The sequence below is a fragment of the Pseudonaja textilis genome, chromosome 1 (genome assembly GCF_049901715.1).
Source record: "Pseudonaja textilis isolate UNSWEBS1 chromosome 1, rPseTex1.2, whole genome shotgun sequence".
NCBI lineage: Eukaryota > Metazoa > Chordata > Lepidosauria > Squamata > Elapidae > Pseudonaja > Pseudonaja textilis.
Window position 1 is genome coordinate 70856810 of NC_141990.1, and position 71739 is coordinate 70928548.

The 71739-nt window shown below is 39.1% G+C and overlaps 4 protein-coding genes across 4 annotated transcripts; 3 read left to right on the forward strand and 1 right to left on the reverse strand.

Moving 5' to 3' along the window:
- Nucleotides 1–2371: 2371 nt before the first annotated feature.
- On the forward strand, nt 2372–24456 carry EGLN1 (egl-9 family hypoxia inducible factor 1). Its single transcript, XM_026705188.2, has 5 exons — nt 2372–3904; nt 16284–16403; nt 19542–19678; nt 20796–20863; nt 22118–24456. The coding sequence occupies exons 1-5, from the start codon at nt 2942–2944 to the stop codon at nt 22180–22182; spliced, it is 1353 nt and encodes a 450-aa protein (XP_026560973.2). The 5' UTR covers nt 2372–2941; the 3' UTR covers nt 22183–24456.
- A 2367-nt stretch (nt 24457–26823) lies between these two features.
- On the reverse strand, nt 26824–34294 carry SPRTN (SprT-like N-terminal domain). Its single transcript, XM_026705186.2, has 5 exons — nt 34056–34294; nt 33314–33413; nt 32215–32343; nt 30352–30613; nt 26824–29141 (listed from the first exon to the last, which is right to left on the reverse strand). Exons 1-5 carry the CDS (start codon nt 34292–34294, stop codon nt 28408–28410), a joined length of 1464 nt encoding a protein of 487 aa, XP_026560971.2. The 3' UTR covers nt 26824–28407.
- On the forward strand, nt 34068–40126 carry EXOC8 (exocyst complex component 8). Its single transcript, XM_026705185.2, has 2 exons — nt 34068–36194; nt 37492–40126. Exons 1-2 carry the CDS (start codon nt 34626–34628, stop codon nt 38098–38100), a joined length of 2178 nt encoding a protein of 725 aa, XP_026560970.2. The 5' UTR covers nt 34068–34625; the 3' UTR covers nt 38101–40126.
- An 18102-nt stretch (nt 40127–58228) lies between these two features.
- On the forward strand, nt 58229–68579 carry RHOU (ras homolog family member U). Its single transcript, XM_026705184.2, has 3 exons — nt 58229–58837; nt 61521–61579; nt 66966–68579. The coding sequence occupies exons 1-3, from the start codon at nt 58531–58533 to the stop codon at nt 67419–67421; spliced, it is 822 nt and encodes a 273-aa protein (XP_026560969.1). The 5' UTR covers nt 58229–58530; the 3' UTR covers nt 67422–68579.
- The last annotated feature ends 3160 nt before the right edge of the window (nt 68580–71739 follow it).

Sequence of the window (71739 nt, forward strand, 5' to 3'; positions counted from 1 at the left end):
CAATTTTGGCCCACCAGTTCTCAACTGGGTTCAAATCCGGGCTATGAGCTGGCCAATCTGGGAGTCGAATACCATGCTTCTTCATTCACTGCTGGACAGACTTGGCTTGATGATAAGGAGTGTTGTCATCCTGGAAGTAAAAGTCCTTCCCTACCAGTTGCTGAGCTGAAGGAAGCATGGTCTTTCCCAGGACTTCAACATACTGCTTGGAATTCATGATTCTCTGCATGATTTGTATCCAACCAATACTAGAAGCAGCGATTCAGCCCCAGATCATCACGTGCAATGGATGCTTCACAGATAGATTCAGCCAGTATGGCCTAAATTCTTCAGGTGGAAATCTTCTGACATACTTATTGCACTGATTCCCAGTCAAGTAGAAATTGTTCTCGTCACTGAAGATGACCTCAACCCACTGTTCGTTGATCCACTTGGCATACTTCTTGGCCCACGCACGTTGATGAGAGCGGTGAGGTCTGTGAGCAAAAGTTTACTTGGAGCCCTGCAGCCTCTGAGCCCTCTGGCAAGCAGTCTGCAACACACTGTGCTTGCGCACACTTTTACATCATGTTTCAACCCAAATTCTTGTAATCTGAGGTGAGGTGAACTTTCTGTCAGCCATCGAAATGCGTTGCAGAGCCCGATCTTGCCATTTTGTCGACTTTCTTGGTCTTCCCAAGCGGACCCTGTCATCAACAGTTATTTAGTATTTTTCAACCACTCTGATCACTGTGGTACAATGGCATTTCACTCTCTTGGCTACTTCTGTACAGGCTACTTCTGTACAACCCTCTTCATGAAGCACAATGATGCAATGCCGCTGCTCAGTACTGGTGAAAGCAAAGGCCTTCAACCTTGCCCGCAGCCAGAGCTAAATTAAATTTCTCAATGCTTTTCATGCCTATTTATAGTCAGAGAGTATGACAACATTGATTGGCTCATAGATTTAGCCTCTGTGCATTTTGATTGGTCAGCCAAAGCTCGCTGCTGATTGGCTATTTTTGATCGTAACATTCTCGAAAATGCAAGTTGTGTTTGTTTTAAACATAAATTCACTCAAAACCTTTAAAAAACTTTGGTTATATTAATAAAAATTATGCATCTCAATCAGACTACAGAAATTTTCATCAAAGTACTAATTTTGCGTGGTTTCTGGGTGAAAAATTGATTAAATATATAAATACATCTTAAAACTGAAATTGTCCAGGACTTTTCGCACAGCTGTAACTCCCCATTTATTATTTCTAAAATTTCCATCTATCTTTGTGCATATGTTTTAAATATTAATGTATTCTTTTTCAGCAGGTCAAGGAGCTATACAAATTTTTCTTCATCCTTATGTACCCATGACATAAACTGTTCAAAAGCTAACCCATTGATAATTGGAAATATGTGATCATTAAGACCTGACATAAACTTGATAGCCATAATCAATCAAAACCAATCAACCTGTTATCTTGTACGTTTGACAAATAAATACATAAAAATAAAACCTGATACACCAGTGAATAGCAAGTTGGGGGTGACCAAATAAGCTTATTTTTCCTCTGGCGTGAATAGAATTCCAAGTGAACCAAACAACGCAGCAGACTCTACTCTTAAGTAATAATGTCCATCTTTTTTAATGTAAACTTTCTAAATTTTACAAAGATCCCTACCTACATAACTTCTACTTGGAGGATTGCACATAGCCAGATACAGCTTGGTTGTTGGAACGAACAGTCGTTACCCAAGCGGTTTTTCAAACTTGGCAACTTTTAAGATGTGTGAAGTTCAACTCCCAGAATCCAGCAATTTACAGATCAAAATTACACATTTATAGAAATGATTATTTAAAATAATTGATCAAAAAATCGACAAACTTAAAAGTTAACGAATTTGAAAACCACTGGTGGAGGGAATATTGGGTTTTAAACCTAGAAATGCTTCCTGTGTTTTCACATTAGCCAACTACAACGTTTCTCGGCATTGTAAATTCAGGTTCAAACGGATAGCCTCCTTTTTGTTTTATTCGACCAGATTTTCTGGGTTAGGCCGGCCGAGCAAACCAAGCGACACATACGCCGAGTTGCAGGAGGTCGGCCGGCCGGTTGCTTTATAGTTTCGGAGAAGCAAAACTAGAAAAATGAGCCGCGGGCACCGCTGAGAAAGGAGGTTTCGCTATACGCGAATCGAAGTACCCCCTTTCAATCCTTCCAACTTAAGCTACCATGGAGTTCAGCGGGGTGGAGGAGCCGCCGGCCTCGGATGTCTTCCGCCCCCGCAGCCACGCGGCCCAGACACTCGCGCAAGAGAAAGGAAAGGAAAGCCCCTAAACGCGCGTGGCCACCCGGGTTCCGCCTCTCTACTTGAACCACCGGGGTGGTTCGGGCGCGCGCTTGTGCGCGCGCCGCACCTCTTCGCCCTTCCCTCCTTCTTCTGGAGTGAACTGACTGGAAGTGGCGTACGTGCAAAGCAGAGCCGGAGAGTGGCGGCGCAAGCTCCGCCCCCCCGCCCCCCAAAGGCCCGGGCAACGGTGAGAAGGGAGGAGGAGGAGGAGATAGGGCGAGGTGGGTGGAGGGGTGGAGGAAGAAGAGCTCGCGCCGGCCGCGGACGCGTCTCTCGCTTCTCCCGCTGCCAGAAGAGGAGGCGGAAGAGGAGAAAAAAAAAAAAAGAGGCGCGGAAGGAGAGGGATGCCTCTTTGCCCCATTTTCCAGAGGCTGCTATGAGGCGTCGGTAGGAGGGCGCCTCTGAAGCGGCAGGCGAGAAGGCGGCGGGGTTTGGTTGGCGGTCCTCCGCCCATCAGGACGAGGGAAGGAGGCGGACGGAGCAGCAGAGCCGCGGCGCAGCTCTGACGGGCCAGGGGGCGGCCATGATGAAGTGAGCCGCTCGCCGCCTTCCCGGAGGTCGCGGAAAAGGAAAACAAAAAACCAGGGACGACCAAGGAGAGGGACGCGAGAACATGGCCAATGACAGCGGTGGGAGTGGCAGCAGCGGCGGTGGCGGAGGGGCCGGCCAAGGCGGGGGATGCGACGGCGGCGGCGGCGGCAGCAGCAGCGCCAACCAAGAGCGGGACCGGCAGTACTGCGAGCTGTGCGGGAAGATGGAGAACCTGCTCCGTTGCGGCCGCTGCCGCAGCTCTTTCTACTGTAGCAAAGAGCATCAGCGTCAGGACTGGAAGAAGCACAAGCTCATCTGTCGGGGAAGCGACGGCGGCGGCTGCTCCCTGGCGGCAGAAGGGGGCGCTGCTGAGCCTCGAAAGCCCGGCGGCGGCGGCGACCAGCACCAGAGCACTCGCCACGGCCGCCCGCATGCTGCAGGACGGGACGGCGAGGAGAGGGCGGCGGCGGCGGCCTCCAAAAAAGCAACAGCGCTCCCCGCCAAGCTGCAGCGGGACACCAACTCGGAGGAGAACGCGGTGGTCACGAACAACCACGTTGCCAAAGTGGCGCCAGGAGCCCGAACACAGGAAGAGGAGGATAAGGAAGCGGCGGTTGCCGCGGCGGGTCCGGCCGTGGAGGCGGGGCACTTCTACCGGGATAAATCCAATTTGACTGGTGAAGCGTCCCTGCGCCCCAATGGGAAGATGAAATCGCTGGTGCCTCAGCGCCTGGCTTTGGAGTACATCATGCCCTGCATGAACAAGCATGGCATCTGCGTGGTGGATGACTTTCTGGGCAAGGAGCTGGGCGGGCAGATCGAGCAGGAGGTTCGGGCTTTGCACCACACCGGACGCTTCACCGACGGCCAGCTGGTCAGCCAGAAGAGCGATTCCTCCAGGGACATTCGTGGCGATAAAATCACCTGGGTGGAAGGCAAAGAGCCCGGCTGCAAAACCATCGGAAAGCTTATGAACAGTATGGACGATCTTATACGCCACTGCAATGGCAAACTGGGTAACTACAAAATCAACGGCAGGACGAAAGTGAGTGGTACCCTCCTCTTTCTTGCCATCCTCTAGTGGTACTTAAGCAGCCTTCTGGCTGTTGATGTAGGCCGCCTTCTTCGTTGGTGTAGGCACATTGATTTTTAGGACGGTTTAATAGATTAATTGAAGGCCTCAAATTGTGGAGGAGAGCGGTAAGGGTCAGAGAAATATAATGAGAGGGCTTCTGTAAGGCAGGGGTCTCCAACCTTGGCAACTTTAAGCCTGGCGGACTTCAACTCCCAGAATTCCTCAGCCAGCTTTGCTGCCTGGGGAATTCTGGGAGTTGAAGTCCGCCAGGCTTAAAGTTGCCAAGCTTGGAGACCCCTGCTGTAAGGGATGGCTGGGGGTTTCTTAATATATGTATGCTTGGGGTTAATCTCAGCTGAATTTAGTAGAACTTAAAGGCTTCTGATTGAATAATGGCTTAATTATTTTAATTAATATTTTCATTAATAAATAATTAAATAAGCACTTGGTTAAACCATCCAAAACCTTTATCTAATGACAATATGATAAAACTGGGTTTTCTTCCTAATTCAAACGTTTTAAGATTATAAGGAGGAGAAATGTAGACAAAACATTGAAAAAAGTAAGTTTTCCCCTGTAACCAATTGATGACACAGTTATATAACTTTTTCATATAACCAATTGATGACACAGTTGTATTACAGAGTTAGGTGTTGGGGTGATTTAAATGAGACATTTGTGAGGTTCTGCTTTGTAATTGAGCAAATATGTGGAACAAACAGTAAAATAAGAGCATAGTTGTGTCAATATGGATGCTGTGTATCTTCTATCATTTTACCCATATACTTATAATAGTATATAGATGCGAATTGTTAAATTAGCTAGAACTACAGTATTTATCATGGTGTAATCCTGGGAAATTTGAATTTATTGCTTGACATTCTATTCAGTCTTGATTATTTTGTAATGCTAAATGCACATCTTGTTACATATAGCACAAGACTCTTAATACCAATATTGCACAATTATATTTACTGAGATTTAGTGATTATTTATTCTAGTAAGCTAAAAGGGCATTCTTGGATATTATGGTAGGCATAAAATTAGTTTTTAATTTTCTTTATTTAGGAACTAATGCATTATTGAACAATATTGATAAAAAGGACCAAAGTTTCATAGTGTTACCAAGATTACATAGCAGAACTGTATTATGATTAGAAAGTAGTATAAATCTTTATTGTGGTTTTGTTTCTTTGCTCATGATTAGAGGTAAACAAATGTTGGATGAGCCATAGCTCTTTTTAAACATAAACATTTCATTCAGCGAGTTGAAGATGAAGAAATTTCCTGGGATTATATGCTGTCTTCTCAGTCTGTAACCAAGAGAATAAAGCAAATTTGGATGAGTATTAACACTTGAACATTTGTTGGAAAGAACTGAGTGGGAAGAAATTAACAGATTTAAAATGTGGAAGTATTCACTCATTAGAAAAAGTGTTGGGTTATGTTTATAATTATAATTATACAAAAATATAATTATAATTATCAATGATAGAATTAATAATATCCTGCTTGAGTCCAATATGCTAGAAACGTGATATCTTTGCTTGCCATCAGTTAAAATATAATTGGGTAGCAGCATTGTTTAAAATGTTTCCTGGTAGTTTAGTGTAGTTTTAGAGAGAAGGCTTCTATCACCATTTTTCTATAAATCTTTGTGCTAGGGAAGCAGGTCTGTTTTTATTTTATTTATTTTTTGCCCTCTTAAGAATATACTTTTGAAGCATACAGTTAATGTAAATAGTCAGGAGAAGAGTCATCTACACTGCTTTGTGTTGCACATATATTAAGAAAAAATGTTCATTGTGGTTTATAAAATAGGACAAAACGATACATAATCTGAATTAAGAATTCCTTAAATCAGTTTCAATTAAACAAATATGATATTTGCTAGCTTTTGAACCTCGTGGGAACAGTGCATTTGATAATGCTAAGAAAGAGATGATGTGAAAGCCCCTCTATAGTTTTTATGGGCAATTGGAAAAAAAAACCATTTAAGACTTGCAGGGTATATTTTCCTGAAATACGTGTGTGCCATGTAGCAGTTTAGATTTGAAGACACAAACCCATATTTTCTTCCAGAATTATGCAGCAGTTTCAGAGGGCAAACCTTCTAAACACAACCCCAAGAAGAAGTCAGGCTGCTTTAGAAGATGCTACATTTCCCCCTGTGATCTGGATTATCTTGTTCCCACAAATCAAAAGATCTAATAAACATAAAACAATTTATGGAAGAAAACAGATTGAACTGTGAAATCAAAGTAAAGTGAAATATAGAAGTTACAGATTATGTAACTATAATGCTTGAGAAAAATCCAATTTTCCTTATAGCATTTTTCTTATATTCAACTGTCAAACCTGAATGTTTTATTCCATAACATGCTACCTGTATGTGTAACACAGTGACTTCAATGTGTCAGACTACTATTTCTGCTTTCAAAACTCTTCTGTTTTTCTCCCCCTCTGATTACAGTTAGTCCTCGACATACATCCTTTTGTTTAGTGATGGTTTGAAGTTACAAAAGCACTGAAATAAGTGACTTGTGACCATTATTCACATTTACAACCATTGTAGCATCCCCATAGTCAGGTGAACAAATTTTGGATGCTTGGCAACTGGCTCATATTGATGACGGTTGCAGTATCCTAGGTTCATGTCGTCACCTTTTGTGACTTTCTGACAAGCAAAGTCAATGGGGAAGCCAGATTCACTTAACAACCATGTTACTTATCAACATCAGTGATTCGCTTAACAACTGCAGGAAGAAAAATCGTAAAATGGGAGAAACTCACTTAACAATTGTCTTGCTTAGCAACATATATTTTGGGCTCAATAGTCATAGGTTCAGGACTACCTGTATTTCTTAAATTAACTTGTTTTATCTAGTCTTGTTACTTTTTAATTTCATTTCCCCCCCAAATTTCATTCCGTACTGTAACTTTGCCAATTTAATATAACTTAGAACTGTTTATGAAGAGACCATGATACATTTGTGTGCTGCATAGAATTTAGCACAGTTTTAGAAAATTGCCTTTTGATCTGTTAATATTAACCATAATGGTTATCATATACCTTTGAGAAAGTCTTATAAGCTTAACTTTAATAAAATCTTTTGTTTTGAGGTAAACAACTATTTAAAAACTCCAGGATTGTTAAAAAGGCAATATAAAAACCTTTAATGTAAAGAATGATATAGAAAACTTTGTTTAACATTGTTTTCTTTATAGAAAACAATTATTTGCAAAACCATATATATCGCACTATCACACATATTTCATTCTTAGAATATTGCTGCCCTTAGATTCAAGTATACTCTAAAAGAATTTTGCTTATTTGAAATGAATGAAAACTATTGTGTATCATTAAAAATGAATATGGCTTAAAGGGGCAGGCTTGCAAGTCACTTTTGAGAGTTGGACACTCATCTAGTATCCCTTTCTATCTGTTCTAGTTTAATCTTGTAAGATAACTCAAAACTTTAAATAGTTTGTTTTGAATCAGTCATGCAATTCTGATTTTCATACCATAAATGTGTTGGTCAATTTGGCATTAAATGCCAGTTTGTCCTATTAATTCACTTATTTTAAAGTCCAGTAAGTATTTACCATAAAACTTTGTATAAAGTTGTTTTTATTCCATGTTGTTGGTTTTTATATACCAGCAAAATTGATTGGAGTCATATAACTGTTCGAAATATATACAGGTAGTCTGCCACTTATGAACATGATTGGGCCCAGAATCTTAGTGGTTGAAGGAAGTGATGATTAAGTGAGATGCCATGTGACCATTTCAGTTCTCTGGCTAGCCAGGTCAGTCATAGCTTCAGAAAGCAAGCTATTGGTGCTTTTTCCTGCTACGTTTTGTGTTCTTCTCCCCCAACTTCTCTGTCATTCACTTTTTAAAAAAATTGTAGGCTCATAGAATTTCATACCAAATATTAGCTTATAGCCATTAATCGTTTTACTTTCTAAAACCAGAACTCAGAGGCACTGATATAAATAAAATTGATATTATAAGGTCATTGCTTTGCAACTGATCAGCTTCCCATTTTTTATTATTAAAATAATTATAAATATATTTTATCAGGGAATCTAAGAAATACTGAAGATGATTGATATCTGTAAAGTCTTAGTGTTCACCATAGTTTAAAGAAGGGGTGTCAAACTCAATTTTATTGAGGGTCACATGATTGGGTTTGATCTTGGGCTGGTGGTGTGACCATGGTGGGTGTGGCCATAGTGGGCATGACACAGGACCGCATGGTTTTATAAACTTACAAAAGTAGGGAGGTGTACATTTCTGTGATTTTGTTTTTTAATACTTACTTAATTGACTTGATTATTTTATGAGAGAGAAAGAGACCAGATCAAGAAACTGACTCCATAGAAAGAGTAGAACTATAAAATTATTGACATAGACTACAGTAGCAGAATCCTGAAAGCCTGAAAGGTAAAATAGTTTACTTTTCCTCCTTTTATAACCTGAGTCAAGGACAGCCTCCTGGACCACTCTGGAGGCTCTGTTTTGGGCCTGAAAGGCCTCCTGGAGGACTCCAGAGGGCAAAAGAGGTTGTGGGGGGGGGCATGCCCCATTTTTGCCAGCAGAGGCCCTGTAGGCTGGTCCTTTGCTATTTCCAGATTAGCCCCGTGGGCCAGATCTAAGCACCCCATGGGCTGGATCTGGCCTGCGGGCCTTGAGTTTGACACTCCTGGTTTAAAGCTATTAGGGGTAGAAGAAGGTAGAAGGTAGACTTGGCACCCTCCAAGTTCTTTTAGTTAAACAATGTCTCATGTCAGGATCCTGGAAGTGCCCCTTCTCTGTAGCAGTGCTACCCTCTGGAATGACGTTTCCCTTGAGATTTAAGTGGCTCTAAAGACCTTGCTCTTTGCATAATGGCAAATGCGATTGCAGACCTTCTTTCCTCTTTTTCTTTATTCCTATCTGAGTTTGTTACATATGCCATCTTTGTTCTTTTTGCTTTTGGGTGTTTTTGGTGTTTTAAATATTTCTTACAATTTTCTAAACTATCCAGTATAATGGATAGGAATCAGGTGACATATAAATTTCATAAAGTTGATTGCACTATAAGCCAGCTATTTAGACTGGATTTGACATTTTTATCCACCCATTGAATCATTCCCAAGGACCTAGGTTAGTCTCAGGGGTTGTTTGATGGTGTTAAAGGTTTTGCAGTTGGCTGATGGTCGTTTTATCTAAGCTGTTGGTGTTCAACTGTGCTCCAGTTGTTTTGGGATTGCACCTAAGGCGCCTGTTACTATCATTGTTTTCTTTTGCCATAATCACTGTACTGTTGTTTGCAGGTCTTTGCATATTGTGATTTTCTCCAGTTCTTTCTCTTCTCTTCTGCTATCTCTGGGTACAACCTAATCCACTATCCAGATTTTTTGTCCTTCTTATCAACAATTGTTATGTCTAGAGTGTTATGTGGCAAGTACTTGTCTGTTGGAATTCTAAAATCCCAGAGCACTTTAGCTTCTTCCTTTTCTACTTGTCTATTTTGTGCCCTCACCAGTTCTTGCTTGCTTGCAAATGATATTTCTTGCAGGTCTTCCAAGGCACCATTGTTGCTATTTTGTCATGCTGTTGTTTGTAGTCAATCTCTGCCGTCTTCTTGCAGCAGTTAAGCAAGTGTCTGTTTCTTCAGCTTCTTTGCAGAAGCTTCATTTGTTCCTTGTTGCAGTCTTCTCAGTTCTGACTTTGTATACATTTGTTCTTAAGGTTTGCTCTTGTATAGCCAAAATTACCCTGTCTTTTTTTCCAGCTTTCTTGCTTTTAGCTATTGCCAGGTTTTGTTATCTGTTTTGCTCACTTTTTTTTTTTTTAATATACTGAGCATGTAATATTTTGCTTTGTCCCTTTTCTGTTCTTTATTTTGTCTGTCTTACAGGCCAGTTTGGTCTCTCCAGTACTCAATAAGCCTTCATGGTGTACTAGCTTGAGTTCATCTTCTTTGCTGTTCCTATTAATATATTCCAGAAGATGAAGTAAAAAAAAATCTCAGAATTTCTAGCTCTATTTCAAAGTAGGATGCAGGGGTGGGATGCTACCGGTTCTGTCTAGTTCTAAAGAACTGGTAGTTCTGAAGAGTAGCAGACACCAAACCGGTTCTGTGTTTACTGCTGTTTGGCCCACCTGCCCGCCCGGGCTCTTACCTGTCCTTTATTTTCTGCTTTTTCAACTGCAGCTGCTTTGCTCAGCACAGCTGAGGTTGAAAAAGCAGGAAAAAAGAGGCTTTTCAAATGCTGTGCACTGCTTTTCAGTTGTCTGGGTGACACAGCTTAAGGTTTGTTTACATGCGCACGAAACGTGCATGCGCGCGCAAAACATAATCACCAAACCAGTAGTAATACCGGTTGAATCCCACCCCTGGTAGGATGAATACATTTCTGCATCTTAAAGTTTATAAAGTTGATTTTTCTGTTTTCTTTTTAAGTTATGTATTCTTTTTGTGCAAAATAATGTAAAGAACTGCAAAGGTGGACTGAGCTTATTTAATAGAAAATTAGTTATGTTCCAGACTGGCTTTTTCTTGACTTAGGAATTGACACTTTTGTAGGAAAAGAATCATTTTCTCACTTGGCAGTGTTGATGTTGTTGAGAAAAAAATACACAATTAGCTTATTGGGATATATTGGGCTCAGTTTGTGGCATACAGATTTTTACTTTAGGCATTTTAGTTTTCTTCTCTCTGTTCTGTTTTTTCCTGTAGAAAATTGAATTTGTTCAAGAAGAATTGCTAATATGTTTAATGTTAAAAGTATTGTAACTTTGTGGGTTCCAATATAGCTTCTGAACTAGACTTTGTTCTGGAATGTGATACCTACCGGTATTATATCACATTTGTATTGTATTTGATCTGCTAACAGAGGAACACAGCAGAGAAAAGCATTCCTATCTATTCTCTGTATGTTTCTTAAATCTTCTGGAGGATTCTAGAGTAGATTGAGATAGTTTGAATAGGAAGAAAAGAGAAAATATGCTTAAGTTAGGTGAATCATAATAAAGTCTAGTCCTCTTCTGGTGACCAGCAGTCAACTTGACATTAAATATATTTCTATTTTCAGTCAAAACATTAAGTATCAAAATAAATGGTGGAGAATAGCTGTTGCTATTTATTTTGCCAATATAAGGGGACACAAACTAGCAAACATTGACAAATATTCAAGAGACAGAGAGAAAACGAAGTCATGTCATTATTCAAAAGTTGAAGGAGAAATTACAATCATACAAATATGTAAACACTTTTAATTTTAGTTTCGAATGCAGCTGTAAAGCTGCTGAACACTAAATAGATATCTTATATTTGTTCTTATTTAGGGAAAGCATGAACACTGCAAAGTAAAAATTGAACAGGCCTGTCATAGAATCATATAGTGGAAAAGAACCTTGAGATTGTGTAGTTCAATATTATCTTCTGTTATAGAAAATAATTCAGAAGATATTTACTTTTTAGAGGGAAAAGGGTACAAAAAGGAAGCAATGATCAGGCCTGAGAATCCTCACATTATGTGAAATGTTTTCTTAAACAGTTTCATTTTTTGAATTTCAAATGTTATCAACTGTGTTTGTTGTTGATGGTTAATCATTTTCATTATTCTCTGTCCTATAATAGTTTATTTCTTTTATTTCATGTATTTTCTAATATAGGCCACTTTATCAGCTAACAATTATACATATCATTTAATAAGAAAATATGCTATAGTTTATAAATCATTTTTACATGGAAAACTCCTCTCCTGATTTTTCCTAAACTTTTCTATTCCTATTCAATGGGTCTTCACATCTCTAATTTTGTGTGATCTTTTTTCAAAACTCGGTTGACAACCATGCTATAAATGTAATCAGATCAGGCTATCATGTAGGATAAAATTTATTGTGTTAAAAGCATTAATATAATTTAATGGTGTCTTGCAGTTTTGATGTTTGTGCATTAAGCACATATTTTTAAAGTAAATGAGATATAGATGTGCTAGTTTATAAATCTAATGATGTCTTTGTGTGAAAACCTGCTCTGAACAAAGTCTGACAGGTGATTGCAATTAGTAAAAAGCAGAATCAACAAATATACTTGCTTCATTTCGTATAATATAAATTAGATATAATTTAAAACAGTTTCTTAAAGTATAATTTTAAGTTTCCTAGGGTCCCTCCAAGACCCTATTGGGGACCTCATAATCAAAATAATTTGCCAACCTGTGTTGAAAATAATACCATATTAAAAAATCCCATGAATCAGAAAAGTGGCAGCAGATGCATCAATTCTAATTTTTAATAGACTAAATATTGTTAAATATAGCGAAAAACGTTTTCAACCAAAGTACCTCAAATGAAGTACTTTCAGGATGCATCTGAAATCCGGGACCCATTACATCCATAGAATTGAAATTTGGCAAATTTTATAAATATTTTATACAAAATGTCATAAACATTTTCTATGGTCAATTCATGATTGTGCCATTTCAATACGGGCTAATTTCAAGGCAGATATATATTTCTGATTATGTTGCAGATTTTTGAAGAACTTTTATTTTCCACTCATATTAGAAACTTTGCCGTTGTTTAAGGCATTGACAAATCTGTTTAGGAAATACCTCTGAAACACAGTGACTCAAAGTGGGATGGGTTTCTAGTAAAAATTTTAAAGCAAGGAGAAAAAAATATTTAAGAAAATTAAACTGAAAATGTGTTTATAACACATTTGAAGGTATCTTAATCATAGCATGTTATATTACATAGTGCCAGTTGAATGGGAATATAGAATCTGAAACTTATCTTAGAAACAAAGTCTAACTTTAAATGTTCATGAAAAATTATTATGCAATATTTTTTCATATACCTGTTAAGAATGCTTTTAATATGGGGTAGCCATCCATTCAATCATCCAACCATCCACCTATCAATCACATTTATATTACCACCCATCTCATGTAAGGTAATCCAATTAGATATAAAAAAAAGCCAATGAGGCAACAAAGATAAAATTAAAAAGATTTTTAAAAATAGTGGGGGGAGAAGCCATTATAGAGAATGCATTCAGTTGGCCATCATGTCACCATCTGGCAGGCTTTGATCTATTATGGGATCCAAGCCAGTTGACATAACCATGTTTTGAATATCACCTGAAGACCAGCAAGGTTGGAGCTAGCCTCACCTTGGGGTGTGGGGAGGATGTTCCACAGGGCAAACACCACGGCAGAAAAGGCTTTCCTCTTCCCTATCCGCGTAGCCTGTAACATGCCTCTTCTGTCAGACCTATGGGACAGATAGATGTAACTGGAAAGAAGTGATCCCCCAAATAACCATGTGCCATGATAATGATAAGTATCAATAAAATCATTACATCTTGTGATATCAATACTTTGTACCTGATACATTAGTTGAACACTCTCAGTTTGTATTCCCAAGCAGACACAAAGATAAATAGTTTTGTTGTAAACAATTAGAAATTCAAGCATTCAAAAAAAAAAATCTGTAGCTAACAGAATCCAGAATTTTGCTATATGTATTCCTGAGACTTAAATCCTGAGTCCCTTCCTCTGACCCTTTTTAAGCAGTGACAGTTTTGCTGCTCATTTCCTGATGCTAAAGATTTGTGAAGCAACTCTTTTGATAGTGAGAATCAAATACCACTTCAGATCTTAGCAAGTGCTATGGGAAGAAAATCTGTAAGAAACCGTGATACTTTTCCCCCCCTACCCAATTGTATGAAGTGCAATGACATTCATTTTCCCTACTCTCGGGACTCATCTGTAGATCTGTTGTTATAGAAATGGCTAGTTTATACTATTATGTAAAAGTAAAAGTTGAGGTTCTATATTACTTCTTGTTGTACTGTACCAAGGGGAGATGGAAGTCAGTGCCTTCTCTTTCTTTTTCCCTTCTCTTCTTTTCTCTTCCTTTTTTGCTCCCCTATTTTTCCTATTATTTGCTTTTGTATTTTTGTATTTTATATTGCAAACTAATAAAATGGCAAAGATGGGGAAAAAGATAACTATTTTTTTTTTAAAAAAGGAGTCATCTCTACTTTCAGGACTCAATGCGATTGTTTGATTTCCCATCTTTATTGAAAGGGGTTTGAACAGCCTGGCCAGACACACACAGTAATATTCAAGAGTAATATTCAAGAGCAAGATCCTGAAACAAAAAACCCTGGGTTTATTTATTATCAAGCATCAAGGAACTGCAGACATGTAAAAACATGATTGGTTACAAAGAAGCCTGAAGCAAAAATAGACACATCATGCTGCACCTGTCAAATGCGAAGCCAAAACTTTCCACTAGTTTTAATGAACAACTTCCTATTGAAACCCTAACTGCTAATATAGAGTTGAAATTATGATGCATGTTTGATTGATTGCTTATGAAATAATGACTACTATACTTAAAACTCTTACACTAAGCTCAGGAACACTTAAATTCTTTCACAGTAAGAATGTGCTAAGTTTCATACTTGGAATAACCAGCTTGGTGTCGTCTATATCCAAACCAATTATGCTTATTTTATGATATGTGTAGCAATCCACTGTGATGACTTTTATATATATGACTACACACATAGACTATAGTTAAATGATACTATTTAGCAAGTTGTGCATGCTCTTTGATACAATCTTAACCATGGTATTACTGACTTAACTAAAATAGTTTAATGTAGGAGTAATTAAAAAAACTCATTTGTAGCCCCTATTCCTTTAATTTTTGATGTCTAGGGAAGTCAAAGAACAAATGGCTATATGGCTACAAAAATTAAAACGATATATTATATTGCTTCTGGTAAAAAAATGAATATTCTTTTAGTATTCAATTCCTTAAGGGGTCTATGTAGTTTTCTTGATAGCTATTCTTTTCTTCTGGGAAGTTTTTAGAGAAGAATCTAAAGGTACTTATTACTGCAGATAAATGGAGAAAAAGATAACTTTAAAAGATTATGGTTATATTTCAACTGACCATTCTAAGGGTAATTAGAGTTTGCTGTAGAGCATCCTAAGGGGATGTTTATGGCGTAAGGTTTTGTTTGATTGGTTTACTGTTTTATTATATGGTTGTTTTATAGTTACTGGTTTTACTGTTGTTATAGCCACCCAGAGTTGCAGCTCACACTATACTAGGTTAAAAATGCTGTTGGATATTTGTAATTCAGTGTATTGTTGAGATTTATGTCACCGTCCTAACATTATATGAAATAGGCAGTCTTGTTTAACTCTAGTGTATTGAATTTGTTTTAACATAGCGTGTTATCCAAATATAGCAGTTGTGCTTTGTTAATCTATTTTAAAAGTCATTGTTTGTTTGCAGGTAACTACATATAAATGTATTAATAACTGTCTTTAGGCAGCAAAAACACTAATCTTCTTTCTCTTACATTATTAATAACAATAGAATTTATAAACAGCAGGCTAAAATTTAATGGAAAGGCCTCTGTATTCTTCTCCAAATTATAATGTTCTTTATAATAAAACAATGTGAATCATGTTTACTGATAGAAAAGATTTACAGGTAATCCTCAACTTACAGCAGTTCATTTAGTGACTGAAGTTACGACAACCCTGAAAAAAAATGATATGACCATTTTTCACACTTACGACTGTTGCAGCATCCCATGGTCATGTGATTAAAATTCAGACACAACAAATTCTGGGCTCAGTTGTGGTCATAAGTCAAGGACTACCTGAATGACATCTGTTTAGGGAGGTAAGGAACCCTGGAGCAAGAGTGGGATCCAGAGGAAAAAACAAAAAATGTAATTGTAGGAGCAGAAGTACACTTGGAAAATATTGAATATAGGTGGATTGCTTTATTTATTTATTTAGGTAGCTAGTTTAGTTGGTTAGTTTATATAGCTGTGAACAATACAATAAAACAATTACAATTAGAAAAATTAAAACACAAAGAAAATCATTATCACAACCAAGAAATGGGACCCTTCATAGCCCTGGGACCAGAAAAAGGTCTTGCAAACTAATGTTGATTTCTTCCTGTTTTAATCTTGAAATATAAGATGATAAACTCTATTGAGCATTGACCTGTGGTGTTATCTTGTTTTTTGTTTTTTAATTTCTCCATGTTACTGCTGGCACAATAATTATATCAGATGATTAGAGCTTACAAATTGTCAATATGTATAAGGCTATCATTACTCGAATGTGTTAGACAACTGTCTGAATTAATATGCTCTTAAAAATAAGTTTCAGAGATGTTACTCATATTCACTTACATATTAAATATTTTCACAATATTAAATGTCAAAATGCTGAAATTCATAAATCTGTTTCTTGAGATAAAGAAGTCCCTTTATGTTCATATTTTGTGCTTTCTTGTTAATTACAGGCAATGGTAGCTTGTTACCCAGGCAATGGAACAGGATATGTGCGACATGTGGATAATCCAAATGGAGATGGAAGATGTGTTACATGTATATATTACCTTAATAAAGACTGGGATGCCAAGGTACTTGCTAGTTTTAGAGAAGGTTTTACAATACATATATTGAGAAATGGCATTCTTGTTATATTAATTGTAGTAAGTGGTTGAGTGTTATGCTAAGTTGTTTGAATAAGTCTAAAAACAGTTAAGCTAGTTTTTCCATGAGTTTTTAACTAACTCCCTTGAATAGCTGACAAACTCATTCTTAAGATTGCAACCAAGCCTAGGTCTCCAGGGCAAATATATTCTGTCTAGGATCTAAAATGTTATCTGGTTCTACTTTTGAAAAATATATTGAAAATTCTGTTATGTAAACTGAGATCTTCAGCCTCAAGTAATTCTCCTACCCTTAGCTTATATTTTTATGATAATCAACATGATTTGTAGTTGTTGGTAAAGTAATAGAATAGAATAGAATAGAATAGAATAGAATAGAATAGAATAGAATAGAATAGAATAGAATAGAATAGTTTATTGCCCAAGTGTGATTGGACACACAAGGAATTTGTCTTGGTGTAAATACTCTCAGTATACATAAAGAAAAGGTACATTTGTTAAGAATCAAGAATCAATGTACAACACTTAATGATAGTCATAGGGTACAATCAACAATCAAATCATACTAGGAAACAGTCAAGTGGGAGGGGATGGGTGATAACGAATGGTGAGAAGATTAACAGTAATAGTAGTGTACACTTTGTAAATAGTTGAACAGTGTTGAGGGAATTATTTGTTTAGCAGAGTGATGGCTTTTGGGAAAAAACTGTTCTTGTGTCTAGTTGTTCTGGTGTGCAGTGCTCTATAGTGTCCTTTTGAGTGAAGGAGTTGAAACAGTTTATGTCTGGGATGTGAGGGGTCTGTAAATATTTTCACAGCCCTCTTTTTGACTCGTGCAGTATACAGGTCCTCAATTGAAGGCAGGTTGGTAGTAATTGTTTTTTCTGCAGTCCTAATTATCCTCTGAAGTCTGTGTCTGTCCTGTTGGGTTGCAGATCCAAACTGGTTATAGAGGTGCAGATGATAGGCTCAATAATTCCTCTGTAGAACTGTATCAGCAGCTCCTTAGGCAGTTTGAGCTTTCTGAGTTGGTGCAGAAAGAACATTCTTTATTGTGCTTTTTTGATGATGTTTTTGATGTTAAGTGTCCATTTTAGGTCATGTGATATAGAAGAACCTAGAAATTTGAAGGTCTCTATTGTTGATACTGTGTTGTCTAGTATTGTAAGAGGTGGTAGTATAGGAGGGTTTATTCTAAAGTCTACCACCATTTCTACAGTTTTGAGTGTGTTCAGTTCCAGATTGTTCCAGTTACACCACAAGGCAAGTTGTATAACCTCCTGTCTGTATGCAGATTCATCGTTGACTCGAATGAGACCCAATCACTGTTGTGTCATCAGCAAACTTCAGTATTTTAACAGATGGATCGTTTGAGATGCAGTCATTGGTATATAGGGAGAAGAGAAGTGGAGAAAGCACACAGCTTTGGGGGTGGGGGTGGGCTGTGCTGATTGTACAGATATCGGATGTGATTCCACCTAGCTTCACCTGCTGCTTCCTGTCTGTTAGGAAGCTTATGATCCACTTACAAATGTGTTCAGATACCGCTAGTTGGTTTAATTTACTTAGAAGAGTTTCTGGAATGATGGTATTGAATGCTGAACTGAAGTCTACAAAGAGGACCCTTGCGTAGGTATTTGGAGATTCAAGGTGTTGTAGGATGTAATGCAGATCCATGTTAACAGCATCATCTGTCGATCTATTTGCTCGGTATGCAAATTGCATGGGATCTAATAGTGGATCCTTGATGGTTTTCAGGTGGGACAGCACAAGCCTTTCAAAGATTTTTCATAACTACAGATGTGGAGATAGGTGGCTGTAGTTTCTTTTCAAACCTGCAGTAAAACACATTCAGGTCATCTGCTAGTTGTTGATTTCCTTCTGCCTGGGAAGGAGGTTTGCTGAAGCCAGTGATGTTTTTAAGAGTTTTCCACAGGTTTGCTGGTTCATTTGTTGAGAATTGATTCTTTAACTTTTCAGAGTAGCTTCTTTTTGCTGCTCTGATCTCTCTTGTTAATATGTTTCTGGCCTGGTTGTATAGCATTTTGTCACCTTTTCTGTAGGCTTCCTCTTTGGAATGACGTAGCTGCTTAAGTTTAGCTGTGAACCAAGGTTTATTGTTACTATACATTTGCATGTTCCTTGTTGGTACACATAAGTCTTCGCAGAAGCTGACATGATGTTACAGTACTTGTGAGCTCATCTAGGTCTGCAGAGGCATCTTCAAAAACATTCCAATCAGTGCAATCAAGGCAGGCCTGGAGTTTCAGCTTTGCCTCATCCGACCAAGTCTTCACTGATTTAATTGTTGGTTTAATGGTTTTAAGTCTTTGTCTGTAGTCAGGTACAAGGTGAATCATGCAGTGGTCAGAGTGTCCCACAGCTGCTTGTGGGAAAGACCTATAAGCATATTTGACTATTGTGTAGCTGTGGTCTAAAGTATTTTTGCCTCTGGTGGGACAATTTACATGCTGGAAATATTTTGGGAGCTCTTTCCTTAAATTTGCTTGATTGAAATCTCCTAAAATGGGAAGGGAACCTGGGTGTTTGGCTTCAGCCTCCATAATTTGATCAGCAAGAGTTTGTAATGCCTTGTTTACACAGGCTTGTGGAGGAACATCCACAGCTTTTAGGAGAAATGAGGAGAACTTCACATGGAGAGTAAAATGGCTTGCAGTTGATGTATAAAGACTCTTAAGTTTTCATCACAAAACATATATTATAGTTATATCCTGAGACCAGTTGTTGATATATAAACATAATCCTCCACCCTTTGTTTTACCTGATGTCTCTTCAAATTCAAATACCTGATTCAAATGCAAATGTAATAAACTTATTTATAATGAAGTACCAAATATGTTATATCTTTAATTGTGGTGCTCAATGTATATGTTGAAAGAGGGAAGGCGGAAGAAGAATTATCTTTTGGAAAGTTTGTAGAAGACAGCCAGAACCTAATTTGTATCATCTTAGTATGATGGCTCTTTGTAATCATCCTGAAGAAATTTGGAATTGCCATTATTGCTGTTAACTATTGTAGTAGACAATAATATCTTACAATAACCGATGACTAAAAATGTAAATTCCTGTTGGATTTTTTTCAAGAAAAATGGAGGTATTCTTCGAATATTCCCAGAAGGCAAAGCCCAGTTTGCTGATATTGAACCTAAATTTGATAGACTGCTGTTCTTCTGGTCTGATCGCCGCAACCCTCATGAAGTGCAGCCTGCATTTGCTACAAGGTGAGATGAATCAATCATACATACAGATTTTAAAGAACCATGGTAGGGTGTGAAATGTTAAAAACTTGCTGCTTTAGCTTTCAAAAACACATTAATTGCTTTCTAAAAAGTTACAGATGAACAAAACCCTCTTTAAATGCTTATTGCAATTTGGGGGGGTCTACCCTGCTGCTACTATTTGTGGGCCATCAGAGTCAAAGTCCATCAGTTTAAGTACTGTAGAATATATAATAAATAAAAAGTTAGAATTTTGGATTATTATTTTGCAATAATGAACTTTTATAATGGATCTTGTTTAGTGGAGTTGGCTTTAGTGAAAAGTCTAGTCTATTGAATGTAAGAAATAAATTAACTTTGACTGGATTGTTCTATGTTGCTTTTGGACTGGGCCTGTACATATCCTTGTTCAGAGATTGCAAAAGAGGTAAATAAATTTAATCTATTGTGGTGTTATTTATTTAAAGGCTAAAATAGCCTCCTATTATCTTGATACTCTCCAGATGTATAAATTTCAGCTCCCAGTATTCTCAGCAATAGCCATGCTGGCTGAGGAATACTGGGAGTTGAAATCCATATATCAGGGAATGTTGCACTTACAGAAATTATATTTAGATAATTCAGAGATAATAACTTTTCCTAGAAGATCAGGACATCACAATTTTAATGCAAAAAGTAAATGTTTCAATTATAAATTGAAAAATTATGGAATCATTACATGATGTATGTAAGGAATAGCTTTCAAATGTTTTGTTAAAGAATTAATAGACTAGTAAAATTATTTTAAAGCACATTAATTAGCAAAGATACAATATAATTCAATATTTTTTTATTTTCATATTGATTTAAAATGAATTTCCATAAATTACAGAGGTCTCAGTTCTAGAGAAATTTAGATAGTAATTATCTTGAGCTTCACTTTAAAAAATACCTAGTTCCCTAATAATTATATAAATTACAAAAATCATTATACTCATGGGCACCACATAAGGGGGGAAATAGTTTTATAAAACTGACAAATTGTATTGGAATTGTACTTTTCAAGTATAATAGAAATAATCTCAAGTAATTTTAACAAGCATTATTTTAATGTTTGTACACCTTTTTTATTCTTTTAAAGGTACGCAATAACAGTGTGGTATTTTGATGCAGATGAAAGAGCCCGTGCAAAAGTAAAATACTTAACAGGTAAGTAAGTTGCTATATTTTCTTACTGAGTATTTTACAAATTTTTTACTTGAATTTAGTGTAGTAGGACTATTCTAATTTATTTTTAAAGATTGCGTTTAATAAAAATTACACTATAATCTAGAGCATAGAAATTGAGCTACTGTCACTGTATTAAAATGTCAAGCATGATCTGCTCTAGGAGTATAGTTTACTAAGATTGACTGCTTTGGCAAAAATAGAATTATGTATCTCTGTATTAGAAATTCCTTAATAGCTGACTTTTGCTGTGGCAGCGTAAGAGGAAAATGGAAAAAGTATATAGCTTTTGGATATGCACATTTCATAGTTTCTAAAAGATGAAGATCTATCTGTTTGATTTTCTGAAGTGTCTTGAAATTTTGCTTCTACTTGTGTGGGATTGCCCTTGAAGAGTATCTGGAAACTTTAAAGTTACAAATTTGAACAAAGAAAATTAAAAAAAATCAAAATGTGACAGGGATGATAGACACATCAGGGTACTTTTAAACATGGAGTGAGGTCCACAGAAGTTAAATTGGAATTAAAACTATAAAACTGTTAACTTCAGCTGGTACAAAATGCAGTGGCACATGCAGTTATCTGTTTCTCTAGAACACACATTACAATGTTTCACAAACTGCACTGGTTTTAAGATTGTTTTCAATTTCAATTCAAGGTGCTGTTTTTTTTTTTACATGGGCCAGATTTATTTGAGGGACCATTTCTCCCTGACTATATTTGCCTGTCCTATCAGTTCCAGCCGAAGAGAGGTCCTGTCAGAGAATGACATTTGGTGGGACTCAGGAGACAGATTTCTCTGCTGTGTCATCTGCTTCAAGGATTAATTGTGGGCTCAATTATGGTTGTAGGGCCTATAAAGACACTTTTTTGTGAGATGGGTAGCCATATAAATTAGGTGAATAAATAAAAATGAAACTAAGGTATTGTGTTAATTATAACAAAATAACATAATAAAAATAGTTTAATATTCAAAAACCAAGTGCAAAGATGTCCTTGATGCTGGGTTTTTTTTCCAAATTCAGCCATTAGCTTTGTATAGTTCAGTATGCCTTGTTAGGTAATAATTATTGTAATAGCCAATTAATATTTAACTTGGTTTCAAACAGGCATTGATTGTGAAGTTCTAAAAACATGTATTTTGTTTTAAAGTTTTAAGAAAAGGAAAATTACAACTTATTTCAAATCCATCTTCCAGTACCATCTTTCCATATAATATCCTCCCTTTTTTTGTAGGTGAAAAAGGTGTGAGGGTTGAACTAAATAAACCTTTGGATTCAAATGGGAAAGAACATTTGTAAAGCTTTTGGTCTACAGTTCCCTCCTCTACATCCTGGCTCTTTTCACCTCACCTTCATCAAACGGTGATATCTATTAATTTTTGAATGTGAATAATAAGAAAAAGAAAATCAACACCAAATCAAGATTTTGAATCGGTAAACAATGGGTTTTGATGTTCCATCAAATGGCATTTTAACTGCTGAAGCATTGTACTCCATGATTGTGACTCCAGTCCTGTGTCTGCTAAACAGTTTACACATGAAGTGCCCGACATTAGAGATTTTCTACCATTCATCTTTTGACATTCAGTCATTCAGCTCAATGCTGTTCATCTTCCTCTTTAAAAAAGCGATAAATATTGAGTTTAAATAATTTTGTATAACTAGGTTTGGTGATCAAAATTGAACAAAACATTCTTCAAAGCAACATTTCTCTATTTTTGTAAATCTGCTTTTTCCCCCATTATTCTACCACATAAAACTTAATTTAAATAAATGAAATGCCAGTAAATGATTGTCTTTTTACCTAAAATCCAAAAAGGAGCACTTTAATCATCACCTGAGAACCCATTTTTCATATCTTATGCTGATTTGATTGATTGTATTGTGTTCTCTCTCAAACTTAAGCAACATGAAACAGATGCCTGTCTTTCTGTCAATTACTTACGGCTTTACTTAATGAATCTGGAAAGTAACCATTTTTTAACCTGTCTCATTTGAGTTTTCTAAGTGACTGGCTGGCCACTAAGTGAACTTGACACTATCTGTACTGTCATAGTGTTGAACGCTATGGGTGTACTCCACTGGGAACTTCATCTGTGAACCCATTTGAGGGAAATGCAGTTCTTCAAAGAAAAGCTGGGCTCTTGTGTAACTTCTGCAGATGAATTACTAGGTGGATTCTGTCCACAAATATCATTCAATACCTAAACTGTAAGGGCTTTTCTAGGCTTTTAGATGAAGCAACACCTCTTCTACTACTGTGATGGGAGATCTGTCTTAACTCATTTGAAAGCTTTCTCTCATTTGTGTAAGTTAAAATTAGAGATAAGTTTTCTCTCAAAGCACTACCATCCCTCATCCTTTACTGTTTGCCCCTTGATCCTTTTACATAATGTCAAGTGTATATTAAATACATTAAGACTGAAGTGCATCACTGCAGGCTTAATATGTGAAGGATTTCATACTATGGAGAAATTTTTACAATGGTCTAATGTTTGGGGGGGAGAGTGAGGAACAATAACATTCATTTACCAGCTATATGAAATTTATTTTAATTTTCTGCTGAAATATGATTCGCTGAAGGGGGAAGCTTTTAAATTCTCCCAGCCTTACCAATAGCATCCCCAATCCCTTTTTGCCTCACTTAATCAAAATAAAGTAAGTGTACAGAAATGTTTCTCTGTATACAACTTAACACCTGTATAGTTTATATTCTAAAAAGTCCTTTTCTATGGAAAGTTCAGTAATTTTTATTAAAAAAAACCTTACTATTCATGTAAAACATGAAAAACAAGAAGGATTGTGCTTAATGACCATTGACAGAAGGGAGAAAATTCAACATTATTATAACATCCTGGGGAAATTACAAAAAAAAAGTTTGGTTTTTTTGTTCTCTTCTGTCCCTTCTCCAAAAATTACTTACTAGCTGTCAAAACTTGTAATAGTTTGACTTTTCTCTTCATCCTGGTAAATTGAAAGAAAACACATCTTACTTAAGTGCCTCTGGAAGCCTGGCCAAGGAGTGTTAATTCTTTACTGACTGGTCTGCAGCGCAATGCAGTTTAGGCCTAGTAAATCTAACTTTTAACTGCTTTTGTATTACATTTAATGTGTTAAAATGCAAACCTAAGACTTCAATTTTTTTGTCCCTTTATCAGCATCTTACATTTGCGCTTGCTGGGGAGATATACAATCTCTTGGATATCTCTATTATTTACAAAAGTTACCAAACTGGGCCTCAGATGCCCATTTTAAAACAGTTCACGTCAGTTAAATTTTCAGCCTGGGGCATCACCAAACAGAAACCTGTTTCAGACTATTTTTAAACTGTCTTATGGCCTGTATTTCTGTTTAGTCCTGGTTAAAGATAAAGCTTCATGATGCTATTTTTATTTCATGACATTAGCCAGCTGTAAAAAAAAGACTTTTATCTAGCAGGCAAAGAAATTCAGGATTCATTTGCAGATTTATTACAAAGTCACGTAACTTTTGAAAATCAGTGTTCCTTATTGAAAGAGCTCTCGAGTTGCTTGTAAAGCTAATCTAATTAAAAGATTACAAAAGTTTTTGAAACAATGTGGTTATTTTGTAATTATGTAACTCTTTTAAAGCCTATTCCACAGCAACTAATTTGTAATCTGATAAACTGTGTGTGTGCATGTGTGTGCCTGTTTTTAGCAGGCAGTGACACTGTAACTGTAGTCAAAAAGTCCGTTAGCTTTATTTATAAACCCTGTTTTTAATTATCTAATCTAGCTGTGATTGTTTTTAAAAGTGAGGCTGCTGAGGGAAAATAAGCAGAGGAGGGAGAAAAGTGCTGTGGCCTGTTTAGTAAATCAACACTATGATTATAAACATTTTGTCTCCACTACCTTAGTACCTCTCTTGTGGTAAACATAGTTCTTGATTGAGAGATGTAGATAGGTATTCTGAGTATATCCACGCAAACTGAATTCAGAGATTCACCATCACTAGGTAGGTAAACAGGGCATGATCTTCTGCCAACTCTTGTATCTTCTAATCCACAAAAAGGAAAATGCTATATGGATACATTTCAAGGCTAGTCATCTCCTAGGGAAGGATTCACTTTTAACCACCTACATAAAGCACCCTGATTGATGAGATTTTTCAACTGATTACAGATCTTTAGCTGGTTCGTAACAACCTTTAAATAAAAATAGTTCCTCATCAACTCAATAGTTCACATTGATTTGCATAGTTGCACTGATGTTAGAAGAAACCTTGTTCTGAGAAATTTAATTTTCTGACCATCTTTTTACTACACTGTGTTTTTAACTTAAAATTTTTCAAGTCAAAACAATAAGCAAATGTCTTTCAACAACACATAAATGCAAGAGCCTTGTTTTTTGTTTTGATGTATTTTTATTATTTCTAATATTTAGGGAGACCCCCTCTATAAAAGTATACATGTAACCACACATATAAAAACAACAGTAAAATACAATGCAAATTAGAAAAACTACAGCAGGGGTGTCAAACTCAAGGCCTGTGGGCTGAATGTAGCCCGCCATGTGGTCGAATCCAGCCCGCAGGGCTGTCCTGGTCTACCAAATGTGAAGAGGAAACGTGCCAGCAGATTGGGGAATGGTGTCTAACTATGCCCACCCAGTTGGCCACACCTACCCAATAAGCCACCACCCCCCCAAGTTTACCCACAGCCTGATGCGGCCCTCAATGAAATTGAGTTTGACACCCCGAACTACAGTAATCTAGCAGCCTTTTGGGTTATGATATACATCATTTTTTGGCAACAAATTGCCTCTTAAATGTAAATAAAGTGGCATTCTTGTTATGCAGTGTAATACAGGAGTGTCAAACTAATGGGCCGGATGCGTCACATACTGGCCATGCTCACCCGTTTTAGTGAAGGAAAAACATGATACGTCATGTGACGTGTTGTGAGTTTGACACCCCTGGTGTAGATCTCGAGATTCTTCATAACTATGTCTACACAGTTGGTTACAATAAAAATGAATAAATTAGATAAATTCAATCTAAATTAAGTTCAAACTGCATTACCCAAAAGGCATAGAATGTAATATACAGCACAGATTACAATAGAACAATTGTTTGCCTCACATGATGTCCTGATGCAAACCACATCCTTACATATTTGTATTACAGTCTAATGCAAGCATGTAAGCTGTAGACTTTGTATCATATCATGGCACATGACCAGCCCTTTGGCCCTTCATGGATGCTTATGATTAGAACCATGGTTTACTTCAGATTTATTTTCAGTTTCTTCTTTTAAAAGATGCTTCATATTCTATTAACTCTATATTCTAATGTGAAGTTTTAAGTCACCACTTTTTTTTTCACCTGGTGAATCTTTTAACACCTTTTTGCTCCTTGATCTGTTGCCACAATCCAATCAGTTTGGGGGGCAACCCTGTACTGTTTGCATTTTACAATAGGTCTGCTGTTAATGCCCTAAAGCAGGGGTGTCAAACTCAGTTTTATTGAAGGCTGCATCAGGGTTGTGTTTGACCTCGGGGCTAGGGTGGGAGTGGCCAGTTCGATGTCACTTGTGTCAAGGGCACCTGTGGTTGCCCAAGCACTCTGCCAATGAAAACGGGCTTCCAATGGGCTGCAACCCTCTGCCAGTGAAAATGGAGATTGGGAGGGCCACATCCGTTTTCACTGCTAGATTGCAGGAAGCCATGGCAGCTGAAAACGGAGCTCGGGAGCCTGTTTTCACTGGCAAAAGCACCATGGCCAGTCCTTTGCTGTTTCTGGAACTGGTCCCCGGGCCTTCAGTTTAACACCCCTGCTTTAAAGATTTGTTTCTTTGTACCTATGATAGCTCTGATGTATCTGAATGCAGCTAAAATGTAGCTTATTTAATAGAGCGTAATCCATGATGTGTGAACACAATTGTCAAATTTGTCTTGGCAGATTTTCTGATTGTCTTCCATATTTTTATTTTTGAATGGAAATGTCTTTTATAGTCTTTCACTACACTGATTTGATGTACCCTTTGAACAACTGGTGTATGTTTTAGTTGATCTTATGGTTTTACATTATTTCTATGCAACTTGGACAATTGGTTCTCTTGATTCTCCAAATTTCCTTTTATCTAGTTCCTTCCTCTCATTCCATCATCCAATTCTGAAGATGAATATGATTATGTACAAGCTTCTTGCATCTTACATCTAAAGTTGATCTTGATGGCATCAAAGTCACATTTCCCAATCAAACGTAAATCTGTCAACATCATCATGTATAAATATGAAGCATAACCACAATAGAAGTAATTTATATTGCCTATTATTTCAATGCATTCTCTTCTCAAGATTGCTTTGTGCATTTTGAATAATTTTTTTGATACCGGTTGTGTCATAAAGGTGTACACATAAACAACAGCAACAAAAACTTTTTAATTGTACAAATGGCTGACAATCAACTGTGTTGTGTGCAAGAATATATTTCCATCTCAGAGGAAATAAATTTCAAAAGTTATTAACAAATAGGCATACATCACTCTAATAGGCACTTTATAAATAAAATGGTAGTATAACAGCCTTCCCAATGTGTTTATGGTTTAGAAAAACATCTACCTGATCAAAAATTGCATAGGACAAGATATAATCAGTCTAACTCTTCTGAACACAATAGAAAACTTTGTTAATCCAGCCAAAATCTATAAATTGGGTGATAAAAAACAGACATAATTTTAAAGCAAACACTTGGTGAGCCATCTCTTTAGGTGTAAACAGAAAAGTAGCAGTATTCTTTACTATATGACATCAGCTTTCAAGTTCAGGGAATAACAATCTCATGTCTATCTCTTACACCAGAGTTCCCCAACCTTTTCGGATTGGTGGCCCAGAGCAGGGGGAGGGGATAAAGGGAATGGTTTCGTGGGAGGGGCATGCACATGTGTGCATAGCACCTGTGATGTTTGTGGCGACGCTTGCTCAAGTGGGGCTGCGGGCACTGATGCTCATATGATGGGCACAAAAGCCTACGATGAGGCTTACACAAGAGGAGCCATGAGCACCCACAAGGCTCGCAAAACTGGGTGCTCACACGACGAGGCTTGTGTGAGTGGGGCCATTTGTACATGCACTGGCTGGCCCCTCACGTGGCCCAGTGGCGATTAGGCTGGGGGCCGCAGACCACAGGTTGGGGACCCTTATCTTATACAATAAATGCATATATTCAAACTATATTCTCCATTTAAACATCTAACCAAACTAACCAAACAATAAATGTAACAATAGCAAATGATTTTTCTTACCTTAGACATATCCTTTTGTTAAATATCAGATAAATCATTGTAGAACTGATGAGACAGTCTCTTAGAGACACTTTTTTCAAGGCTATGTTGCATTCAGTGTTAACGATGTTACTAGCATCTAGGTACTGAGAAAAAGCTTTCAAACTCAGGGTACACAAAAACTAAATCTAATATAAACTTTTCTCCATAAAACAGAGAAAGTGCATAAATGCATAAAGATACAGAAATCTTGAGCAAAGCAGCTTTAGATTAAAATCACATTAAAAGTTTTTTGAGAGGCAGAGGTCTAAGTGTTCATTGATTTTGGTTTCCAAAACTTCAGATTGACAGACGGGGCAACATACGTTTCTATTTTGGTCACTAGTGGATGTTTCTGAGATTGCCGGTTTGGCTGTACTATTCACAGCAGAACTAGTCTCCTTCTTGAGTTCTCCTTTCTTTAAAAAATAGTTGACAAACGTAACTGAATCTTCCATTCTGGCTCGTTTTGCTGGGCCACCAGTCTGGGTGTTGCTGTTTCTCTGGGATGGTGACTGGGATCTTGGAGTCAATGTAGCTGATTTAGAAATTGTGTTTTCTGGAGTCCCTTTGTGAAGTATATCTCTTAGAGTCTTTGTAGAATTTGATTCTGACCTTTTTCCACCCAAAGAAATATTTTTAACTGGTGAGCCATTAACATTAGTATAAACCTTACGGTTAGCAACTGAAAATCTAGGAAATGTGATAGTAGAAGCAGAGCTGTTTTCAGGACTGTTTTGAGAAAACAGAGAGGAAACAGTTGTGCAGGAAACATTTTGCTCAAATTTGATTTCATTTTTAGGATTTGACCTAGATGAATCAGCAGATGAATGATACTGTGACTGGATCAGTTGTCTGCTCTTAATGCTTGGACTTACAGCTCCCTCTAATGATGATTCACTTCTTTTTCCTCCAAGGATATATCCTTTCCCACTAAAGGGTATTATGCTCTGTATGCTGCTTCCACGAGCTTTTCCTGAAATTACACCAGAAGATCTTTTAGTTCAAATAAACATCAGCTATTACAAATGCTTTTTACTCAATATATTTACATGTACTGATGAATGCCCATTGCAAAATGAACTTAGTGGATTTATTGGAAGGGAGGGAGGGAGAGAAAGCTTGAAATGTTTCCAGAATATTTTGATGTATCAGTCATAAAATTGCATTTGTAGAGTGAGAATTCTGCAAAACCAATATGGAATATGAGCTCAAGCAGCTAAATTTTAAATTTACATGGATGTTTTTTTCTATTTTTATTTTAGAGAAGCATTCCAGGGCTGGGCTTAAAACATTTTAGCAACAGGTTCTCTGCCCGGTTGCTGGGTGGCCACATGGCCTAGTCAGCCTCCAGCATCATGGCCAGGGGGAGGGCATTTTTGCCCTTCCCGGGCTCCGGAGGCTTGCTGGAAGCCAGAAATGGGCTTGTTTCTGGCCTTCCCGAACTTCCGGGAGGCCTGTTTTTGCCTTCCCTGAGTCTCTGGGGGCGCCCTGCACTTACCTGCATCCAAAAGAGGCCATGTGGAGACTCCTGGGAGGGGAGTGGTGGGTAGGGCCAGCCAGGGGATTTGGGGATTCTCGAAACTGTGCAAAATCTTAGCTGGAGGATCTCCCGAACCCCTGCAAACCCCAAGCAGCCCACCCCTGAAGCAGTCTTATATAGTGGTTAAAACACAAGACTAAAAACCATGAATCCCACCTTAGGCATGAAGCCAGCTGGGTGACTTTAGGCCTAGTTCTCTCTCAGATCTAAGAAGAAAACAATGGCAAAGCATTTCTGAAAATAATGCCAAGAAAACTACAAGGATTTGTCCAGGCAGTTCCAGGAATCAAGATTGACTTTAAGGCATACATGCACACAAAAGCCTTAAACCTATTTAAGGATTCTGGGATGGTAAGCCATTTTAATAGTTGGAGTTGAGGAATTGAGAAAGTCTCTTATGGAAAACTTCATTCTGTTCCAACTGCTTTTAGGATCCGAATCATTAATTCAAATTAATCTCAAATCACCCTCATCTAGAAAATCAGTATTCAGTGCTTTTTGCTTTTATACTGAACACAATTCTATTTACTTGAAAATATGAATCAGCAGTATTGAGAAAAAATTAAGTAGCTTTCTAATTACTCTTTTCATTTAGATTTACAGAATTGAGTTACATAGTTGGTAAATAACAAAAGGTACATACGTGAACCATCATCTAGGATTTTTGCCTGCTCATCGTTCTTCTTCTTGCATTTCTTGGAGCTGTTGTCGGGCTCTCTGACCTTGGTATATGTTCCCCCACAGCTCTTTTGGTGCTCTGCCCACCAATAGTCATTGGCAGATGGCGCCCTATTCATTACACGTTTTACATAGCCATAATAAGGCTTCCTATTTCGACATGGCCCATTACACCGCCACCAGTGCTGACGATAGAAATCCACCTCATCATGAAATTCATGATAGATCTGAAATTAATCCAAAGAGGGAAAAGTGTACAATACAACTTTCATTTTATATAAATACATATACATCTATCATGCTACTATATTCCCTTTCAGGGTAAGCAGTAATTCAGATATTCAGAGTGCAGAAAAGGAGTGAGAAACAGTAAATCAAACAAATTAAAGGTATAAGAGGGTCTGACCACTCCATCCAATGTTCCACTTTCTCTGTGTGTACTCACTTCTTCCTTCATATATTTGTTTTCCAAACCAATTACATGCATTTTTTAACATAAGGAAACTATTTCAGTATACTTTTATACTACTGATGCAATGTTGGTCCATATAAATTAATCACCCATACATTCCTGACCTTAATCTATTGTCCAGAAGGCTAATTTTCCTACTCTCACTACTTTTTTTGTTTTTCCTGTATACCCAACTCCTTACTTTCACATGGCTAACATGGACAAAAGCACACTGTTGAATATAGCTATTTTTCACTTCTTCAACATTCATTCCTTTTTATAGAATACATGTGTTTCTACAGACATTTGCATGTATTACATGTCTATCCATTTTCAGTAAACATTTATGAACGTACACATTCTTGCTCTAGTTTTTCAGTATTTTATATACATTATAACTAGCCATTATTTCAACTATTTCACCTGTCCAACAAAGATGTCTTTATCTTTGATTTTCAGCTCCAACCCCTTGCTGCCACATACAGTCTGTTTAACATTGATAGATAGAATTCTTTATTGGCCAAGTGTGATTGGACACATAAGAAATTTGTCTTGGTGCAAATGCTCTCAGTATTCATAAAAGAAAAGATAGATTCGTCAAGAGTAACATACATCATTCAAGTTCTCATACAAGAAAAATACATCGGTACTAACTTCATATGACCAACCAACAACTAACTTTTGTATATGGATTAATAATCATATTCTTCCCATTGTTAGGCAGAATCAGTTTTCACGCTTGTTTGAAACAACTCACACAGACAAACAATTAACCAAGCTACATTCAAATATTTTTTCCAATTACTCCACCTATTTATGTTATCTTACCATTTTTTTAAACTTTCACCTTTTTTCCCTTGGGCACTAATCCAAAGAAAAAAAATCAAGTGTAAAATTTTATTTTATGTAATTTATAGTATTTGTTTCAATTCAGCATGTTACTATTATATCCAGACTTTTTATATTTACACATACTGCTATTATACCCAACAAATATGTGAAATATTTTTCCATTCATTCAGAGAGATTTATTGATCTTCTAACACTTTTTTATATAAGCTTCATGCTTTTTTTTCTCTACAGTTCCATTTTCACTCATTTTTTCAATTTTTTTTTTTTAGATACACTCAGATTAATCTGTAGTAACACAGAGCATATTTACTGATCATTATAGCTTAATGTTTTCACTTTGACGAGTTGCCCTCAACCCAAAAGATAAAACTACATGTGCTAAGAATAGAACTATGAGGATTGGCTGAAAATATCAACTCTGCTAGAGTATACCATCCTGTCGTGAACTGGCTTGCCATCTCATCATGCAGTCTTATTCTGTGTTGAAGAATGAAAATGAATCTATATATCACAAAAAGCCTTTACCGTAATATTGGCTCCTGTTAAGCGATTTATCCGGTGCATATGTTTGCAGAACTCTGGACCGTGGGACTCACGATCCTTGTCATTATTAGTAACAAACAACAAGGCATGAATCATTTCATGTAGGAGAGTCTGAAATTGATAAGATTACTTAAGTATCCATTTTCTAACAAAGACAATTGCATATCCATATTTTGGAAAGAAATTCATCAATTTCAGTTTATGTTCCCTATGGTAAGAAAAATATGAACTGAATTTTGAAATGTGGTACTTACAATTCAGGTTTGTACAAATGAACTTACAATGAGAATTCGTAAAACTGTTGGTATTTTGCATTTATTTCACAGTTATGTAAAACTGTCTGTAGTTACCAAGCAAATAGATCTATTGAACTTTTCTTGACCCATTAATGACCTAAGCCAAAGAACTTAAGAAAGTTAGTTTGCTTCTCTCTCACAAAACAATCATGGAAGAAAGAACAGATCTCATGAAAACCAAGACAGATGTCTTGGCTAACTGGCCATGGACCAGAGAATCTCTGTCCTCATAATAATAGAATTTCATATCTCCTTGTTTGGAATCCAATAACTAAGAGAAGACCTTGGCCAAAATAACTATTATGCTATAATGAGAAAGAAAAAGTCTGAGAAGTAAACCATATATTTTGAATATATGACATTTCTTATCCCAAATAAAATATTATAGATCAGAAATAAGGCACATACAGCTACATTGGAGCTCCCTAGTATTTTTATAATACAGAACTCATTGTTTCTTCTATCTTTGTGGAATTAAAACATTGTCTTTAAAGCAAATGAGTTTTCCTACTTCCTAGGAAAAAGTACTTTATTACATATATATAGTACTGAACTTCTGCAACCACAGAGCACTAAGGCATCAATCAAAGTGCTCTATTCATATAAAAGACCTGGCTATTCATATGATTACCTGCCACATTTAGATCTCTTACTATTATTCTTATATTATTAAGCATATTTCAAGAGCTGATTTGTTACTGACAAAATATATTCCTCAGTTTATATATGCATTCAACCACGTTAGGCTGCAAGAAATTTGTAGAAAGAATTCCATCTTGCAATACCTCCACGAGATCCTTCCTTGGCCGTAATTTTAAAAGTGGTTCACTTAGTCGGATGGAGCACATTCCACCATGACCTTCATAGCAGCAAACTCCAGCGCACCTAGAAGGCAAAGCAGAAGCTGTCCATTTTTGTTTCCCAAGAGCAAAAATCTACCAAAGCAGAATGTTATCCATTGTGATCTACTAGTTTTCTATGGTAGCAAGAGGACAATTGTTCAAGAAGGAGAAATAGAAGAGTATTTAATCTCAATCTGAATTAGCATAGTTCACACTTTTACCTCATCCTACTGGTTTGTGGTAGCTCAAAATCCCGAGATTCAAGAACAAAAATTTTACAGCTATCATTAACCTTGACCAGTATATGTCTCTGATTATGCCTGCCCTGCTTGGTTGTCAGGTAAGGCACGCTTTTTGGCTCACTAGGAAAGCTTACCAGGATCAGCTCTGACGATCAGAACGAAACATCAAGGTTGTAACTTAAGCCATCAAACCATCATCAGACTACATTTTATAAATTCTTAATGGGTAGATGTGCTATTTTATTTTTTTTAAGGTGGGACAATGGGAGCAGCTCTAAAGGCCCCTTTCTTGACACCCGAGCCCCGCAGAGCAGCCTTTCCTCCCGATATTCTCCGCACTACCATTCCAAGGACGGCAAAACAGCAGGGAACTCTACGAGCGGCAGTCCCACCAACTGTCTCCTCCCTCTCTCCCTCCCTCGCTCGCTCTTCCTTCGGCGTACAGGGTCATGCGCGGGCTCCATTTTACTTCCACCGCCGCCAGGCGCCCCCAGAAGAGGGTCTCGTTGAACTGCAGAAAGAGGCCTCGCACGTCGGGGTTGGGGTCCAGCAACTCCCAGGCATCGTCCATCAGCGGGAATGGCCGCGGAGGATCCGAGGAGATCGACTGAAGCCGCACCTCCTCGTCCTCCGCTTCCCACTCCTCCTGCAACTGCAGGGCCAGCAAAAGGTCCTCGTCCATCGTTCCTCCAAGAAGCGATACACCAAACTATCCTCAACCACCGTCCATCGGCCGGAAGCGGCTTCGCAAGAACCTGGCGCATGCGCTAAGCCCCGTTCTTCGACGCTGCAAAGCGCTTGCGCACCTCTCCAAACATCCGGAGGTAAAGCCCGCTCTACAAGATACATTTATGCTCATGCGCGAAAACGGAGAGCGACTTGTCGCCGTTCCGTGACGTTTTACGTTTCCCGCAGGCTCTTCTCGCCTGAAGCTCGTCGGGAGCGGCTCTTTCTCCGGCGCGGACGCTCTTTCGTTTCCGCTCTTTTGTGTCTCCCGCTGCTCCGGCTCAGACATGGCGGTGTCTCTCGGGGAGGTGGCCGCAGTCGGTGGCGCTAGCCGTCTGCGACGGCAACTGGAGTCCGGGAGTTACGCGGCGGAAGAGTACGTGAAGCAACTGTCCCAGCAGTCGGATGGGGACCGGGACCTGCAAGAGCACCGGCAGCGCATTCAGGCGCTGAGCGAGGAGACGGCGCAGAGCCTCAAGCGCAACGTCTACCAGAACTACCGGCAGTTCATCGAGACGGCCCGCGAGATCAGCTACCTGGAGAGCGAGATGTACCAGCTCAGCCACATCCTCACCGAGCAGAAAGGCATCATGGAAACCGTCACCCAGGCCCTGTTGCTGCAGGCCAATGTCGGCGAGCGAGAAGACCCGGCTGTCGTGGGAGCCCGGCGAGCTGCAGCTGCCGCCACCGACCCTCACGCGAACCCTTTCCTGCCTCTCTCGGCCAGCAAGGACGCCTCGGCCAACGAGGAAGGCCGACAGCGAACTCTCACCACCCTCCTGGAGAAAGTGGAGGGCTGTCGAGACCTGCTGGAGAGCCCTGGCAAGTACCTGGTGTACAACGGGGACCTGGTGGAGTACGATGCTGACCACATGGGGCAGATCCAGAAAGTCCACGCTTTCCTTATGAACGACTGCCTGCTGGTGGCCGCGTGGCTGCCCAACCGGCGGGGCATGTACCGTTACGATGCCCTCTACCCGCTCGATGGGCTGGCTGTGGTTAATGTCAAGGACAACCCCCCCATGAAGGATATGTTCAAGTTGCTGATGTTCCCCGAGAGTCGCATCTTCCAAGCCGAGAATGCCAAGATCAAGAAAGAGTGGTTGGAAGTGCTGGAGGAGGCCAAAAGAAACCGAGCTCTCAGTGAGAAACGGAGGCTGGAGCAGGAGGTCCCAACGCGGGCTCTCCCGATGCCTGCTGAGACTACTAATCCGTTTGAGGTAGACGAGGAAGAGGAGGCGGAGGAGGAAGACAAGGCAACGCCAGAAGAAGAAACGGTGGATCTGTCTTTAGAATGGATTCAGGAACTGCCAGAAGACTTGGATGTCTGCATTGCTCAGAGAGACTTTGAAGGGGCGGTTGATTTGTTAGATAAGCTGAAGGAATATCTGAGTGACAAACCTGTGACCCAGGTGGTTAGAGAGTTGCGAGCTAAGGTGGATGAAAGGGTCCGACAGCTCACTGAGGTCCTTGTGTTTGAATTGTCTCCAGATAGGTCTCTCCGAGGAGGGCCCAGAGCTACCCGGCGAGCTGTTTCTCAGCTCATTCGCTTGGGCCAGTCAACGAAGGCATGTGAACTTTTCTTGAAAAATAGGGAAGCTGCTGTTCACACAGCCATCCGTCAGTTGCGCATTGAGGGTGCCACCTTGCTGTACATTCACAAACTTTGTCACGTCTTCTTCACCAGCCTGTTAGAGACTGCAAGAGAGTTTGAGACAGACTTTGCTGGAAACAGTGGGTGTTACTCGGCTTTTGTGGTCTGGGCCCGGTCTACCATGCGGATGTTTGTAGATGCATTTAGCAAACAGGTGTTTGATAGTAAGGAGAGTTTATCTACTGCGGCTGAATGTGTAAAAGTAAGTAAAGAGAGAATGGAGTAAAAACCTTTAAAAAGTCTGCCATTGCATCCCTGTGGGAGAGGTATTTGGGCTGTGTTTTGGAATGTGGTGGCTGCTCAGCTCTAAATCCTTCTCCCATCTAGTCACATCAATGGCACGGAGTTTCTGCTGGGGCTTCCTCATGCAGATACACACCCAGGCATAACACGGGAGAGCAGAAATACACATACAGCCACCTTGTTTGTTACACAAAACAAAATGCCTATGACCAATTGGTAAAAGGTCTGGAAGGCAGCAACATTTTCATTTCCAGTTCTGCTAGCAGTAAACAGACTCACCCTCTTAGTAGTTGAAAAATACAGGTTAGTCATATGCACTGCCTCTGCAGCGCAGCTGTAGATCTTAACCACAGATCCTGTCTTACCTGAAAAAGCACATTTTGCTTTAAAAACAAAGGATGAGCCTCTGTATAATCTTATGTTGCTTTTTTTAGTGTCCCAAACAAGATACACGCTCATGCCATCTGCTGTTAGTTTTTAATTATCTTTTATCTCTGAAAAGACTGAAATGGAATAGACTTTTCTGTTACCTGAATGGTGGGAGTAATAGAAATGAAACTTGTTTTTTATCCAGTTTTATTTCATATTAGCATTAACATTAGGGATATTTAAATTACTGGAGAATACAATTCTTTTAAATGTATGAAATAAGTTTCAGTTATATGTTTTAAATTAATGTTACTGCAAACTTGTTATTTTTACTTCAATTTTAACATGAACAGTGTTACGTGGATTAGGTCTGTATTGTCTTTAACATTAGGTGGGACAATGAAAGCCTTAAACTGTTCATAGATTCCATTCTTCCTCTCACAGGTTAAATTTGTAAGAAATAATGCATCTTGAAGTGGAGTCAGGCAATGTCTAATCATATTTATTGAATGTCACAAAGCCTCTTTTGAGCTTTATACAAACTTTGAGGTATTTGAAATCTGGAAGAAGAGAGCTGCTTTCTGAATTCAAATTATATTTGGTATTAGTAACTTTCCTTCCAATCATTCCCTTCATCTTTCTGCCTATTATATATGTAATAGGTATTAACATCCCTCACTGACTTTTGGCAACAAAGTCTTCCAAGAAATGTGGCTGTTAGCATCCCTAGATTAGACAATTATCTATTACTGATCCTGAAATACTATGCAGAGATTGGTTTAAAGCTATGTTTCAGTGTTCTCTAATGTTTTCAATAGGAAGATTATTTTACCATTTCTGCATTGTGCAACATCTTTAGATTTAATTAATGTCATTTGTCGTTGAAGGTGGCAAAGGAACATTGTAAGCAACTTGGCGATATTGGTCTGGATTTGACCTTCATTATTCATGCCCTACTAGTAAAGGATATCAAAGGGGCTCTGCAGAGCTACAAAGACATCATAATTGAGGCCACAAAACATCGCAACTCTGAAGAGATGTGGCGGAGAATGAACCTGATGACCCCTGAAGCCTTAGGAAAGCTTAGAGAGGAAATGAGGAGCTGTGGTGTGACCAATTTTGATCAGTACACTGGAGATGACTGCTGGGTGAATCTTAGCTACACTGTTGTGGCTTTCACAAAACAGACCATGGCTTTCTTGGAGGACGCTCTCAAGTTGTACTTCCCTGAGCTGCATATGGTCCTGCTAGAAAGTCTGATGGAGATCATCCTTGTGGCCATCCAACATGTTGATTACAGTTTACGGTGTGAACAGGATCCTGAGAAGAAAGCATTCATCAGGCAAAATGCATCTTTCCTTTATGAAACTGTCCTTCCTGTTGTGGAAAAAAGATTTGAGGAAGGTGTTGGAAAGCCTGCTAAGCAGTTGCAGGATCTGAGGAATGTTTCACGACTAATGCGTATTAATCCTGAAAGTACTACCTCAGTGGTGTGAAATGTAATGCCTCAGTAGTTTTCATACAGAGATTGTATATACTTGTGTACATACATACGTAAAGATATGTATGTGTCTACATACATAAACTGATGATTATCAAATATGGCAAAACTCTGTTAATTATGTTCTGCAAATACAAGAGGCAGCAAGTAAAAAAGGAAAAAAGCAAATACTGTAGTTTAAAAAAACTCAAGTAACATCTTTTTTTGAAGTTATGAAAGTGATTTTAGATTTCAAAACATGACATCTGTTTCTTAATAAATAATGTTATTTAAACATATGTAATTAGGTGCTCCAGGAAAAAAAAATGACCTTTTTAGGAATGTAAATTATGAGATGTATCTATTGATTTCTCCATATTAGGTAGGGGTGTACATGAAATAGGAAGAATGTTTTAAACCATCTGCTGTATTCCCGATGTCTTGTTCCATATCAGCCACAGTTTAGCAGAACCCCAAACCCAGAATGCTTTGGTTATTCTGGGTTTCAGATGGAACAAAATCCAAGTGGGTCAAGTAGGGTTAAATGGCATGTATTACTCCTCTTTCCCTTCCTCTCCCTCAATGCTTCTCAGTAAGCCATATCATACTGGGAAAAGCCAAAGAGAGGAAGGGAAAGAGGAGATCTGTGCCACCCTTTCCCCCAGTGCTTTCCCTTTAAGCCACCACCAGTGTTCTAGTGGGTCATATACCAGTGGCCCTTGCTCCCATTTTCCTAGCACCTTCTTCTCCTTTGCCATTGTTGACATTCCAGAATGGCACGTAGCACTGGTTTGCCTTTTGCCTTCCCTTCAGGTGCCAGGGTACCTGTCATGTCCCATCCTCTTCCCCCCACCCTCCAATCATTTCTAACTGAAACAAAACAACTCTTGTTTGCTATTCACAATCCATCATGCCAAAACATGCCTCTCAGTGTGGGCACTGGCCTCCTAAAGATGGCTATATCATGCGTGAAACATTTTATACATCTTTAGTATCAGACAATTTCCCTTTGTTTCTAAAGTAGAAGAAATTGTGTAGGAGACAAAGCAGTCTTGCATGAATCCCTCTAAGATAATGAGGAAATAGCACAAAAAGCTGCAGTCAATAGTTCAGTTCAATCCAGCTTAAAAATTATTTGAAAACTATCATTCAGCATGGGGTCAGTACTCTTAATGGTAGCATTTCTATTGCACACATTTTTGGCAATAATAAATGCTACTTTAAGTATAAAATTTGCTTCTTTTTGATTTTCAGCAAGTGAAACATGAATAATTTCAAATAATATAGTTGTGTCAAAAAGGTACGCCTGCCACTATCTGTGAATTTTGCTGCAGTTTTTGTACAGCTTCCTGATTTCAGTAAAGCCAAATCTACTTTAAAAAATGAAACTCTTCTCAGTTAGGAATGGAAAATGCTAGAACTAACTACAGAACAAGTTGTGTTTGATCTAGTTTTCATGTACCCATCTACATATATCCTTTCAATTACAAACAGTGATGTTAATTTGAGAGAAGATACATAATATATTCAGTTCATCATGTCTTTATGTGGTCATCAATGATCCACTGAGCAGTAAAAACTAGAAAGAAACGAAGAACAATTTTACAATGTTAATAAATCTGATTCCCTGAAAATTCCATGATATGAAAAATCACAACTTAAGTAGTGAAGGGTGGAATATTTAACGGCACTGCAAGAAGAAATTGGATGGAAGTTTACCTGAGTTAAAAAAATAAAATGAAAATTTACCCATGCAATATTCAAGGTGTAAAACTGTAGTAGCTCTTTCCATAGTTTTGGCCACAGTGATTATTAATATGGGTAGAGCGTTATATTTGTTTCTCTCTCTAAAGAATAAATATGCTGTACAAAATAAATGCCTATTGAAGAAATCCCTATCAAAAATATACTGGTGTAGTATAATTATGAATACTAAGCCAGAATTAATAACTCCAGGGAAGTGCTCCAATTTGTTACAAAAAATATGTTCAGTAGAATGTAAAATGAAATGCTACGTTGAAAATATTAAAGACTTGCTACTACTATGTTGTGACCTTTAAAATTGTGTAATGGAGATTGGGTGAATTGACTTTCCCATTTAAACAAATACTCCAGAAAAAAAGAGGCAAGGGGAAAAGTTATTATCTTGTATTTCAGTAAAGTTTGAGTCAAACTGTTAATGTGTGACTGTCATACATGTTCTGTTCTAGCTGATGGTCATGGAAAAACAATATCTATCTTTCTCCAGAGGAATGTGGGTATAAAAATGTTTTGAGCATAACCAATCTAATATGCGCTGGATGTATTTAAGCCTGTATTTCAAAGGACACTTTGTTTGCTACAACAAAAAAGAAAGGCCACAATGCTGAGGGTCATACCGGTTTCATGCCTCTTATACAGATAGAAGACATTGTTTCTCAGGGCTGTGCTTATAGCAGCCTCAGCAGACCAGAGAAGCTACAATTTAATTTGAGGGAAGTTTATAGGGCAGATTCTGGGTATCTAAACAATACTAAATAGCTGAAATTTAGGAATTTATTTATGTCATGCCATAAGAATCCATGCCGACTTAATGAAGGGAAACACCGCCTAATGTTCAGGTTATACAGGTGAAACTCAAAAAATTAGAATATCGTGCAAAAGTTCATTTATTTCAGTAATGCAACTTAAAAGGTGAAACTAATATATGAGATAGACTCATTACATGCAAAGCAAGTTAGCTCAAGCTGTGATTTGTCATAACTGAGATGATTATGGCTTACAGCTCATGAAAACCCCAAATCCACAATCTCAGAAAATTAGAATATTACATGCAATCAATAAAACAGGGATTGTACATAGAACAATATTGGACCTCTGAAAAGTGTAAGCATGCATATGTACTCAGTACTTGGTTTGGGCCCCTTTTGCAGCAATTACTGCCTCAATGCGGCCTGGCATGGAAGCTATCAGCCTGTGGCACTGCTGAGGTGTTATGGAAGACCAGGATGCTTCAATAGCGGCCTTCAGCTCTTCTGCATTGTTCGGTCTCATGTCTCTCATCTTTCTCTTGGCAATGCCCCATAGATTCTCTATAGGGTTCAGGTCAGGCGAGTTTACTGGCCAATCAAGCACAGAAATCCCACGGTCGAACCAGGTTTTGGTGCTTTTGGCAGTATGGGCAGATGCCAAGTCCTGCTGGAAAATGAAGTCAGCATCTCCATACAGCTCATCTGCGGAAGGAACCATGAATTGCTCCAAAATCTCCTGGCATACTGCTGCGTTGACCCTGGACTTAATGAAGCACAGTGGACCAACACCAGCAGATGACATGGTTCCCCAAATCAACACAGACTGTGGAAACTTCACACTGGACTTCAAGCATCTTGCAGTGTGTGCCTCTCCATTCTTCTTCCAGACTCTGGGTCCTTGGTTTCCAAATGTGATGCAAAAGTTGCTCTCATCAGAAAAAAGGACCTTGGACCACTGAGCAACAGACCAGTTCTGTTTTTCTTTAGCCCATGTAAGATGCTTCTGACATTGTTTGTTGTTCAGGAGCAGCTTGACAAGAGGAATACAACATTTGAAGCCCATGTCCAGGATCGTTCTGTGTGTGGTGGCTCTTGATGCACTGACTCAAGCCTCGGTCCACTCCTTGTGAAACTCCCCAGCCTGCTAAAGTTGCAAAGCACCAATTTTCAGGATCGTTTTGTTTCAAGAGTAAAAATAAATTCAGGCCTAAGACATTTAGGAAAAAAAGGGAGGTTGGCTGCCACCCCATGTTTTATGTAAGGAACCATGATTACCTATCCAATCACACAAAAAGGTAAAACTGATGGGTAGGGATCCTAAAGGCAGCAAGAGACATAAAGCCTTATTAGTCTTTTTAAAAAATTAAATTTTGTAATTGTCCATTATGGCAGCTGTTGTGTGAAAGATCAGGCTGCCCTTTGGAAATGCCTGTAAAATGCCTACAAAATTTCAGTTCACAAAAGTTAGGACTAGAGACCCTTTTTAAAGGCAGCTTTATAAAAGGAATAGATGCCTATATGGAGAGGAAGCTTATCCATTCCTATTGGCCAGGATGCTGGGCTGGAGATGAGACTCTTGATGCTGTAGATATTGGCTTGATTTACGGGAAGCATTCTTAATATGCATGAATTTGTGAGATGCAGGGATTAAGAGTGCTGAACACACATTGTCCCAGGGTGCAATACAGATGATTATTCCAATGCTCAGCTGCTAATCAGATCAGGCACAAGGCTTGTCAGGCTCTATTAACTGTATCTATGTTTTGCACTGAACCCTGAAATGACACATTAAATGCTTATAGGAATAGTGCTATATAAGCTCCAGATGAATGAAATTAGCTCTGTTCAATTATTTATACTGCATGTCCACCAGTTACCTATTTATTTGATCAGCATAACTGCTTAGGGAGACAACTGGAAAATGACACAGATTTATCATATGCAGTATTCTGCTGTAGGACATAGCTTTAATTCTAATAGTTTTGAATCTCTTTAATAATTGCTCTTATCTTTTTTTAGACATTTATTTGGCCAGTCAGTAACCAAGGAAACATTTGAATATCACTTTACTTCAGAGACTGATTTTCAAAACATAGCTTCTTCTCTAACCTTTATTTTCATATTCAACATACAAAAAACACTTTTGTTACTAACATATTGGTATCTCTGATAATATGGAGGATTCATTCTTGTTTGTTTCATCATCTGCTTCTAATCTGGCTCAGGATAGTGTACCTTGGGAAATGTGTGGATATGTTGGCTAATATACAATCCTATTCAGAAATGTTGGCACAAAACCACCATATTAGTGTACTTTTTCTACAGATTTCAAGTCAGGATATTTGCTTCATGGCAAACTTCAATGTGTAATCTGATAACTTTTGTGGTTGATTAGTTTTTAATTATTCCTGTAGTTCTATAATAGTTACAGTACTGGGTAAACCATTATGTACACTGCTCAAAAAAATAAAGGGAACACTTAAACAACACAATGTAACTCCAAGTCAATCACACTTCTGTGAAATCAAACTGTCCACTTAGGTAGCAACACTGATTGACAATTAATTTCACATGCTGTTGTGCAAATGGAATAGACAATTAGGTGGAAAGCATAGGCAGTTAGCAAGACATCCCCAATAAAGGAGTGGTTCTGCAGGTGGTGACCACAGACCACTTCTCCGTTCCTATGCTTTCTGGCAGATGGTTTGATCACTTTTGAATGCTGGCGGTGCTTTCACTCTAGTGGTAGCATGAGATGGAGTCTACAACCCACACAAGTGGCTCAGGTAGTGCAGCTCATCCAGGATGGCACATTAATGCGAGCTGTGGCAAGAAGGTTTGCTGTGTCTGTCAGCGTAGTGTCCAGAGCATGGAGGCACTACCAGGAGACAGGCCAGTACATCAAGAGATGTGGAGGAGGCCTTAGGAGGACAACAACCCAGCTTCAGGACTGCTACCTCCGCCTTTGTGCAAGGAGGGACAGGAGAAGCACTGCCAGAGCCCTGCAAAATGACCTCCAACGGGCCACAAATGTGCATGTTGCTGTTCAAACAATCAGAAACCGACTCCATGAGGGTGGGATGAGGGCCCGATGGCCACAGGTGGGGGTTGTGCTTACAGCCCAACACCATGCAGGATGTTTGGCATTTGCCAGAGAACACCAAGATTGGCAAATTCACCACTGGTGCCCTGTGCTCTTCACAGATGAAAGCAGGTTCACACTGTGCACATGTGACAGATGTGACAGGGTCTGGAGACGCCGTGGAGAACGTTCTGCTGCCTGCAACATCCTCCAACATGACCGGTTTGGCAGTGGGTCAGTAATGGTGTGGTGTGGCATTTCTTTAGGGGGCCGCACTGCCCTCCGTGTGCTCACCAGAGGTAGCCTGACTGCCATTAGATACCGAGAGACCATATGCTGGTGCGGTTGGCCCTGGGTTCCTCCTAATGCACGACAATGCTAGACCTCATGTGGCTGGAGTGTGTCAGCAGTTCCTGCAAGACGAAGGCATTGATGCTATGGACTGGCCCGCCTGTTCCCCAGACCTGAATCCAATTGAGCACATCTGGGACATCATGTCTCGCTCCATCCACCAACACCACGTTGAACCACAGACTGTCCAGGAGTTGGGGGATGCTTTAGTCCAAGTGTGGGAGGAGATCCCTCAGGAGACCATCTGCCACCTCATCAGGAGCATGCCCAGGCATTGTAGGGAGGTCATACAGGCACATGGAGGCCACACGCACTACTGAGCCTCATTTTGACTTGTTTTAAGGACATTACATCAAAGTTGGATCAGCCTGTAGTGGTTTTTTCCACTTTAAATTTGAGTGTAATTCCAAATCCAGACCTCCATGGGTTGCTAAATGATTTCCATTGATAATTTTTGTGTGATTTTGCTGTCAGCACATTCAACTATGTAATGAACAAAGTATTTAATAAGAATATTTCATTCATTGAGATCTAGGATGTCTTATTTTTGTGTTCCCTTTATTTTATTTTTTTGAACAGTGTATTATGGTAGCAATATTATGAAATGATCAAAATTAAGGCATTCTACCTTGCTGTAATTAAAGTTTGATATTTGCAAAATTTTTAAAAAACAGGAGAAGATAGGGAGCAGTGCTTATTTTAATTATTTTAGCATATTAATTTAAGAATAGGTAACCTTTGGTTGCATATGACCACATTTAGTGTTACCATGGAGATCATAGTAAATTGTATCAAGATATTTTTCAGGTTTTCCTGGATTTAGTGGAAACTTTTGGAGGCCAATCAATATTCTCTATGCATGTTAAGTTTCCCTCATAATGGCGGAAAACCTTGTTGCCAATTTTCAGCAATCATGGTCAGAGAAGGCTTCAAGTAACCTATCTTTGTTTTAAAAGAACACGTATCTAGAATACTTAGACCTCCACAGTTGCTCAGTAGAGATTACTTATTGATCTACATAGTTATATTGATTAATAATAAAATAAATTATCAATAGCTACATGCAAGAAAACTAGGTAACCTGCCTCACATCAGATGCTGCTGAATTAAACTCCTAGCAATCCTTTCTTGATTAGAGTTCCTAGGAATTGTAAGGCCGCAACAACTAGCAACCTCTGATAACTATGCTTAGCCAGACACCCTTGAGTATCAGCTGTGAGGAGTCTTGGCTAGTCTGACTTTTCTCCCAGCATCTTAGACTTTACAAAGTAGTTGTTGGGAAATCCCCAGTCTGTTCAATCAGTCACCTGTAGTTTAAGACATTGGCTGCATCATGCTGGGATAAAACATTGGCTAATCTCTGGCTTAGAATGTTTTGCAAATCCAACCAGCATTACAGGTTACAGTTCAAGCCATTTAGTAAACAATTTTTCTCTTAACTATGGATTAGCAAGTATGAACACGTCATTGGCAGTGGCTGAATCAAATATAGGCAATAGATGGATTTGGGCAGCAGGTGGCAGTCTTCTCCCTCTAAAGTAGCTGAATAAGTAAAATGTGCCAAAAAATTGTGGAAACAATTTAAATCTAGCTTGCAACACAGAGGGCATCATGATAGCAATCATTTTTATATATTAGAAGCAGTATGATGTTACTGTAACAGAGATAGCTATAATGCAATGATAATTTATCAAGTCAATTTTAAGAAGACAAAACCTTCAATCTGTTACTGTCCAGACAGAATAGGATAGAGAAAGGTGATTAAATGTAATTGATAACTAATTACTTCGATAAACAAAACTTTGAAAGTTACAGAAAGTGGATATGTAAAATTTATGTCACTGAATCCTGGCTAGTGCCTAATCTCTGTGCATTTTAATGCTTCTGCAGCTGATGGATTCTTTCTGTCTAGTTTTTTTTTTTTTTTTAAAGCCAGAATGATTAGTTTCTGATTGCTCTGGCCTCATACCCAGAAACACAGGACTTACACACACATGAAGGTCCATGTTATAAACTATGTAGACCTGCATGTGATAAAGATTTAATGAAGACTTTCTTTTAAAAACAATTGGGCTAAGTCTCTTGATATAGAAGAGGAACTTATTTAAGAAAAAGGAGAAAAACGAAGAGGCAAAATTCCAAACAAAATAAATTGTAACCATTTAAGTTATTTACATATTGGGATACTGAACCATATTCAGGACATATTCAGAATTCAAGTATTGTGCAGAAAAGGTCACTTCAGACCTCTCAACATGTAATGAGATGCTCAAGGGGACACTATATCAAAATGCAGGGCTTTTCCCACTGGACTTGAATTGAACTCCTAGTCCTCATTTGAATAAATAAGATCTCTGCTACTTGCCCAGAGTGAATTGCATGCATTGCTGTTGGCTGCTAAGCATTTAACAATCTCTCTCTCTCTCCCCACCACCCACCGCACCTTTTTTTAAAAAACAGCTATTTCTTTTCCTCATGATTTTGGGGGATGGTATGGCCTACTACTTCATGTGTGGCCTACCCCTTTTCTGTGCTTTGCATAACACCGTTTACCTTGAAAGGGAATAATGTGATCAGTATCTATGTGGCTTTCCGGACAACATCTTTACCATTCTGAACTATCTTTATGGTCTCTTCCTTGGTGACCTGGTATTCTTCCATGTTTTTGTGGGTTGTTGTTTTTTAACCTTTGGATCCTCAGTCAGCTTTTTGTGTATTTAAGATGAAACCTGCCCACTTTCTAGCTTGAGTAGGATTGAGGTAAATAAGGACAGTAACGCAATTGGTAGATGGCCAATAATCCGATAGATGCAGTAAAGACAGACATCCCTTCCATGAAACATTACGTCGCTGATAGGTATTGAAGGTCACAGAATTAAGCAGGAGTTGGGCACACTGGCATATGGAATGCAGGGAACTCCCGAAAGACTTTTCTGTACTTTCTGCAGTTTTTCAAGCTGTGCCACTGAAAGTTTATAATGAGGCTTTCTGTCAATACTTGGAATATTTGTGTCATGGATGTTCAACCTTTTGGCTTGCTGGGGCCGCATTGAGTGAAGAGGAATTGTCTTGGGCCACATATAATATATATATTTATGTATATAAATAGCAAACTTCCCTTTTTAATATTTGTTTATTAAAACACGGGGCTGCATTATTAGTTGTCCAGGACTGAATGCAGCCAGAGGTCACGGGCTGAGCATGCCTGGTTTATGTTAAGACTGCACTTGGAACACTGCCCAGCCTTTTATGTGATTACAATTATTTTATGTAATACTTTTATTTTACTCTTGTATATGTGAAGTCATCATAGCAACTCTGTTTTGGGGGAAAAGCAGCAAGGATGACCCCCCCCCTCCCCCAACCAGAAGATTAGTATAAAATGATTCCATCCTTTTCTTGAGCAGTTTTTTACAGGTTCATGTGGTAGCTTCTATTTTATGTAAGTCTTTCGGAAAGGAACGTGTGCGTGTGAAGTAGTATTCTCTCCTTAAAGGTAATCTGAAATCTTATATACTTTTGTAAAGTAAGAAAGAGAAAAGAAAAAGAAAGCAAGCGAAGTAAGAGCCAAAAGTGCAAGGAAAGAAAAAAACTAAAGAAAATAGAAAAGAAAAAAGAATTTTTTCCCAATATTGTTCACAGCAGTTATAAATACAATTATATTTTAACTTCTGTCTCTAAATTACATTGTGATACTCTTTCTATAATCATCAAAGCCATAAATCACAAGTTCATTTTTTTAATGCAAAAAGTGCATAAGAGGTTTCCAGTCACCCAAATTGTATATATCTTTTCTCTCATCAAAAAAACTTAGTGCATCTTTGTGTTTTGTCTTCCTTATCTTATATTACTTTGCATTAATTTTTTACTTTTTTAAAAAAGTTCTAATAAAAAATTATATATGAAATCTTACATGCCATTATTTTGCAGAGTTTAGTTCCACCATCTCACAAATATATTTATTCAGAAGAAGCTAGAGGAATTTCCTTCTTAGTAAACATGGCTAGGATTACAATTTAAGCCATTTTTGCCTTGTATTGTGTCCTTTAGAGCAGGGGTTGCCAACGTTTTGGATCTCAGGGATCACCAAACTCATAATTTTAAATCCCGCAGACCAGAGACCCTGGGAAAATCCCCCCAAAAAGTCTGCAGGAAAGTTCCCCACCTGTTTTCCTACCGATCGATCATTCTTTATTTGGGATCACAGGATATCGTCTCCAGCTCCATTCTCAGAGGGACAGAGAGAGAGAGAGAGAGACTTTGGCTTCATGCAAGGAAAGCAGCAGAAGCAGCAGAAGTCTTTCTTTCTCTCCCCCAAACTCTGCCAGAAATGAATCTGTGAGACTTGTGCCAGCACAGCCTCTTGGAGAAGGATGCCTTGCAGGGTCCCAAAGACTCATTTTTGGCGGAGTTTGGGGGAGAGAAAGAAAGACTTTTGCTGCTTTCCTTGCGTGCAGCCAAAAGCAGAAGAAAGAAGCGGAAAGAAGCAACCCAGTGGCCACACCAGGTGCGTGGGGTGAGTGGGGCAAGTTCTCCCCACCCTTTCCCCCCTCCCCTCACTAACTTGTGTTGTTTGCAATGCAAGCGATGCAAGACTTGTGTTCCCACGGGCCATGTGGGCAGCGCAGCCTTGTATTGATTGCTTTGGGGGGTGCTTTGGGGTGACAATTTTCTGCAGACCATCTCACAGACCACCGGTGGTCCCCGGCCTACTGGTTGGTGACCACTGCTCTAGAGGAATTGGATAATAACTGCCAATCAGCATGACTAGAAGGTTCTTGGTTGATTTAATAGACATTCATTAGCCACTGACACCAATCATTTTTAATCTGGGCTTGGATCATTCAGCTGTTTATTATTTCAGCAAATGTTTTCAATTAGAAAGCAAGCTAAAAGTTTCCCCTGTCCAATCATGTTCAACTCTAGGGGGCAGTGTTCATCTCCATTTCCTAGCCACTGGAGTCAGCATTGCCCAGACACTTCAATGGTCAGCACACACAATGCTTTCATTTTCCCACCAAAGTGGTACCTATTTATCTACCTGCATTTCAGTGGTGGGATTCAATTTTTTTTACTACCAGTTCTGTGGGCGTGGCTTGGTGGGCGTGACAGCGGAAGGATGCTGTAAAATCTCCAGTCAGAGGTGGTATTTGCTAGTTCTCCAAACTACTCAAAATTTCTGCTACCAGTTCTCCAGAAATGGTCAGAACCTGCTGAATACCACCTCTGTTGCATTTGCAAGCTTTTGAACTGCTAGGTGGGCAGGAGCTGGGGCAAGGCAAGGAACTCATCCTATCCCACAGTGCTTGGATCTCAAACTGCTAATCTTTTGGTCAACTAGGCCATCACACACATACATACCCAAGCATCAACTATAGACAATTATGTCTGAATAAAATGATAACTGGTCTAGTGGTTTGGTCTAATAATTAAAGCACTAGGCCGGAATCCAGGAGACTGCATTCTAGTCCCACTTTAAGCTTAAAAGCCAGTTGGGTGACTTTGGGCCAGTCACACTCTCTCAGTCCTGCATATAGGCTGAGACAGTAAACCAGTTGGTCAACTCCTGTCACAACCAATGAATTAATATTGAATTGATTAAAAAAAACACTTAAGTGAATCCAGCATTTTCAGGGAAATGTTAGGGGTGGGTGAGGTAACCGGAGATAACCAGAAAATGACTCATTATTTTACACTTAAGTGGGATCCAATAAACTGCCTGTCTGGCAGAATGAAAACGAAAACCATTTGGGCAATTTTAGCTGTCAGTCCTAAGCATCACTCACTGGATTCAAGTGATGTCTTTGTACATGACCCCAAGAAAGAGACAGTGGATTAAATCTTGAATATAGTGATTCATTACTTAATTGAGATAAAACTGTACTTTGGGGCAATATTCTTAAATCTACTTGTATCATACTTTAATTACTCAATTGCAAAATTATCTGTTCACAATAAAGACGAGCTTGAACTGATTTATGGCATAGCCTTATCAAATTGATAAGCTGGTTTTACATTTTTAGTTTAATCCCAATTTAGTGTAAAGATAAATTGCTACAAGGAGCCTAGGATTATTATCTTCTTCTCCCTATCAGTGCTGTAACAAATTCTTGCAACTTTTTACATATCAGGATAAAGTTTAATGTAGATTTTGAAAGGCTGCTTTGGGGTGCATTCAATATTGTTCTTTCTTCTTGAATTGAATTCTTTATTGTCATTGTACACAGTATACTTTCAACGAAATTCACATAACACCCAGAGACCAGACTCAACGTGCACACACATGACAATCCCCAAACACCTCCCCACCCGCCAAAATTCCCCGCTTCCTAAAAACACACAAGCATCCACACAACAGACCAAGTAATACTGTCCAACAGCTCACTGGTGGTGGTCCTTAAATTCATTGTTAAGTGCAATTATAGCCCTGGGACAAATACTATTCAAAAAACATGTGGTCCAAGTTTTAATTGTTCTGTATCTTCTACCAGAAGACAACAGTTCATAAAGATTGTAAGCAGGATGGGAAGAGTCTCTGAGAATGTTGTGCAACTTGTTATGTTTCAAAAATTAGTATACTTTTAAGATCATTGCTGTGAATATAATTGAATAATTTTAAAAACAGATTCCCAAATACTTGAAGTGCACAGTCCAAAAATAATAGGAGAGCTATGGTCTTCTTATTGACCAAATTGATTCTAATAAGTCACTAGGCTCAAGGCTGACACAGCCTTCCATCCTTCTGAAGTCGCTAAAATGAGGACCCAGTATGCTGATTGTAAACCACTTAGAAAGGGCTATAAAGCATTGTGAAGCGGTATATAACTCTAAGTGCTATTGCTATTGTAATCTGGTCTTTTATTTTAGGTGCACATTATTCTTCCTTGTTTTCTTCCTGACCTTAAACTTGTCTGTCTTGTTCTTCTAGAATAAGGGTGTCAAACTTGATTTCATTGAGGGCCACATCAGGGTTGTGTTTCACCTTGGGGGACCAGGATGGGTGTGGCCAGCGTGTCACTCATATCAGGAGAGGGCACCTGTGGTGGCCCAAGTGCTCTGCCAGCAAAAACGGGCTCCCGAGCTTTGTTTTCAGCTGGGACGGCCTCTTGCAACCCCCCTGCCAGGGAAAATGGAGCTCGGGAGGGCCGTTTTCACTGGCAGAAGCACCGAAGTCCAGTCCTCCAGTATTTCCAAGGTGGCCCTGTGGGACATATCTAAGCACCCTGTGGGCCAGATGAGGTCCCCAGGTCTTGAGTTTGACACCCCTGTTCTAGAACATGGGTACATAGTATTATAGTTATAAAAATAACCAGAAGTGCTTAGAAGATTTCACTGCTTTCATCAGAATGTCAAAAGCAGGGTCAGTCTACAAGCTCTACCTCTTTGGGATGATATCATAACACAGAGAAAAGTGGTGGGGTTTGCACTAAGATGCTATGATGTTGCTTTCCTCATTCTGACCTCCTTTGCCCAACCCCATTGTTACCAATGATAAGCAATACAGTGGGCGGCCTTTTTCAGAACTGCAATGTCCTGTAATATTCAATCAATGGGGCAAAAGTTTAAAGAATGTGAAGCTCACATTCTATAATCTATAAATGCTATTCATTGAATAAAGTTTTCTCTTCCATATTAATGGGATCCCGACCTTAGGTTTTCAAGAAATGGTCAAGTTTCAACATCAATATGCTGGAAGCGTAGTACTTCTGCTATGACTACACTAACACACATTTTGGGCTTCTGCCATGGTCGATCAATTTGGTTTGATATTCCTATGATTAAAATACAGATTCGAGAAGAGAAATAAGATTTATTGAAGTAACATTGAATTACATCCTGAATTGCCTAGATAAAAGTACATTTCAGAATTTTTGATACGCCAGTTTGACTTCTGTGAAAAAATAAAGGTGAGATGTTGACAACAAAAAAAATATGGTTGACCCATCTGCATTTTGCCACTTTCTTTTTACCTCAAACAAATGTTCAAGAAGGTTACTTTAACTATGGATTTGTTTAATATAAATAGATGATAAAAAATTCAGCAATAATCAAGGCGTTGATGACACATTCAGTGAAACAGCCACCATGCCAGACAAAAAGGGCTTAAGATGTCTGTGCCAAACATCATGGTATCTTAGCGGGAGGGAAAAAAAGTTACCCGCTTGAAAACTTTTATTACAAGTTCTATAAATAGCAGATTAATTGCAGGAAGCATGAAGGAAGCAGAAAAAAAAAGCAAAAGCTGTCGTGATCAGTATCTCCACATGATTGTTTAAACTGAAATGTAAATAAATAAAGTGCTAATTGCTTAAATTGAACCAAAAATCAAAGAGTGTTTATTTTACGGTACAAAGTTACAGCAAGAATAACCCTGCTTCACTGTATACTACTACTAATAGAAAAAATATATACACAATCCAGAATGCAGAGAAGAGCATCTTTGTAGGTTGAATGACAGAAGTAATTGTCGACCTCACTACTGAAAATAAGGAGAAATTTCCTGACAGTAAGAATAATTAATCAACAGAATTGCTTGCCTCCTGGCATCGTGGGTGCTCCATCACTGGAGGTTTTCAATAAAAGATTGGACGATGGTATAAAACAATGATGGCGAACCTTTTGGTTGTGTTGTGCCGAAAGTGCATGGCATGCAACAGTGTGCACATGTGTGCCAGCATCCACAATGCTATGTGCCCCACCTGCGCATGCGTATGCAACACCCCTCAAGCATGCACGTGCAACACCCTCCTATCCCTTTACCTGCACTGCTCATGTGCGTGCCTCCCAGTTGATTTTCGGCCTGTTTGAGGCCTTTTTCGGCCTCCCAGAGGCTCAAGGGAAGCCTCTGCAGCCTTGGGAGGCTGAAAAACGGGCCTTCTGGAAATCCCAGAAATGCCCATTTTCAGCCTCCGGAGGGTCTCTGGAGCCCGGGGGAGGTCATTTTCGCTGCCCTGGAGCCTTGAGAGTCTGAAAACAGGTCCATTTTGGCACTTCCAGTATTTCTGGAAGGCCCATTTTTTTTTTGGCCTCCTGAGGCTTGAGAGGCTAAAAATGGGCCCATTTCAGCACTTCCAGTATTTCCTGAAGGCCCATTTTTCAGCCTCCTGAGGCTGCAGAGGCTTCCCTCGAGCCTCTGGACGGGTGAAAACAGCCTCCCACGAGCTCCAGAGGCCCTCCGGAGGCTGAAACAGGCACTTCCGGTATTTCCAGAAGACCTGTTTTTCAGCCTTCCAAAGCTAGAGGCTTCCCTCAAGCCTCCGGGAGGGCGAAAATGGCCTCAAACGGGCCAGAAATCAGCTGGGAGGTGCGCACATGTGTAGTGCAGGTAGGTTTGGCTGGGGCTCGCATTCTGGCACAAATGGCTCTCTGCATGCCACCTATAGCACAAGTGCCATAGGTTCGCCATCACAGGTATAAGTGTTCCTTCCTTGGGCAGAGAGTTGAACTAGAAGACCTACAAGAACCCTTGCAGCCTTGTGATTCTATGATTGTCATTTTCTTCTCTCTCCTTCCATTTTCCTCAGAACTGCAGACTTTTCCTTTTTTTCAAGAGAGCTAGGACATTATTCATATAATTTTCTTGGTAAAATATCTGTGAGTTTTCAGTCCTTCCTTCTGCACAAGCATGAAATTCTGTTTTCGCCATTGTCACTCAGTGTTAATTTGCCTTTGTTATCTTATATTGCTACGATCTGGTATATAGGTGTCTGCTTGCTTCAGCTTGGCAGCTGAGGTGATATTCACACCTTGATGGGAGTATACACTCTTGGTGTACACTCTCATTATTCTTTGCTCCTCCCTCTCAGAAGTGGGCAACACAACAAGACTTGAAGGGGAATACATCTCAGTGTTGTGTTCCTAGGAATTCTTGTGGATGCAAAGTCAATAATATAATGGTAAAACTGTAATTCAAGCAAGCATATTTGACTAAACTGTACAAACCCCAAAAGTCTGATTATGAATCAATAAACCACACACTGAACAGCATATAATCCATAAATTCCAGTACAACAAAGCATTTATAAAATTCAGAAGTTAATTTTGAGAAGCACAGTCCACAAAATATATGACCTACCTTTTCATCTAGTATTGATGTTATTACATGGACAAACTGCAACTTGATTTCACCAAAGATGGAGACAAGCCAACACACACTACTGTTGTAAATTGTTGTGGTTTTTTTGTTCATTATAAATTGATGGAGGTTGCTAGTTTTGAAAGAAGAAATATTCTTCTGTTTTTGTGTTTGTCATTGTAGTGAATAGCTAATAATTAAGTAATTCAATAGAAATATATTAAGATTCCTAATTCAAATTCTTAAATGTTAAAAGCTACAAGCTCTCCTTACAATTTTTCCTGAACAGGAAAAAAAAACCTCAGACACAGGGATTCTAACAAATACTTAAAACTTTGTGATATAATCTTAGTGAAAAATATGGAGAAGTGATCTATGCTAAGTTTACAAAAGGTATTGTAAACTTACACTAGTAACAATACAGAGAAAGCAATCGGCAGGATGTTCTGATCCTATTACAAATTAATATGTGATTAATGAGTTCTATTCTGACTGCACTTCATATCTAATCTGTGCTTGCCACATAAGCAGTGGAACAATCCATAACCAGTGTAGTCATATCTAACATTAGAAGTGAGATCAAATATAAATCCTAGTCTATAACTATAACTGAACCTAAAAAACTCCCTTGATTCTACCTGATCATTTGTTTTCTGGCTTCTGTCCCTAAATTTGAATCACATTTCTTTCTTTCTATGTATTGTTCATACCAAAGGTTCAAGTACAGTATTCAGAAATCTTCAGAAAGAGTTCTATAATTCTTACACATAAACAGGCCTTTCGTTGTACAGTATAGAAATGTCATGTCGCCAACAAAGTCTCTTTAATTTCACCATCGCAAGAAAATGATTTAACTTGATACTGTACTGGGGAAAAAGGTGGGGGTGTTGCACAACAGCTAGTTGATCATCCTGTTAAACAAAAGACTAGTGTACTGTACTCTGAAAGACACATTACAGTTCAATACTGGCCACAGAAGAATAAAGCAACTCTGAACATTTAAGAACAAGTTGAATGCTCATGTTTCTTAAGCTGAACTTAGACTACATGTTTAAAAATGAACACAGAACGTTTTGCCTATAGTCCGCAATCATTTCATTAAGTAATTTTATCTCTGCAGTTATTTTTGCTTCTACACAATGGGATTCTGAAAATCATTTATTTAACCAAAAGATCAGTTAACCTTTTCTATATGAATGATCTTTCTCTATGGTGGTGCATTTTTCCCCACTGACAAATATGTTGTAATGGGAATAATGAGGGAGTTATAAAACTGTCTTTTGTCACTAAATGTGATGTGCTTTATGTAGTTCGTGATATTTGCATAATTCCCAGTATGAACACCAAAATTTCTGGCATCTGAGCTCATGGTAGATGAAACAGTCAGCAAAAGTCTCACCAAGATAAGCAATAGCAGCAAGATAGACTACTATTTGTTTCTTTTCTTAGATGGTAAACATCAGCCAGAGTCTCAGAGAAGATATAATCTCATCTGAAACACACCTCTGCTAATCAGAAAATGGGTAGACTATAGCAGCCCCAATGCCCAACATTTGCAAACAATTCTACTGCAACCTTTGTGTCAATTTCCTATAGTCTACCTGGCGACAATCTGGAGATAATCATGCCCTTATTCCATTAATTCTTTATTCTAGACTTGGACATTGGCAACGAACAATGGGAATTGTAGTCTCATACATTTGGAAGGGAAATGTGGAAAACCCATTAAATTTAGTGGCTTAATTAAAACACACACCAAACTATAGTATGATTGGTGAGAGTTCGGTTTAATCAATTGATTTCGGTTTAATCAAATGCTTATTTGGAAATTTCTCAACTTCTGAAAGTTCATTTTCTTTTGCATTTGCAATTCACTCTTCTGTTCTACTGCACTTTCTGTGACTATGATGGCAAGAGAACAGAAAACATTATTTAAATGTTATTCATAAATATTTCTAATATAATTCACTAATCCATGCCCTTTTGAAAGTCTTTATGACATTTTCATTAAAAAGTATACATACTTGCACACCCATTTGGGTGTACAGATGAGAGAGGGAACCTGAACTCTAGTCAATACCTGTACACAACCATTTAGTTTTCTTGAAACAGAAAATTAAACCCCAAGCAAAGTGGTTTTCCATTACCTTTTCAGATATCCCCCTAACTTTTCTACAATCTAGCCTACCACCCTGGATTTCCCAAATGGTCTCCCTTCTACTATTAACCAAGATTGGCTTTGCTTAACTTTTGGAATGGACATAAGTCAGGATTGGTTGTCTTAGCATGGGACTTGGATGGTAAAATCAGCATTTTGATGGAAGACTTTTACAAGCAAAGAACAGCAAAGATTGAAAACATGGACAATAAGGGAATAGCAAATGAATTTGGCATTACTGCCAAAAAACCTGCATACTAGAAGTTGACCTGCAATCAATTTAAAAAATGCAAAGTCTTAAAAGAACTGGAGACAGGTGAGAAAGAAGCACTGATATTCAGGCACATTTGCTCCTCGATTATTTAACATACATTAGAATAGTTAGGGTTACCTATTACTCTAAGACAAGGGTCTCCAACCTTGGCAACTTTAAGCCTGGCGGACTTCAACTCCCCTAACCCGAATAAATTTTTGCCAAGGTTGGAGACCCCTGCTCTAAGACACACCCACCCACACATATTACACTTCTTTATACTACTAGTGTGTCAATCCTGGAATATCAGAGTTCTCAACACCACTATATAGCAAGTATTCCAAATCCTGTCGCCAGAAGGGTAACCTCAATGAGATTTATATTAGTTCTTAGAAAATATGCTTGAGCTACTAGCATCAGGCCAAAAAATCTCCAAAATACATTTTATTATGTTAGAAAGTTTAGGGTGTTTAAGTCCTAATTCCGTAAATAAGCGTTACACCTTAATGTGTTGTTTCAAGGAATTTTGTGGTAATATAAAATAGGAGTGTTGTAAGTTTTAATATTATTATTTTTTTGTAGTGTTGGAAGAAATATCCTTCTGGGTTCAGTTCCAAGTGGGGAAAAAGACACTGGAAACATGGAGGCTGTTTGGAAGGTTTGATATCAGGACCACGTGGCCTGGGGCTCCAGAGTGAAAAGGAAGGATGACCACATGCTTCAAGCTGAAGGAAGAGATCAAGAAAGGGCTGAGGTGCTGAGAGTGCCTGGGGTTTATACCCTCTGTTGGGATTTGAATTGGAGCTTGTATTCTGATCAGTTGTCAGACTCCCAGGGGCAACTCTGTAGGCCGTCCTGAATTCCAGGCTTGGTTGAGCTTTGCTGCATGATGCCCTGAAAGGGCTTTTGAGCAATTGCTATAGCTTTACCTGGAGATCTTTGTTATGTAAAGTATTCTGGCCCAGGCCTTAATGGCCCACCATTAACAAAGGTGGGGGTGAGCTTCTGCTTCTAAGGTGAGTTTCTGCTTCTGAGTTTCTACTCTTTTTAGAGGAAATATTCTGCCTTTGTAATATTTCCTAGGATTTTCTAGGAGAGTGGGTGGGTGCTAACTTCCTACAGTAGCAACGATCTTAAATCGATTACCTCTTCCAAAAGAATGCAATAATTGTTCTGGAAGAAGAAAGAGAAGCTACGTGCAAAAAAAAAAAAAAGACTTACGGGGGAAATGGAAAAGAAACAAAACAACCCCACCCCCCCACCCCAAAAAAGGAACCGAGATCGAAGAAACGACTGCGGAAAGAACAATCGAAGTTTTAAGAAACGTCGGAAAGAGCAGTTCGTTTGTTTTGCTCGTTTCTAAAAGCCTGGAACGAAGAGATGGCGCGAAGGCCAGCAGCGCAGGCGGCGTGGCTTACGTGGCCTTGGTGGAATGTCCAGCCAGAAGAGATAAGCCATTTTGTCGTCAACGTTCGAAAAGAAGCCAATGGGCAGAGGCCAGATTCGCAGCCCGGATTGAGGGCGTCCACGCCGCGACCTCGCCTCCTCTTCGCGCTTTAACTGAACCCCGCGCGGTCGAGCGGCGCTGTGATTTGGAGCGCCACCTTCCGGCCAAGTCCTTTCTTCCTGACAAGCCCCGCCCGTCCCGGCCTGGCCCGCCCTCTTTGGCTCGTTTTTCTCGGGATTATGTCATCTGGCGGCCGATCGATCCCTTTGGCTGCTCGTGTCGTCTTCCCGCGAGCGAAGGCTGCTGTGCTCGCTGTTGCTGCCGAAGGAGCGAGAGATCGCACGTCTGAGGTGCCGGAGCTTGCCGAGATCGGGAAGAAGGCAGGCTTCGGGGGCTGGGAGTCTGGGAAAAAAGCTCTCTTCTCCAGCAGGCGCGTCTCCTGCCCCCACGCCCCTCACCCCACCCCGTCGACCCGATCGCTTCTCCCGGCGCTTCTCGCCGCTGCCTTCCGCGGCTGTGGCTCGGCGGATCTCCTTGTCTTTGGGGCTCTCCCGCACCGGAGCCGGGCGGATGCCGCCGCAGCAAGAAGGCGAAAGCGGCTACATCAGCAAGCCGCTGCCGGGCGGCTGCGAAGTGCCTCCGGTGCCTCCGCGTCGGGTCCGCAGCAGCCGAGCGGCGGCGCTGGGGGCTGCCTTGGGGAGCCGCTGCCGGGCTGGAGCGAGCGGTGGGGCCGGAGCCATCGGAGCGGAGCCCCGGCGGAGCATCAAGTGTGTGCTGGTGGGAGACGGCGCGGTGGGGAAAACCAGCCTGGTGGTGAGTTACACCACCAACGGCTACCCTACGGAATACATCCCTACCGCCTTCGACAATTTCTCAGGTAAATCAGTCGGTTGGGACGGGACGGTTCCCGGTGGGATTTTCCATGAAAGCATTTCATGCGTTTTCTCGGCTCTCCGGTTCCTCTTCTGGAAGAGCTCGCACACACAGACACACACACCCTATCCTCCGCTCGCTCCCGATCTCAGCTCTGCCCGGGATCGAGCCGACGGTCCGGCTTTCCCTCGACCGCTTTTGCTCGGCGGCGTCTCCTCTGGTTTGATTTTGAATCTTCCAGCTCGGGGAAGGGGCGGTGCCCGCGGACTGAAGGGAAAAGTCCGCGTGGAAGTGAAGGTTGGCCTGGCCTGATCGCTCTTTCACGTCGGGGGGAAGGGAGGGAGAGTGCTGGGAAGAAAAGCTCGCGCAGGCCACACACATTTCTGTGCCTGGAGAAGACGCCGGCGTGCAAAGCAGCGGCGAGAGTCGTTTGTCCAACCTTTGGAAGTGCAGACGATACCTTCCTTCTCTCCCTTAAGGCGGGCAAGCCCATTTCTGACCTTTACTCTCGTTGATCCAGGAGTTAAGAGGCGAACAGATGCGGCTGGTTTTGCACACGCGATTATGTAGCGAGTTCTTGTTGTTACCGGTGTTAAATTCGGTAACAACAAGGACTCGCAACACAATCGCGTGTGCAAAACCAGCCATATCTGTTCGCCTGGATCAACGAGAGTGAAGGTCAGAAATGGGCACACATATATATATGCCACTTGTTAAAACTATGAGGTTAGCATGATGTTTCCCTCATTTATTGGGAAGTTTCAGTCCATTTAGGGGAATTTATTGCCTCCCCCCAACATTAAAAAATAAGTGTTCTTTTTGTAGTTCATTTTGGAATATGCGCTCCTAATCTGTATTTTTCCACTAGTTCCAGTGATGAGGACTAGTAACTTGTTAACTGCATTAAAATCAGAATCTTTAGGGATGTTGTTAATCCTTGCCAGAGGGAGTGCAGGTGTGATACAGCATATAAAACTGAATAATTTGGGTGTGTTGGCATAGTTCAGATTTATCTACTTCTATAGCAGGGAGTTGGATTAGACCTTTCAACTGTGTTACTCTGTTATCTCAGGGTCAGGGAAGTTACACTCTGTTGTCTAGCCTTGGGTTTCTTATTCCTTTATTTTCTAGAGTATTGCCCTTCTTTCTTGCTTTGGAAATCCTTTGGGCTAACTCATAATAATCCTTATCCTTTAAGACACAGGGTAACTCCTACTTGCCCTTCTTCCCATCAGGTTACTTTAGACTTCCTTTTGTTTTTTCTTGAAAACCATTGTGGGGGAAGCTTTCTGCTGCCTGCTTTGTGAATGTTTGTAATTACATTGCCCCTGACAACTTCCCTAATTATTTAATTTAAAAAAAAGGTGGTGCTCTGAAAACACCGGCTCACCATGCTTGTCTTTGGAAAAAGATATTTCATTGTTACTTGACTTTTCTTCTGAAAAGGTGGTTCCCCCAGGCCGGTATCTGTGTTAAGTTGAATCTTTTCTGTAAGGTTTAGAGAGCTTTTATGTGCTTGAAAGCAAACACTGAACAGTAAATAGAGGGCTCCAACTGTGGGAGTTTCGTGTGTATTTCTTTCAGTGCAGGAACATGTTTTTCCAGCCAGCATTGGAGGACGTGCACTCTTATATTGACCTGATGTGAAAATACAAGGAATTTTGTGGAAATATAAAATAGGAGTTCGTTATCTGTTCTCTAAATTGCCCTGTTTCCTGTAAGCCACTTTTAAGTTTACTGGACAATACGTTCCTTCGAATTTAGCGAAATTTACTCCCAAATAATAAGCTTTGTAAACTTGTGGTTGTACAATGGAAAATTTACCTTTTGTATTCATTGTTTTTCGTGTTTATTTTAATCACCGTATTTAGTTTTTTTAAAAAAAATCATTGTATAATCACCAGTGTATATATTTTTCTATTGTTGTGGTTTGTTATAATTCACCAGTTAAAAACTCCCAATGAAATATTTGACTTGTACAATTTTGTACAGCTTTTGAGAGTTTACATCTATTGCCTTATTCTTATAGTATAGTATACTGCTGTTCTAAATACTTGAAAGGCACACTTTTGCTATCAGTGTTGCAGATTGATAGAGTAACCAAAAGCAACATCTATTTATTTATTATCAATCATATTTCTTAAGTGCCCAGAGAGAAGCTTTAGCCTTGAATAAGGGGTAGGTGTGGGGAGAGGGGCAGACTTCAACTTAACCCACAAAGAACAACAGCAGAATAAGAGAAGATTTCTCCACAGGGGAAATATGTAAATATTTGTATTGTCTCCTTTGTGATTTAAAGCATTGGGGAAGGAGCTCCCCAGTCTGTAAGCTTTTAAAACAGAACCTGACCCCTCCCCCAATCAATCTTCAAGCATGTTTAGAGAGTGTTTGCAGAGCAAAATCCTCCTTTGTGTTTAGGACAACTCTCTTTTTGTATGGGGGCAAATGTCTTTCGGTCCCAATTTTCTGCTCTGTAACCAAAACTGGAAGCCCTGAAGGGCTTGTGTAAACCCAGGAATTGTTGGGAATAGTGGGGGAGGATAGGGAGAAGAAGCTGACTTGGGGCTCTGCAAGCTGTTAAAGTGGACTCAAACCTGGTCCAAAGGTAAATGATTCAAGGGAGGACAGATGTAATTCTTCCTTCACGGGTAAAAGTTTTTCTGACTCTCCACTTCCTTCCATTTCAGCTGTAGTGTCTGTAGATGGCCGACCAGTGAGACTCCAACTCTGTGACACAGCCGGGCAGGTCAGTAAAGCTGCTTACATAATTGATACAGTGGTTTTCCTGCTGTGTGTGTATGTGAGTATATGTGTCACACACACACACACACACGCACATATATATCAGCACACATCTGCAAATCTGTGATGGAAAAAAAAAATCAAGCTTGGATTCCTTTTAAAAGATCCCACCTTCCTAGATTCTCAGAAGTCCTTAACCTTGGGGGAAGGGGCTTCCCTGGGGCACATTGGTTTCCCAGGTCAGACTTGCCCTAAGACCCTTCGCCACCTTCTTGCAGCTGCCATTGAGGAACTGTCTTAATTTTGCCCACCTCCTGGCCTGCTTTTCTGAACCTTCACCTGCAGCCTTTGGCTGGGCACTTGGGTTGCCGTGGTGATAGCCTGGGAGCAGTGCCGCTGTGTCCCAGACAGTTTCCCAGGGTGACATGAGGAGCCCCGGAGCCCACATTCGCTCCTTGAGCCATGGCTGGGAAGTGGCTCTTTTGTTTCCCTGAGGGCCCAAAGTAATAACGGCTTCTTTGTCACCAGACAGTGACATTCCCTGAACGGGATATGGTAGCGACATATCCTCGGGAAGAGGAAAAGTTGCTTCATTGGTTTGCAAGAGTGTCATGTGTGAAAGAAAGCATGCGGTATGTGGGAGATGTATTAGTGCGGTAGAGAAAGAGTGCAGAGAATGAACTTGTACCTGTGGGCACATATGGGCCTGACACTATTTACCATTCAGAATCCAGAGAAAGAGCTTTTTTGTTCCTTGCTGGCCATTGGTGTGCTGGAGTTATAGCAGGATTGCATAACATTTTCTAGGCTGAAGGCTACATTCGCTTTCAAACCCAAAAAGTGGATAGGAACAGGACAGAAACCTTAAGCTAGGGTCATTTCAATTATATCCAGTTAGAATTAAAAGTGATTGTGATATCCCTCTGGGTCATGCATTAAAACATTTTCCTCTTCCGATACATGACATATTAGAGTTCAGTAACAAACTTTGGAGGTCTCTTAGGTCCAGTCAAGCCTTGAGGGCTACATTGTGCTCCTCTGTCTTGGAAACTTATGTCCATCAACAGTAATGGAGATCTTTCTGTCTCTCTGTCTCTCTCCATCCATTCTTAGAGGAAGGTTTAATTCCTGGCAACTGCCTCAACAAGTTCCTGCGGTTTTCTTGGCAATGTTTTCAGAATTGGGTTGTCACTGTTTTCTTTCTTGAGCTGAAAGAGAGTGACTGACCCAGAGTCACCCTGCTAGAGGGCCAAAAAGCACTCTCCCAATATCTAGCCTAGTGCCCTAACTACTGCATCGAACTGACTCTCATATATGACTTCAAGTCCTTCAAAGAGTAGAACCTTGGGTTTTGTCCTTAAACCTTGCCTGCTGTCTGTGCTTCCTATTTTCTTACCAAAATGCTCCTGTGCTTTTAATGGAAGACGTTTGCAGGATGAGGGGCTCAAATAGCCTTATTCCAAGATCAGATTAGCGCAGGGGTCCCCAAACTTGGCAACTTTTAAGACTTGTGGACTTCAACTCCCAGGGAGGATTCTGGGAGTTGAAGTCCACAAGTCTTAAAGTTGCCAAGCTTGGAGACCTCTGGATTAATGCAAAGTGCTTTACCCAGAACTCCCTTTCAGGATTACTTGGAAACTGTTGCTGCACACCTGGTGACACATAAGAACCACTTGAGCACAATAATAAGATTCTTGCAGGCACTGCATTCATTTCCAATTTAACAGGTTTGCTCAGTTACTGTCCCTGCCTGGGGGAAACACCTTCCCTTGAGACTATCCCCCCACCCCTAGTTATAAAGAAAGGTAGTTACAATGTTGTTATTCTGTAAGGTTTGGAGTCTAGTGCTAGTCGTTATCTTGATTTTTAAGTAGTGGAGACTGGATTTTTTTTAGTATGGTTTTTATGAAATTTTCAGGGGTGATTCAGATTGTACGTTTCACTGCCTTTTAATGACTAAAAAATCACCTGGAATTTTATGATGAGCATGGTGGGACATGCATTGTAAGAAATAACACTTATTTTACTATTTCTGATTGACATCAGATAATCAAGTCAGAGGAAGCATCAGCTATAGACCCTGGTAACCTTTTCCCCCTGGATTTTAGAAAGCCTCTTGGAACTATGGATGTTAATGCCATTTTTTTTGTCAAGCAAGACTGTTTCTAGAGTGTGTTTGGTGATGATAAGGGATGAGACAAGAGCCTTTGATTATCTAGGGGCTTTCACATTTCTACCTTGCTCTGACCTCTCCATTTATTCCTCGGTTGTGTAAATTTACAATTGTTCCCCTGAACTGCAAGACGCATAACATGATTTCTAATTATGCAATTATTTAAAACGGCAAACCTTGTAGGGACACATGGCTGCCATATGGCACCCCACATGCGTGATTCCTTAGCCAAGAGATGAGTGCTTTGTTTTATTCTTTGTTTTCTTGGAGTTACATCTGTCAAATAAGTGAGCTAATGAAACCTAGATCTCAATTTTCCTGCAGATTAATTCAAGTGAAAAGGGGGCTGCACATCTGTATTTTTTTTTCAAATATGAACCTCAAACCACCAAAAAAACCCTTTGTAAATCGATAAACAAGTTCCACCTTGGCAGCAAAATGTTGGCACAGGAGGGATATTTCAGAGAGTGTTTGTTTGTTCTTTGCACGTGTTAATTTAAGGCCCTCTGACAAACATTGCTGGGTTTTAATTAAAATACCAGCACAAAAGACAAATCCTACCTCTTCAGGAGGCCATTGTTGCCATGTTAATATTTTCCTCTGTTTACTTTCCTCGACTTTAAGCTCTTGGAACTTGTATAATTATCAGGCTGTTCCCTTTTTAGTTTTGAGATCTCTCTTTTTCCAAGAAGAAAGTTGAGTTCGGATCTAACAAGAAAAGCCAAGCTTTTTCAAAAGCGTATTGTGTAAAGAGTTCCAAAATGGAGCATAAGACAACGTTCATTGTATTGAAGCAGGAAGTTGGGGAAGGAAAGTATAAGGGGTTATTTTTAGTGCAGATCATTGCAATACAAGGCAATAGTAAATATTAATCTAAAGCAGGTGTTTGTATTATCAACATGATTTTTGGATGCTGTATTCTTCCCTTGGTGTGTCAAATTTGCCAGAAATTAGTTTCAAATTTCCAGCAACTTTGTCTTCAGTAGCAAAACTCTTTGTTATTCAATAAAAATGGATGGATGGATGGATGGATGAACAAACAAACAAACAAATTTCCCCTGTGCAGAGAAGTGAAAGATAAGTAAATATGGACTAGTAGAAGAGTGTTGTTCTTGGGATGCAAAAGATGCTTCAGATTAAGTTTGGGCATGCATGGTTTGTCTGTGGCTGTCTCTTTAAGGAGCCACATGATCTGGGGTGGGGGTAGAGAAACATTTGGTCTAAGGCCGGGGTCTCCAACCATGGCAACTTTTAAGACTTATGGACTTCAATTCCCAGAATTCCTCAATCAGCTGGCTCTAGGGAGAAGTTGATGATCAGAGGCAAGAGGGACAGACCCAGTTACAGTGGCAATAAGTGCACATTGTAATAGTAACAATTAAAGTCATCCAAGGTTTGAGCACTAATTTTGAGCCAATACTTCACCAGATACAAAATTCATTTTGGCTTGTTTCAAATTTTATGTTAAACTATAATTTTATCAAGAGTGTGGGTAACCAGAGCTTATTTTAACATTTATTGTATGAAAGAAGCAGTCCCTGGTGGTTTGTCCACAAAAAAAAAAAAAAAAACAATGGCTCAATGTGAAATGCAATCCTAGCAGTTGTATTTCAAGGAATATGTTTTGAGTCAACTTAAATTCCAGAATTCTGATTTATTCAATTTATTTGATCTATATATGCAGGCCTTAGTTATGCAGACATTCAGTTTGCTACCTCCAAAGCATTAAAGGAAGGAGGGTGGAAAGGACACTATTGATAAATCTCATGCCCATGGATCATAATAGCATGCTATTCTCTTTAGATTAAATAATAAATTAAAATAATTAATAATTATTAATTAATTATTAATTATTAATTAATTTATAAATGTTATGATATAGTTTAAGGTAACAGATTTAAGCTGAAACAAAATTTGTCTGGTGTTTGTGTATTTATTCATTCTCTGTCCCCACCATCCCTTATCAAAGTGGTTCTGGAGTGGTGTAAAAAGCTAAAATAGTCCATTAATAATTAACTTCACCAAAGCAACTATTAAAAAGACAACAAACAGTAGCATAGATATGACCCCTTCACAAATTTTGTGCCATGGCATTAAATATCTTTTGCATTGGCAGTTTATGGCCATTTTATGATTTTGATCCCTGAGATACGTCAGGCAAGTCTTCTTCAATTGAATGTGATTATATATGGCAGTGTTTTTTTTTCCAATTCAAATATTTTTAATACTTTTAATACTTTATGATTCTTCAGTTCATGAAGGTCTCTAGTTCTTCCATTTTCTCTAATTCATATAGGTATTCAATCCATATTGTACAGAGGTTACCCTTGCGGTCTTGGAGGGGAGTTCCATTCTCACCTCATGATCATGGATAACAAGACATTAATAAATACTTTGTGTGTATGTCAAACCCTGACTGACACACACACACACACACTTTTTGCATGTGCATAAAGTAGCAAAAAGCAAGGGAAAGCCCACAATAGGTGAAACGTACACCTATCAACCACAATAGGTGAAATGTACATTCAACAACCGTACATATGCACCATGGGTATATGGCCTCACAGATCATGAGAACCACCTGTAATTTCTGTTCTCCCAACATCAACAATAGTTCCTGCCTTCTGTTAAAAGGCTGCCTCTTTGAAATGAATGAACAAAGGTTGCATCATAGCAAAGCCAATCCCTTGAATCAATTCTGTTTTCCAAATATGGTTGCCAGCTAATGGTGATGCTGAATGCTGTACCTGGTTGTGCGCTCACTTCTCTATTGTGGAACCACATGGGACAGTCTCTTTGAGGTTTTGCCCAGTAGTTGTGTCACAGTGCACAACTAAATAATTTTCCATATGAAACAGCAAAAATAAAATTGTGTCATGGAGTTGTAATTTCCTCTACAGTTGTTAGTTTTCTCTGTTCAGGGATTTTTGCCTTCCATGTCCTCTTTCCTTCTCTCTGAGCCAACATTCAGACAACTTGCTACATGCCACCTTGGTACAGTGGATGGGAATGGCTCTCCCTTGCAAAACAATTATGGTTGTTATTTTTATAGAACATGTTTTGTGCTCATTTAGTAGCTGATAAGAATGATTTTGCTATATATCAGTAAGGAAAACCCCCACTTTGTATCCTGCACATTGCTTTTAGGGAACATAGAAAGACCCTTTTTTTACTCTATAAAGTTACTATTCACCTTACTTTTATTTTCACACAGGATGAATTTGACAAGCTCCGCCCACTGTGCTACACCAACACAGACATCTTTTTGCTGTGCTTCAGTGTAGTGAGCCCTTCATCTTTCCAGAATGTGACCGAGAAATGGGTCCCTGAAATCCGATGTCACTGCCCCAAGGCCCCTATTATTCTCGTCGGGACCCAATCGGACCTCCGAGAAGACGTCAAAGTACTCATTGAGCTTGACAAATGCAAAGAGAAGCCTGTGGCAGAGGAAGCCGCAAGGCTGTGTGCCGAGGAAATAAAAGCCGCCTCTTACATCGAGTGCTCCGCTCTGACTCAGAAAAACCTCAAAGAAGTCTTTGATGCAGCCATTGTGGCTGGCATTCACTACTCGGATACTCAGCAACAGCCAAAGAAATCCAAAAACAGGACTCCAGACAAGATGAAAAACCTCTCCAAGTCCTGGTGGAAAAAATATTGTTGTTTTGTATAGGGTGGAGGGATTTTTTTGTTTTTGTTTTACAAAGGCCTTGGAAATGGTGGTTTAATCACTGAGGGCGGTTTGAGGTGACTTTGGCTGAGAATCTTTCTCTATTCCAGAGTGCACAGTGAAGATCTACCCCTAAACATGCTGCTAAAATTATCTCTTTCCAAAGGAGATGGAGAAGAGCGTGAGCTGAGAAGCTGAGGTTGACCAAACTGAGGGTTTTCCCACTAGTGGTAGTTTCTTTGTTGAGTACCGCTGGGCCTACACTTTGGAACTGAAAGTTGAACCATGAATTCACTGTATACAGGTGTAGGAAGGGTTCTCCTAAGACGTCTGCACAACGAGCGTGAGGACTACCACCTAGTCAAATTATTGTTTTCCAAGTGGATGTCTAAAACTGTGCCTCTTAGGACATTTGGCTCAAAACAGAGAATTTCCCTGCCTGCATTTTTAGTCTTGTAGGCTTCAGCCCATTTCTGAAATGTACATGGTGCAGCTAAATTAGCAGAAACTGCACGTGAATCTGATATATTTTTCTTAAAAACGATATGCCTACTTCATGCACAGTGTGGGGATGTCATAACAAATAGAGCAGCTGTGCAAAATTGTATCTTCCTTGTATACCCCGACTGACAGATCCCTTTTACACCATGAAATGCGCATGCTTGTTGGCTTGGAAAAAAGAAGAAATCATATTTTGAATAGCAATGGGCTTCTTTTCTATTTATAGAGGATATATGACAGTTTATTCAAAGAGGCATCAATATCTGCAGAAATACGGTGCAAATCAGGGCTAGTCTGACTTACCATTGGTCAGTTGTAATCTATAACATGAAAGGTTCTAATCTGAGGAAATCTTGTTTAAATTCACATGGAAACTTTTTGCCATAAGATAATCTCAACTAATTTTTAGTCTTCTTTGCTGAGTCAGGTATCACAAATCTGTGTCATTGAAATAATATTTGCTCATGTAAGATAAACTGGAATGAAAAAAAAAAAACATCTGTTCAAAATTCCAGAAAGTTCTATTTTTTTTTAAGTCAGGAAATTTACTCTGAGTAAATGTGCGTAGTTGTTGGGAAATGACTTTCCTTCAAAAGATGCCAAATCTTTTACCGGCAATGTTCATGTAGCAATAAATGATAGCAAACACTGATTTACCAGTGCTCATAACTACTTGGAGGACATGCTTTTGTACAAGTTTTATTTGGTCTTCCATATTTGAATAAACTGAACTTTGGCTAAATGCCACTTATTTTGGTGGCTTGGGTGACTTTAGGACCATGCAAAGAAAAACAAAACCAAGAGAGCCTTTCCTTGCAATAGATTAAACTAAACTGCATCTGAACTGTTGTAGATTTATTATGTAATTGCACATCTGTTTTGGGGATTCCTGTTCTAATTAAGTAATGCAATACAGAGATTAATTTAAACTATAATTGGGCTACTTTAGTAGCTTGTTTTTTCTGTCTAATTTTTCTTCCTTGCTTTTGATGTAGCCCTTTGCATTTAAAGTATGATCAACCTATGTTTGAACTTAAGAAATAATTCTTTATCATTCCTGGATGAGCCTTGATTTCAAGTATTCTTTTTCCACATGGCTCTCTTTTTTATATAGATAGATACATTCATGTGCTAGGATAAAATAACCCAATTATTAACTTTTGTTTATAAACTAACTACATTTCACTATAACATCTGAATGGGAATTCTAATTTTTAAAAGCAGATTTTTTAAATGCCAGGAATAAAACATGTTGGAATAGATTTTTATCTTAAAAAAAAACACTACACTACAGGATCATTAGCACACCATGGCTGGTGCTAACCATAGCTTAGCACTGATCAAATGGGTCATTGACTTCTCTCCCTTCTACAAACCACCAGTAATTTATTTTGCATCACCTGTATCATGCAAAAGTAATATGATGGCTACCTCATATCAGATGCCTGAGAGATAACCAAAACTAAACCAGGATTATAGATCCTAGATCATGTGACTGCACTCCAGCAAGAATTTCTGCATCACCCTGAACAACTCTTATAAATATCGGGTTAGTAATTTGTCATCCGTTATCTTCCATATTTCTTTTACCACTATACAGATTTTCTTCTGTTGCAATGTACTTTTGTTTATTTTAGACTTCGTATGATACATGACCAGACATTTGGGTTAAGAGTTTTGTATGAATTAGGCTATTGGGACTTGTTTAATAAGCCATGTTAAGAGGTGTTTAACAAACCATATTTTGATTAATCATGTTGCCTAAATTGCAGCATTGCAATCAGAGGCCCATATCAAATGAATATTGTATGCATCTGATGAAGTGGAGGTAATTGACAAATCAAATAATTTTTAATCCCTTAGTATCTTTGTGATTATGCTGCAGCAAATTCACAGAACTAACCTACCTGTAGGATTGCTGGTTTCTTTCCACTAAGTGTACTTGCATTGGTATCAGAGGAACTGTAGATAATTGAAGATACAAAAGTTTTGATTTCCTCCTGATAGATAAATATTGATGTTGGTACTTCCACAACACCATTGTATCTGAATTGGCCTCACTGGAGTCCATAGTTACCATCTGGGAAATCCGATAAATAAAACTGACATGAGAGGCCTGTAGATGGCTACCAAATTTGTTTCAAGTCTTGTGTAAGATGCCAAGTTGAAAACTTCCCAGTTACCTGATGGTCGAGGTGCTGAAAACTTCTGCTGTCTAGGAATCCATTTTAGCTCAACTTTGGGATAAGTGTTTTTATGTCCTTTAAGCCGCCTTGAGTCACCATGCGCGAGTAGGCGGCAATATACATTTTCTAAATAAATAAATACATGAGTAGTTGCCTAAGAAATTGATTAAAGATCTTGAGGTTTAAAAAAACAGGTTGATTAGGATGTGCCTCTTATTGTAAAGTCATGAATTCTAACTTTTAACAGAAATAAGGGCATATAGTAATTGCATGTACAAATGTGTAAATTAGAAAAACGGCAAAGAATTCATTTCAGGTGGTTCTTCACTGCTCGTATCACTTAGACTTTGAATCGTTTCTCTTCCACCTGTGCTATGCAATGGCATGTTCAACCTTTTACCTGCCAGCTGTCTTGGACTATAAACATCAGTATCCACAGTGGCTGGGAAGGCTCTGAGTCATAGCCTAACGTAATCTGAAGGGCACAGACTGCTTCATGGTATCATCTTTCCATCCATTCACATACATGCAGTAGAAGAAAAAAATAGATGTGTGATCATCTTTAGATAATAAGTGAAAGACAGCATGGATACCTAACGGTGTGACCAAGTGTGGCTAAAGAGCAGTTCTCTGGACCCACCAGGTTTCCTGTCCTGTTTCACATCAATTGATTAGTGTTTTTTTTAAATGGGCAATTGACATATTGCAAAGGAAAGTACTAACCTTTGGCACCCTCGGAATTTAGAACACTCTTTGGAGATTACAGACATTGTTCAAAACTAAAGGCAATAGCTGTAGCCCAGGACATTGTTCTTGCCTATAAATTTTTTTTTAAAAAGAGGAGGTGGGTGGTAGATAAAAGAAAAGTATTGACTCCTCTCTCCTGTCCCTACTTCCTGGTATTGGTTTGGATCAGATTTGCTCCAATGTAAAAAAAAAAAAAAGTTCTTCCAGAGAAAAATAAAAAGTTTTGAAGAACTCATTTTTAATCCCAAGAATGCATAATCTAGAATGCACATCAGCTGTTTTACAGCCTCTCACTAGAATATTAATGTAAAATAGTTTTCATTTTTTTAAAAAAAACAGATTTCCCCTTCTGCTTTTATTACTGTGCTATGAAAACAGGTAAAATATGGATAGATGGTTTTAGAAATGGGAACTTCCCTATTTGCTGCTAAGATGTGGGAATGGAAAAGAGAATAGATGCATTCCTGTAAGTGAATAGTGATTAATTTTGTGTAATTCCACTAAAGATTGCTTTGTAACTTGTAATAAATATTTTGTTTTGGTACAAACAAATACAGCATTTTGGGAGTACTGCAAATACCAATATACTGCAGGCTGCCTACATTTTTTCTAGATTTTGGATAAGGTTTATTTTTTTTTTCTTTTTAGAATCTTACTAGAAATGTGGAAGATTTTTTTCTCCTATAATTTATTATCTGCCGTGCCTTATGAAAAAGGGTTTTCAAAAGTGTGGTGTGTGTTGAAAAATGAGCTTTCCAAAAGAACAATATAAACCCATTTTCCATCCTGAAATAAATCTAGAACCCGGAGTTCAATGTTTCCTCTTGTTCAGTCTACAGTCTCTGACAGGTAAGGCTTCTTGGATACCCTGAGAAGAATTTCATCCA

Excerpts from the sequence above, each read along its gene's own strand:
- EXOC8 (XM_026705185.2), top strand. The coding sequence starts at position 34,626 with ATGGCGGTGTCTCTCGGGGAGGTGGCCGCAGTCGGTGGCGCTAGCCGT. Across the intron at positions 36,195-37,491 it reads CTGCGGCTGAATGTGTAAAA|GTGGCAAAGGAACATTGTAA; the intron begins GTAAGTAAAGAG and ends TTGTCGTTGAAG.
- SPRTN (XM_026705186.2), bottom strand. The coding sequence starts at position 34,294 with ATGGACGAGGACCTTTTGCTGGCCCTGCAGTTGCAGGAGGAGTGGGAA. Across the intron at positions 33,414-34,055 it reads TGGAGCCCGCGCATGACCCT|GTGCGCTGGAGTTTGCTGCT; the intron begins GTACGCCGAAGG and ends TTTGCCTTCTAG. Across the intron at positions 30,614-32,214 it reads TAACAGGAGCCAATATTACG|ATCTATCATGAATTTCATGA; the intron begins GTAAAGGCTTTT and ends GATTAATTTCAG.
- EGLN1 (XM_026705188.2), top strand. The coding sequence starts at position 2,942 with ATGGCCAATGACAGCGGTGGGAGTGGCAGCAGCGGCGGTGGCGGAGGG. Across the intron at positions 16,404-19,541 it reads ATAAAGACTGGGATGCCAAG|AAAAATGGAGGTATTCTTCG; the intron begins GTACTTGCTAGT and ends ATTTTTTTCAAG. Across the intron at positions 19,679-20,795 it reads CAGCCTGCATTTGCTACAAG|GTACGCAATAACAGTGTGGT; the intron begins GTGAGATGAATC and ends ATTCTTTTAAAG.
- RHOU (XM_026705184.2), top strand. The coding sequence starts at position 58,531 with ATGCCGCCGCAGCAAGAAGGCGAAAGCGGCTACATCAGCAAGCCGCTG. Across the intron at positions 58,838-61,520 it reads CGCCTTCGACAATTTCTCAG|CTGTAGTGTCTGTAGATGGC; the intron begins GTAAATCAGTCG and ends CTTCCATTTCAG. Across the intron at positions 61,580-66,965 it reads TCTGTGACACAGCCGGGCAG|GATGAATTTGACAAGCTCCG; the intron begins GTCAGTAAAGCT and ends ATTTTCACACAG.